The sequence below is a fragment of the Arachis hypogaea genome, chromosome 9 (assembly GCF_003086295.3).
Source record: "Arachis hypogaea cultivar Tifrunner chromosome 9, arahy.Tifrunner.gnm2.J5K5, whole genome shotgun sequence".
Lineage (NCBI taxonomy): Eukaryota > Viridiplantae > Streptophyta > Magnoliopsida > Fabales > Fabaceae > Arachis > Arachis hypogaea.
Genome location: NC_092044.1, coordinates 1,555,808 through 1,626,159, shown reverse-complemented (window position 1 = coordinate 1,626,159; position 70,352 = coordinate 1,555,808). Strand labels below are relative to the sequence as shown.

Genomic DNA, 70,352 nt, shown 5'->3' with positions numbered 1-70,352 from the left:
TGCACAGAACCCCCTCAATGAAGCAAATCACATGGCATGTTCCTAGTCATCTAATCGAACGGCCACGATCGAATCGCAATTAATCACAAATCATCAACAGCCGTTAGATGTGTCCTATGTATCCAATTTAATTAGTGCTGGCCTGTATTGGGTTTGGTTTTGTTTAGGGAACAATCTGTCCCCACAATTGTTTCTCATGTGACCGACAATTTCCCATTCCTTGACCTGTCTTTGCTCCCACTATGTCCTTTCCTTTCTCATTTTATATATACAATCACTAAGCTTATGTTAATTTATATCATATATATATATAACACTAAGTTCTTTCTTCATTCTTAGGCAAAAAGCATTGTTTCTTCACTATATATATTTTCTTATCAAAACAAGAGGGGAGGGAAAAAAAATCATTCTCAAAATACAAAAGAATTTAATTTTGATATACTGATAGAGTATGGCTAGAAAAGGTCTCGGATTTGAAATCACGGAGCTAAGGTTAGGTTTACCCGGCGAACCTAAAAGTTTGGTGAGTACTAATAAGAATGAGAAGAAGAGAATGTTTTCCGAGATTGATGACAACGGTGAGAAAGAGAAGAAGAGTAACACTGGGGGCAACCTGAAGACTACTGAGTCGAAAGCTCAGGTCGTAGGGTGGCCTCCAGTGTGCTCGTACCGGAAGAAGAACAGCATGAATGAGGCTACAAAGATGTATGTGAAGGTTAGCATGGATGGTGCTCCTTTCTTGAGAAAAATTGATTTGGGAATGCATAAGGGATACTCTGAGTTAGCCTTGGCCTTGGAGAAGCTCTTTGGTTGCTATGGAATGGGTGAGTTTTTATTTTAATTTGCATTATCATTACATTATTTTTCTTGAACTATTATATATATAGCTTTCTTATTGTTTGTTACATTACATGATGTTTTCAATTTTCATGATATAAAAATAGGGTTAACATGCTTAAGTAATAATCAAGACATGCAAAAATATATATAGAGGAGGATTAGGTAGTATATATATATATATATATATATATATATATATATATATATATATATATATATATATATATGATTTTATAAAAAACTGGGTTTTTTTTCAGTTTCTACCTTAATTTCTAGTTTTTTTTATTTAATTTTTTCAGAATTCATATATAAAAAATAAAAAGATTTTTTTTTTAAAAAAAAGAGAGAATAATATTCTGGGTTTTTTTTATTATTTCTTTCATAAAATTTTAAAAATAAAACAGATAAAAAAAAGGAACAGATAATAAAAATCACTGACTGTAATATTATATGGAGTGCACGCTTGAATTATATAATGGTGATTTTTTGTATATGCTTGCCTTGACTTAAATATATGATATTTAAATAAGTTAACAATTTAACATACCCCGTGATCTTGCCTTAACTAGAAAGAAACTAGTGTAAATTACTTATAATATTTTTCTAATATATATATATATATATATATATATATATATATATATATATATATATATATCTTAGTTTCTTTATGTTGATCATGATGATGAGGACCACATAGGCATAGATCGTGGACCTTATACTAATTACTGTATTAATAAGGGTAATTAGCAACACGAGAAGGACTATAAGTAACACTTTCCATTAATCCTTTAGTACTATGTAATATACATAATAGAATAAAAGGCTTTTTTAGTTATTCTTAAAGCGTTACGTGTATTCTATATATGTAAGTCAACATATATAACTTCAGGGTAGATTAATATGCTAATTATATAAGTCAAATCTATATTGACCGGCATATATTATGGAATATAAACATAAGGATCTTGAAGAAGAATATTTTGTGTAATGTTAATAATAAGCATAGAAAAAATATAATTGTTAAGCTATAGTTTAAATGTCAGTCTCTCTATACTCGAATCTGTAATTTCTATGTAAATATAAAAAGACTATATTATTTGAGTTATAATTCATTGACAATTTCACTTCTAACTTAAAAAAATAGAAAAAATATAATTAATTAATAATAGCAAAATAATTTAAAGAATTATATATAGATCAATAACCAATTAAATATATACTAAAATCAATTATCAGTATAAAATATTTATTAAAATATAAAATATATATTAAATATAAATTAAATTATATATATTTATATAAAATTACATAATAATTAATTTTAATAACTGATTTTAATATATAAATACCACTATAATTAAAGAAGGACAAAAGTGGGACAACAATTATAATTAGTATGTTTAATAATAATTAGACATTCTCCTTATAATTAGGTGATGGCGTGCATATATATATATATATATATATATATATATATATATATATATATATATATATATATATATATATATATATATATAAAGCTGAACTGGCAAGTAATCATCTCATATACAAAAGAATTTATGCACACTGGATTATGTTGTATATAATAATGATACTAATACTAATTAACTATTCATAAGCACTCAATTAGAATGTGATTAAAGGTAATAAGGGAACCAAACATATAAACACATCAAAAAGCATATATATAGAATAATGACACAATTAAACATTTTGGTTTATGAAAAAATAAATAAATTTAAATGATTATATATGTCGGCAGGGGAAGCATTGAAGGATCCAGAGAACTGTGAACACGTTCCCATTTATGAGGACAAAGAGGGTGATTGGATGCTTGTTGGAGATGTTCCTTGGGAGTAAGTCCCTAATTATTATGACCCTTAATTTAATTTGCTTCCTTCTAATTTTATTTTGTTATATCTATATTGTTAGATCTGTTATTTGTATTTATTATATTGCAATATCAAACAAATATAAATATATTTTTTATTACGATAATATTAAAAAAAGTTAAAATTTATTTTATTTAGTATTCTTTAATTGTTACTAGAATTAATAAATATTAAATAAGATAAATTTTGATTATTTTTAACTAATTTTTTTGTTATTAAATATTTTTATTTTTATTTAATAAAATAATATGTGATCTATATACTTTTGATATACTATATGAAATAAATTAAAGACTAAACATAAAAATAAAAAAAAAATTATTCTCTTAATCAATTTTTTTATAAGCATTCTACCGCTTGCTAAACAAAAGGAAAACTATTTCCAAGATTTCAAAACATGTATATATTACTTCATTTACATTTTTATTTATTTAATATTTATTTTTAAAAAAATAGTATTATATATTGTATTTTTTTTCTTATGGGATAATAATAGAGGGGTTTGACTAATTAGTATTTTAATTTTTAAGAACACTTGTTATAGGTTATAAATTAATATACTTAGATATTATATTCAATTTAAATACTTTGATTAAAAACATATTATAGAGAGGGTTCAAATTATCCTAAAAAGCACACAAAAAATGGAACAATTTCCCGAATTTTGGGTGGAGGAATCTAAGTATGTCTGAGACAAGTGATAATCTTGAAAGATACAAGCCAAGTAAACCACCAAAATCTTTTGTCTACTGTTATAGAGTCAGCTTCAATCATCCACTAATACCAACAACTATGTTCCATTTCTTGAATTCATTAATTATTCTATTTGCTATTTAGAAATTAGAATATAAATTTCGGTTACTTAATTCTGATGTCTAGCTTCTTCTTTTTTTAAATTTGGTCAATTGCCATTATTGTGTTATTGGTGGTGCTTAATTAGGTTTAATTACTCAACTACTAATTAAAGATGCATGCCTGATTTACAACCTAATCAATTATCAACTAAACTATTTGTCCCAAAATTATTAATTAAAAATAACAATTAATGGATGTTAAATAAAATAAATTTTAATTTTTTTTCTCTTTAATATTATTGTATTTAACTCAGAAGATGAGTTTGCCAAAATCATTTTATAGCAAAATTCATAGGATTTTGTAGTTCTTATGTTTTCTATTTCCATGTCATGAAAACAGTGAATAAAATTTTAGTTGGCATTTGTTATAAGAAATTTTAATTTATTTTTAAAAATTATCCATGAATATATTATTTCTATGTTTGTTTTAATTTTTAGAAATAATTTATCTCTAAAAAAAATTATTGTCAAAACTTAAAATTGTTATCGTCATCCAAAAAAATGAATATTTGAGAGTTTATGTTAGTATATAAAATTACTAATATATTTCTTAACTGTTATATTTCTGGAAAAAGAATTCTTCTATTTATTGATATGGGGGTATTTTGAGAATTGAAGATGTATTTCTAAAAATATGCATAATAAAACAAACAAAATTGTAATTTATTATTGAAAATACTAAAAATAATTTCCAATAATTTGTACTATTAAACAAATAAATCTTTTTTATAATAGTCAAAAATAATATTCTTGAAAATATAATTTCTCGGAATATATTTTTTAACCCTGAAAACAAATGCTCTCTTAAAATTTTAATAATTAATAATAGTTAGAAAAACTTCAAATAATTTCAAATGATTTTAAATTCAAAATTTTTATACATTTATATTGATATTTTTTCAGATTTAGCATGAAAAAATGAAATTAAAATTACAAAAAAATATTATTCCGAAAAAGAAAAAAAGAAAACGAACCAAAATAAAAACAACCTTTTTTGAACTGAAAATTTCAACAACTTTTTTAAAAACTGAAAATTAAACAACTTTTTAAACTTTCAAATTAAACTTCCCCCTTCCCCTTCCCCATTTTTTAAGCTTGAGAGTAGTAGAAAATTTTTATGAATATTCATTTATTTATTTATTTATTTTAACCGACAATATATCTTGGACCCCATATAACCGACATGCGTGAATAATCCCTCGTTATAATGTTGAATACATCAAATTGAGAATGGAGAAACAATCATTCATAATGGGGTACTCTGAAAAAGCCATAGCCATTATTTTTAGATTGGATGCACCAAAGTAATAAACAGAATATTTAAATAAAGCTTCTTAGTTGGCCACATTTCCAAGAATAATAATTGTCTCCATCAATAATTATATGGACTTTTCAAAAACCAACAAATTAAACATAAATAAGTATTCCTAAATAATCATTGTGATTATTATAAGGTGAAAACTCAGGTGCAGTTGACTTCACGTGAAGTTGATAGCTAAGAGTCGTTAAATGCAAATTTAGTTAAATAAGTCGAATCATCTAACGACTCTCAATTATTAACTTAATGTGAAGTCGACTGCACCTAAGTTTTCACTTTATTATAATTATTTACTATGTTCATTTTTGTTTGAAGTTGTAATAATAATATTATTCCTTTTTCATATGTTAATTAAAATTATTATATGAAAATATATAGTATTGAAAAAATAATGTGATTATATTAATCATGGAGGTAATTTAATTTTGCAGAATGTTTATGGAATCATGCAAGAGGCTTAGGATTATGAAGAGATCAGATGCGTGGCAAATTGAAAAGACATATATAGAGATAGATGAAATTAAAGAAAAAAATGTTTAGTCTTCTAATTAATTAATGTTGTTGTGCACGTTTTGATGATCATGATTATTATTATTTTATTATTATTTTATATTTGTGTTTTCGTTTCTTTTATATTATATTGAGGAAATTAAGCATGCCTTTATTTTTATATATATAGCTTGAAGCCTTGAATTGATGTACAACTATGAATCAAACTTCTGTTTATGTATTAAGACTTAATGATATGTACTTAAATAGGAAACTCGTCGTTTTAGCTAGATTATTAATTGATGTTATTGTTGTGCCATGTTTTTTTGTTCGATAATCTTCATTAAGGGTTATGATAATCTTTTTCACTTGATTATATATCCTTTGCTTATTATGATATTCATTATACTAAGATTCTGTTGTCTTTGTAATTGTAAACATACTTTTATTACCAAACGAACAATTTTTATTAGAGTTGTTAGAGATGTAATTATTTGTGTATTTTTTTTATTAGTTTAAAGTTTTAAAAAAATAATATAATAATATAGTATCAAAGATTTCATAATTAAAATGTTTAAAATTCAACCGTCATTGACTTTTTTAAAAAAATTAACATAAGATGAATAAAAAAATTATACAAATTCAAAAAAATATTAAATAAAAAAGACGTGATAGAACTATAATTAATTATAAGAAAATTCAAAAAGTCTAGACCATATGATGTAGAGGAGAATTAAGTGGTTTATTTTCTCCATATCTATATATGCATATGTGTAATTATTATTAAGAGGGTACATATCATCATTTAAAAAGTAAAAAAGAAAGTGCTAAAAAAATTTTTGTTAAATAAAAAATATATATATACAGTATGCTAGTGTTGCAAGTGTGAAGTTAGTCCCACATCAAAAAAAAGCAAGAAAGAGTGAGGAGTTTATAAGATGAGAGACCCATTAACTTGACACTTTAAAGTTTTGAGTTGGATGTTATGTCTTTTCATTTTATATTCTTTCACTTATGCTATGTTTGTTTGAGTGGAAAATGGAAGGAAAGAAAAAGGGAGAAAAGAAAATGGGAAGGAAAATTATTATTTTTCATTGTTTGGTTGAAGAGGAAAATTGAGGGGAAAGAAAATGGATGGAAAAAAAACTGGTGGGGTCCACCAATTTTTTTTCTCTCCAATATTGGAAAGAAAATGGAGAGAAAACTAATGTTTATCTCTCTACTTCCAATACTACCCCTTCACTTTTTTCAATATATATTATAATATAGGGGTAAAATTGTCTTTTTATAACATTTCTTTTCTTCTTATTTTCCTTCCAACCAAACACATCTAAAGAAAAAAAAATCAACTCAATTTCTTTCCTTTCCTTTCTTTCTTTTCTATTTCCTTCCTCTTTATTTCTTTTCTTTCAACCAAACATAGCCTTAAAGAGTGAAAAATTTATAAGATGAGAAACCTATTAACTTGACACCTTAAGGTTTATAGTACTACATGTATGCCTCAAAATTGATTATTATCAACAATTATAAATATTTTATTATAAATGTAAATTCGCGTTGATTATGATTATGAAACTGCTTTGATCATTATAAAAAGAAAAACATACAAGGGAAAAAAAAACAAACACAAAAATGAATAATACATTTTAATAAATTAGATTTACAATAATTATAATTAAAGACAAATTTACATTATAATTAATCAAACATCTGTAGTGATTTAATAGTGTATGACAAGCTACTAGAGCCACATTCCTTTAAAGTTAGTGAAATTTATCATAATTTTTACGAACAAAAATATTATATACATGCTAAAAATTAATTATAAATTAAATATTATCTATTTATTTATAAATATATATGTTTAATATGGTAATTAACTTTTGGTACACATAACATAAAATAAAATTGTTTTTCATCATTACAATGATTACATTGACTATGTAATAATTTTGATAATTTTTTATTATTTAATAAATTTTTTAAGCTAAAAAAATATTTTTAAATAATAAATAATTATTACCTTAATAACAACACTTTTTAGATGTGACTAAAGATGCATAACTTCCGTAACCACAGTAACAATAGACATCATAACATGTAATACATTATGAAAGAATAATTCTGATTCATGAACTCTGTATTTTTTGTTTCTGACAACTGAGGTGCACATGATAAGAGCACACAAACCAAGCTCCATCCTAAATTCTTAATTCTAGGTACAGAATCTTGTCTATGTTCCATTAATACTTAATTACCCATAGTTCTAATAATTATTAACTCCTACTTAATTAAATTAAAAATAAGTGTAAACTACTAATTGTTTGTGTGATACACTAATTCAAATTTATTTAACATGTATTATTGACACTACTCCTTTAATTATATATATTTAAAAATGATGATATTACATATTCAAAAACACATGTTCATTGAGCTAAATGTGGATCAAAATAAAACATTACAAAAGCAATTTTTTTTTCTAAGGTAGGATTCGAACTCTCAATACTTATTTAAACGGACGAGTGAGCTGATCACTCGACCAACCCAAATTAGTTCATTACGAAAGCAACTTAATGTATTCATATTAATCATATACATTCAATGGTTCAATTCATTGTATGAGGTAAAGTCCACTTAAATTATTGTTAGTATAGAAAAATATTGAACGGTATGTGTGGGCATGGTTATTATTATTGGGGTCACATTCTGAGAATGGTAGGTTCAAAACCAACAATCTTTAATTTCTCATGTAATAATAACCACCGTCCCCACAGGTAATGGTGGTTTTTTTTAATTTCCACATAATATATTAAACATAAAATAATTATAATTTAGTGGTTAAATAATAATAATAAGGAGTATAATTTAAAGGGATTGTATTCAACATTTTATAATAACTATTCTTGAATTATTTATAGAAATTTTTTGTGAGAGCAAAATGGTTACTGAATCCAAAGTCACCGATTCCTTTTTATATATCAATAATATTATATGAACAAGTTATTTTAAAAATTAAATTAAATTTAATTGATTCAATAGTTTATTAGTATAACAAAAGCCAATTAATAAAAATACACATAAAAAGAATAAAAAAATATTTGATTAGACTTAATTATTAGATTTAATTATAAAAATAATGTGTTTATCTAACCTTTTTCTTTATATACAAGTAATAAATTGACTTTATAAAATGAAGACTATGATGAATATTATTACGGTAGTTATATATGCAACTTTAGTAACATTTAAAATGTTAAAATTAAGGTTATACTTTTTATACTTTTGTAATAATTTATTCTTATTATTTTTAAATAAAAAATATTTTCAAATATTAAAATTATTATTTTAATTTTAGTAATATATATTTTTAAGCGTTGTCAAAGTTATATAATTATTATAACCACCATAATAATAATCACTCACCATAACCTGCATCTTTTTACAACAACAATAATAATAATAATAATAATAAAATAAATTTTATTCAACTCTTTCTCAAATAAAAGGCAAGTTGTTCTTTATGATAAATTTATTACTTATTAGATGAAATAAATTATATCATCAAGATGATTAATATTGATTCTTAATTTAATTTAAATTTTGATAACCAAACTAATTATTATGTAAAACCACTTGAAGTTCATACCTAAAAAATTATACGATTCTTATATCAACTCCATTAACAACTATAAAATTTACTCTTACTCAATTAACACTTTATTTATTTTTTTATTATTTTAAATTTGTGATTTGGCCTTTTGATTTTTTTTCATTTGTTATTTTTAGTCTTTTTTAGTTTTTTTTTTTTGTATTGTTAGATCTATGGTTTAAAAAAAATAAAAAATTATAAAATAAGATCTCTTTTGTAACTTTTATAATGTACAAATTTTTTTATTATATTTAATTAGTTTAATTTAGTTGTCGAAACTCAAGTTAAATTAAGAATTAATATTAACTATGATATGACATAATTTATTTTATCCAATAGTTATTAAATATGTCATAGAAGATAACTTATCTTTTATTTAAAAAAGAGTTTGGTAAAATACTAAAATTCACCTAATAATAATAATATGAAATTGAGTTGAATTGAGATATTTTACAGGAAAATTATTAGGTATATCAAGAATATCGGTGTTCTAATTATTTTAATCGTTGATCTTAATTAATATATATTATATATATTTTTTATAATTCAGATCAACAGTTAAAATAAGTGGAATACCGGTATTTTCAATATACCTGAAACTATTCTATTGAAACTATTCTATTCCTATATTCAGAGGAAACAAGTACTCTGTTTGCTTTTGCAATGTTCCCATTACAATGCACCAACAATCATATCATATCACAAGTTATGATATTTGATTCAATATATATAATGTCATTGTGGAAACTTCCCCAACCTTGTTGAAAGAAGGAAAATCAATCTCTTCTCTAAGGTGACAAAAAGAAGAAAAGATTTGAAATTGATGAAAAAGTTGTGTTCTCTCAAATGAAGAAAGGGAAGAAATGAAAAGAAAATACAATTATTCAATGCATAGGGCGGGGCCATAGCTATATATATGGCTATAGGCTTCAAATAAAAGATATATATGATGATGATAAATTGCCAAAAATGTTATTTATATATTTAAAGCTTAATATAGCCAAGTCATGATAAAATCGAACTTCTCTTCTCACCATAAATCATGTCAACATAGGACACAACCATAAAGCCTATCTCGTTTTTGTCAAGACCACCCATGTATATGTGATAATGAAATTTAGCATGCCCATCAATTGAACCACTATTTTAGTTTTAGAGTAAAACCTCTTTCTGGCTCTTATCATTTTTTAATTTACAAACATGTATTTTAAGATTGGAAAATGACAATTCGTTTCTTATTTTTTTTTTTTCATTAGATGCATGAGTTCTTATATCCTTCTTTTTTAGTAGACGCACGAATCTATTCGTAAGAATTTTTGGTAAAGAATAATAAAAAATATTACGTGTACTGTAATTTATATGATCTAATCTTCATCAGTCTTACGTGAATGATAATCATTCGATTAAGACGATTTAATTTTTACATAATCATCAAAATGATATTTTCTGTAGTATTATTTTGATGACTGTATAAAATAAACGGTCACAATCAAATGGTTATCATTAATATAGGAAAGACAAAGAATATATCATACAAATTAACATCATACATAAGTATTTTTTGCTATTTTTTATCGAAATTCTCATAGAAGGACTCATGCATCTAAAAAAGGCCAGGAACCAAAAATTAAAGAAATTTTACTCTTAAGTTTCTATAATATATTAAGTTTCTTCTTCTCCTATTCGAAGAAAAAGATTCTACGGTATTTTAGTAAATTTATATCATTTTAAAAATTAAAAATGTTTCAATTTGTTTTTTTAATTTTTAAAATTTTTTATAATCAAATATTACATAATAGTTTTAATTTATAGTTTAATATACAATATATTTATCAATTTTTTTAGATATAAATCTTATATTTCCTCCTGAATATACACATGTTACTTGACAATTTCTATAAATAAAAGTTTGGCCCTCGAAAAAAGTTAAAGGTGCTCTCGGTTATGTATGTGTGTCATTTAGTGAAATTATTATTATCTTTTTAAATTAATTAATATATATGAGAAATAGGGGTCCATGTTGCCATGGTTTGCCACTACTTTAGGAAATAAGAAGAGATGACGATAACCTTATGTTTTGTCCAAGAGTGAGTGTGATGGTGGTGGCAGCATTCATTTGTTATTTTGTTATTCTTCCTTTTTGCTTTTGAGTTTTTGTTAAGGATTTGGATTTCCTTGACAATGCACCTTCCATTTTGTTTTGGTTGTTAAACTTGTTTCTATCAATCAATTCATTGCTAAAAGTTCAAATTATATTATGTAATCCATAGAATTCATATATGAATTAATATAGTTGGCAATACTTTTTGGTATTTGGGAGCTAGTAAGAAAATGATTGTAAGAGTAAGAAAAATTGAATCTTGCCAAGCAAGAAATTTATAAGAGTATTCTAATGATTGAAGCAATTTTTTGTATTATATGATATGAGTATGTTTATTGGGAAAAGAAATTACAAGTTTTATAAAACATATATAATATAATAATAAGAAACTAACTAATAATCTAATTACTTCATTAGATTAGAAATTTATATCACAATTTTTGAAATAACTTTTTAGATGCACATACATAGAGATGGTAAATGGGTCTAAATTTGTCGGGTTGGTCCGCGTAATTTACAAAAAAACGGGCCGAATTAAAAATTTGGGACTGCCAAAGAGTAAAAGTCTATCTAACTCACATTGCTTAAACTGCGAGCTTTGACAAGGCGGGGCGGACTTCTCCGTCGGGCTTAATTTTTTTTGGTAAGGGAGTGTTTTTACAATTTTTTTGCTAAAATCTAACTTCCTCCAACCCAACTTACAAAAATATGAAGATGAAAATTGAGTGTTTTAGATTATGTTTATGTTATTTTAGAGACAATATTTATAATTATGTTTTAGATTATGTTTATTTTGCTTTGAAGATAATATTTATAATTACAAAAACTTTAATGTTTGTGAATATAATATAATTTTTTTATACTTTTAGAAATTATAAATTTATTAATATGATTGTGAAATTATATATATAATTTAGTAGTTAACCCTAAAATAAAAAAAAGAGGAGTTTTGACGGACTTAGTCCACCAACCCGCAGTTAAAGAGAGTAAGACGAGATTATAGAACTGTCTCATTAGATGAAACAGAGCGGATCAGTCTGCTAAATGACGGATTTCTGATGGAACGGGGACGGACTTCTGACGGGACGGGAACGAACTTTCCCGCTTACCACTCTTACACATATATATGACGTTACTGTTAATAAATATGTGATTTGCAGGAAATATACGTAGTTGGTAACTTGGTATACAATATGATATGTTAATATAATAATTTATTAAGAAAAAGGATAAACTATAAATGTTATATGAAATGTCCTCAAATTAAAAGAGGAAAAATATCATAACATAATATATGTCAGGTGAATTAATAATTCTCTTTACTCATCTTTGAATGGTAAAACTATTCATAATTCATGAAAAAGAAAATAGATAACTAAAATGCCGAACTAACTATTTCAAATTCTTTTCTTGTTTTGAACTATTTCATTTTTTTTTTGGGTCAAAACGAATGTCTTATAGTGCAGAATTGTTTTTGTCATAGCAGAGTTGTTTTTCCTCGTAATCACAATAGAAAACTATTTTTTGGGCTGGGTCATAATATAACACTTATCAGAGATGAAACTTTTAGGAGGAAAGGCCCAACAAAGAAGACCCGTTATGATTTTGTAATTCTACAAAGTAAAGCACAAATAGATGCAGAGGCTTTTAACCAAGTTGGAAGTTGGATCGGTTTAGTGATTAATTCAATAGTTTGATTAAACAAATATCAAAATTCGAATCTTCGAATCTTGTTTTATGCATGCAACAACCGATTGGCCAATGACATACTCTTAAATGGAGCTCCGATCCGCAATCAATTACTCCTTAGCCTGCTAGGCTGCTGAGAGATTAACTCAAGTAGTAAATCATGTGTCTTTTAATATGTTGTATCCAAATTCCAATTTTAACAAATGCCAAGTAGTGAATAGAAAGTAGGATTCCTTAAGAAAAAAGCACAAATAGGTGTGTATGGTTCCTAAGAACTAAAGGAGAACCAGGAATACATATTGATCCTTTAAAAAAAGGATATTATAGACAAGTAAAAAACTCAACTCTCTTGACAAAAAAAAATGTAAATATCAAACTAGTAAAATAAATGACTAATTATCTTGAAGGCTTATTGCCAAAAGCAAATGGCCACATTGTGGACACAATTCCTTCCTTTATTCATTCTTCACACAAGAACACTAGAATGTAATAGCTGTGATGTATTTATAGAAGGGAAGAAAAAACAATTAAAAAAGGAGGAAAAAAAACTGTACATTTCAAGGAAAAATGATGCATCTAGGTTGGCTTATTTCCACTCTGAGTTCTCTCCAAAATCTTAAAAGCCAGCAATATATTCTCATATAAGTGAACCTAAGTAGCCAAGATGGGGTTTCTTCCTTCATCTATCTCAATAGTTAGTAGATGCTTCGGATCCGACCCGTTTGGACCCTCCAAGTAAAGTGTCGGAAGGTAAGCGTTGTACGCCGGCAGGTAGCGAGAAACGAAATCTCTCACCTGCACAATGCAAACCATGAAGAAAACAATCTTGTGTTAAGGTCATGAAAAGACATCATTGGTCATTGGTCAAGCAAGTAAAAAAATTGAATTAATCATCCAAACATAAATAAGGATGTGGAGTTAGTATTCTAAAGGTTTCAAACATAGATTTGGTTCCTCAAATTTTAAATCAGATAGTTGTTTAGTCCTCTGATATTATATTTAAGCATCAATTTGTCATTAAATTGAATAATAAACGGACCTCATCATCAGACATTCCAGGTTTTCCAGCCTCTCTCATCGCAATCTCAGCCTGCGAATTTGGACAACATGCGACAGAGACGTATGTGTTACACTAGGTTCCGAATATAAACATTGTACAATTTAGTAAAGGGGTGTCAAAAAGCAGAGCTACCTGCAAACGCCATTGGTAGACACAACTTGGATCCTTAATCTTGATGACTATCCATGATTTTATGAATTTGTCCCATGCATCATAATAACCTTCAAGGTTTTTATTCACAGTTTCTAGCTGAAAAAACAAGCACGAATGATTTTAGTTAGAACATAACCTACATAAATCGCATCTTTGGATATTCAATATCAACAGCTCTATAAGCAAACTAAATATGAATTTCTAGTTCTGACCTGAGGATCAACAGCCTTCACAACTTCCGTAGGAAGAGGCTTGAAGCCGAGCATCCAACCCTCAAATAACACAACCTAGACAGTCATTCATGCACAATAATTGAAGTATTAAAAACTCGACATCTGTATTTGTTTCATGGCAAGGCTAACCCCAAAAATTTCATTATACTCTTAAGTTTAGTTCAGCCAGAAAACCATTTTTCTTTTTTTCCAAAGCTGGATATCACCAACCTTAGAGCCTTATAAAGAATTCATGTTAATTGACATCAGTAAGATTTGGTCTGTTTGCCTTTTTACTTCATCGGTTACAACGTGATACATGACAGAGCACAATGGCGTCGTTTGATTCATGTAGCCGACCCCACTTAGTGGGACAAGGCTTTGTTGTTGTTGTTGTTGGTTACAACGTGAAATTAATCTGTCAGGAAAAAAGGAAAAAAAAGAAAGGGATTAAGAATTACAATAGATAATATGTTACCGTAAGGGGTCCTTCGACCTCTGGCCAAGTTGAAGGATCAGCACGGTCGCCTCTTCCATTGAATGCAGACTGCAGAGGCAGAGAAATAAGCATCAGCAACAATGAAGCAAAAATGTATCAAAATAATGAAAATATGTCTAAGCTAAGCCCTTACTTTGTCATATCGAGGTGGCTTTATCTTCATACCTGAAAACTTCAAATGACAATGAATTATGAATAAAATACTTGAAGAAAAAATAAAAAAAATAAACAACTAAATTTTGTCCAAACCTTCTCTTGTCAATTTGGACAGAGCTGTTAAGGTTTCAACAGACAAAGGAAGATCGTGGCTTCCTGCATTTCCCCGGAACTGGGAAGCAACACGGCAAACAAAAATTCTAAGCAATCAAAACATATCTCCACACAATACTAATCACTCGCTACTCTTTGACAAATCATGTGGATAACTACCTCAAGAAGGGCATTTCCTGGATTAGCTTCTCTTAGTTTACCCTGCAACCAAAATACATAATTTGTCAGCATAACAACAAAAAAGATCAAGATGGTGGCACTAATGGAAAAGGCACGAGGTGATTACGGCTTTCTTATACCTGACCTTCAGCCGTCAAATAAAAGTCATCTATAGATATTGTTGCCGACTTCCTGAGAATTTCATCATATGATGTATCAGTCATATGTTAGCTCACTTCACTTTCAGACAGTAATTAGTACAACAAAGGATAATAAATATACACGGTTGATTCGAAGTTTAAAGCAAACCTGCCAGTCTTCTGAAAAAGATAATCAAGAGCAAACACAAGGGTCGTCTTTCCACAACCTTGGGGAGCACTAAATCCAATCTGAGCAATAGTGCAGAAATATTTATGATTAATTGATCATCACTAATATTCGGTATAGATGAAGGAAATTAATAGTAAGCTGCATAAAAGAAAATGAAACATTATAAGGAAAGAGAGAAGTGTGCAGTACACACCACTAAAGGAGGTATATCTTCTTCATTTTTGAATGTCGACCGATGTTGCTTAATCTGATCTTCGCACCAGAGGAAGACCGGTATATAATAGTGATAGATCCTAGCTTTTTGAGGCACCGTTAAGTACAACTCGTTCAACTGAAACAATTGAGATAGCAGCCGACCGTATAACAACCACTTATCTATGGACTCTGCAACCATCTCTGCAGTCACACCTATTTTTTCTAGCAAAGGCCCTGAGCATATAAACTCAAAAAGGTCCTGCACAGAGGAAACTTGAGCCGGTTTCGTAGGGAATACGGAACATAAAGGACCTTGCCTATATTCATTGATGCCAGTAGTATTTGTTGAATTAAAACCATGTTGCAGCCATGAATTTCCACTGCCTACAGGAAGCAATTTGAATCATAAATGGTAGCTAATTTTTCACAACAAAAGATTAAGTTATTTCAAAGAAGATATGAATTCGACACAGTTACAGTGTAATGTCAAGTTGTCAACCAATCATACATTGAGGTCTCTATTACAAAAATCAAATACTTCTAGCTGTCTTTAATGTTGCAAGTGATTGTATCAAAACAGTCACAATCATCATAAACACAACACAAATAGTCACTGTTCTTTTCATAATTTCTTATCCTGTTTCTGAATGAAAGAAGTTAGATTATGGTTGAAAGTTGAAACTCTAGCATAACACAAGACCTAATAATCCAACATGCAATCCCAATTTAAATTATAGAAACTCCGATATCTTATCATATAAACACTTATCCCAAAAGTTTAAGCTATTAGTTAGAGTCACAGTCCTCAATCTCCAAATTTATAATGAAAAAATCTCAAAGTAACAGAGTAAAGATAAACCAACACCACTGTTTTAATTAAACAAAATAAAGAGAACTTTTTTTTAATCAATATGATAAGATAGTTAAACAAGTAGAAATGAGTGAAAATTGAAGGAAGTGGATAGGGGAAAAAAGAAAAAAGTACCTGACTTTGAAGAGTGGGTTAGGAAGTGAGAGAGCTTAGAAGAAGAGAAATGCAATTTGAAATTGTTAGAAGAAGGAATGTTGATGTTGTTAGTGTTAGAAGAAGAAGAACAACAAGTGAAAGATGGCAAAATTGTTGGGTGGCATGGTTGAGATAACACATTCAGAGAAGAAGCCATGTTTCTCTGTGACTCTTCTTCTTCTTCTTCTCTCTAAGAGAGAGAAAGAGAAAGAGAGAGAGGAATGAAGGAGTGTTAGCCGCAGAGTTGAAAAATCAGGTTTTGTCGTTGACCCATTGAGGAACTCTTGTTCATTCATAAGCACATGATCATGATCACGATGATGATGATTGGGTCAGGAGAACCATAAAAATTCAAACCCCAAAAAAGAGAAAAAATAAATCTTTTAGGTTGATTTAGACAAAATTCATGAGAAAATTTATTATGGCAGTGAAAATGCTTACCTTGTTCTGTGACGGTGTGATTGAAGGTTCGATTTTCACTCATGAAAATGGAATCTTTTTCAATTGTTTACTTCTTCGGAAAGAATTCAGAGTTGAGAAGCAAATTAGTTATTGCTATGAAAGGTAAATTTCGTGATTTCGATTAAATAATAATAATAAATATTATGTGACAATTAGTTTTTTAATTTTAGTCGTGTAATTTGAGTTAATGATAGTAATACTTTTTTATTTTTAATACTAATAATATTGGTCTTTAGCAATTATCTTGTCTAAAAGTGGAAGGTGGATTTTTTGTGATAAAAAATAGTTTTTAAGAATTTTAGTATGATTAAGAAATTGTTTTTAGGAAATTTATATAAAAAAATTGAGATGTTACAATTTTCTATTTTTTCATAAGGAAAGTGTTTGGAGGTGAAATAAAATATTTTAGTATTATAATTATAATTAAATGTAAATAACTTTACTTTTTTAAAATGATGGTTTGAAAAATGATCAACTAAGAAAAGAAAAAATCTTTAGATAAATTTTCCAAATAATCTCATACCAAGAAACTAAACACAACATCATAGTCAAGCAGAATGAAAAAATGTTTTTTTTTTAATTATTATTATTTTAAAATAAACATACATTAAGAGAGTTATGCTACATATAAAATCTAAAATAATTGATAGCAAAGTAAAACTATAAAAGCAGAACATGCTATAAGAACCCAATTGTCCAAAGCATAAGATAGTGTCATTTGATACACAACACTAGAATTCAAAAATATCCAAGGCATAAAGATAATGTCATTTTGTTACACCCCACTAAATAATTAAAACCATGCAACTTTTGAGTTCAAAAGATGTTCCAAAGGCCTAAGATCTTGTCATTTTGTTACATCCCCACTGAACAATAATAATATTCATCACATTTGAGTTTGAGAAATGTCACATAAGATGTTGCATTTTGTTAAGAAATTATCCAAGGCAAGAAGGTGCCTAATCTTGGCTTTGTGGTTCTATCTCAAACAACTCAGCATGAACCCTAGCCAAAATGATGAAATAATGTATTTACAAAGATATTCAGAAAAGAATAGGATAAAAAAAATGAATGGAAAGATTAGATTAGAAACAAGATTTTCTGTGATGAGTAGTGTACATATAACTTAGGAGTCCCTTTTTGCATTTAATTGTCATTCTCAATCATTGATAAATCTTCATTCTTCAGAACATAGTTTCAGGTAGTTTTGGTGGAGACAAGGACCCTACACATTTAAACTGAAAACACAAAATCAAATGTCGTTTTTAGTTGCTTCTTCGCGAAGTTATGAAAATAGAAAACACTGAAACTAAAAATATAAACCAAATAATGCACAAAAGTTGTACCTTGTCTTGACTGTACTTCGAGCGAATCGCAGTTAGAGGGCATCCATTGATATTCAACTGCAGATCTTGTAATGCAAGAACTGTGGTTTTCAAATCTGATGCTTTGTAACAAGCATAGTGCTGAAGAGTTGGATTCTGTTTCATAAACAATGGTTTTTCGCTTTTTTACTTTGCTTCACATGCAAGTAAAGAAGACATGAATTAGAGACAGTACTAACCCATGGATGTTTTGACTGATCCAATGTCCATTTGGCAAGGAACACAGCTGATGCAGCAATGGTAGATGGAAGGAAATTCAAGAAACTATATTCCATCAATGTTAGTTCAGCTAGATAGTTGGCCAAGTACTCCAATTCAAGGCTCGGACTCTGCGAAAATTTTCGGAAGATGAGTTAAAGCCTACTTTTCACAGTATGGATTGAGAATCAAATATGATATTATATGATATGAAAACATAAACAAGTTTATAAAAGATCAAGATACTGATACAGTAATTAAGATTCTTTTCACCTTGGATGATGCTTGAGCAGCTTGAAGAAACCTCCTAAAAAAACCAAGAATGTAGCAAGAAAATTGCATTAAGGATCTTCAAAATCACATTTTGAAATTCCCTTTATCATAGGGATATGAAAATTATTACCTGAGGAAACTTATTGTAGTGGGAGCAAAAAGCTGATATCCAGAAGATTTCAACACTTGGCTCTCCATTTTCAGTACCTGCAGTTTACAATAACTATACATTGCAAATGGTTCCAAAAACTATGCATAATCATGTGTATACATATGTAAAAGAAACTGCACTCATTGATTTCTAATTAGTTTAATTATTATGCACTATCAGTGTAAAAGAGTTTTGCATTGTCATCTAATTAGGTGCGAAAGTAGGACATACCTCCACTTTCGTGTATGTGTTGTCTGTGATGTAGCAAAAATCTTCGATTCGTGGGGCATTAATTTCTTCATACTTCCTTCAATCACAGAAGACAAATTGACATCTTCAAATACATTAAAATGACTGATAAAAGTTCTTCAAGATTAGTAATCATACATAGCAAAAATCAAAGAGTACTAAGAATACTTGCTATAATTGATGTCAATTAGCATAAGAAGCATGTTTCACCAATGGCTAAATTTGGAATCACAGCAGCATCAACTTAAATGAAAATCTCAATTTCAATATCCTGATAAAAGGGCTCATTTGAAGAATATTAATGCAAATTCATGAAAAGTCTTCATTGAATTCGAGAACTCACGAGGCGATTAACATGCATGTGATCCCAAGTAGCTGAAGTCTCTGTCTTTCTATGTAATTTCTGGAGAGAAACCAATCTATGAGATACACAGTGAGATAAAGAGTGTCTAGTCCCAATCTGTATTCCTCAGAAACCTGAAAAAGTAACATTGGAAGGAGTAAGAACACAATTTGGCTTATGTAATACAAAGAAAAAGTTTCCATTTCTTTTTCTTTTTCTCATAAATTTGTTAAGTTACATGTCTCCAAAGTAAATTAAAATCTCCATTGTCCTCATGGAATCTCTATGATATTTTCACATTCTTTTTGGGGCATTATGATATCTGTAACACTAGTATTTTAGCTACACTTTACATTCCATCATTGTATTATTTGAGAAAAATAAAATTATGCAAACCTCTACAAGCCAATCGACCAGTATCCCGCGCATGCTTTGAGTAATGTCGTGCTGCTTTGTGTCCATAAAGTTAGGATTCGGCCTTCTTGCGAGCTGGAAAAGAAAAATACATTACACAAACAAATTCAAGACAACAAAATATATAAGAAAAGCATATGATATGACAGAATAGTTATGCTAATTATTCCAGTTGTATGAAACTATTAGAATTCAGGAACCTCACAATGTTACAAGACTCATCATGTCAATTATAAAGTTTATAACTATCTTCTGCTTATTAAGAGCAAGGTTTCTTAGGGTGATAGAGGCAATAAGATGCATAGTTCCTAGTAAGCTGGTACAAAGATGGGTACAAGGTTCGTTTCGATACACAATTCACTACCTTTTTGTGATTACATTACAAGTATTCCTTCAGAAAATTTGGTATGCAATGTACAGACAAATGAGATCACCAAGGTAATTAGTAATTATCACAAAGCAGAAGAGTGCTGCATATGGTGGCATGAAATTTATAACACAAACCTCATAAACTCGCAAGGTGTTGTAGATATCAGCAGCATAGAGGCTGCACAACTGAGGATCTTCATTATCATCATCTATGTTAGCAATCTCTGGATCCCTTAATGCAATTGGAAAAGGGCTACACTTCTTGGCTGCAAAAATTTCAAAGTACTGCATGTCAGTAAAAGTATACAGCAGAGAAAAAGACATGAAAAAATGTCAATAGTGAAAGTTATTCACTTTGTTAAGGCACACAAAAATCATTAACCAGGATAGAAATAAAAGTTCAATTGTTTCAAATATATGTCAGCTATGTTAACACCAATGAGAATTTGCACTACATAGAACTTAGTACTTGTGAAGAGATATATCATAACAACATCAACAAAGATGTTTTATGTATATGATTTTCAAATCACATTTGCCAACCCACTTTCTATCACTTTATTGTTAATAAAACAAATATCACTTTATATACATCATGATCTATTTTTGAAAAAGACAATATTCAATATGGTAACTAAAATCACAAAAGTTAGAGTATTTAAGTTTTAAGAATTGCAACACCCTACTTAATATGCAGGGTAACATATAAACATTGCAGACTTGGGCTGTGATAAAAAAGACAGCAAAAACCTTTCTTCTGCAAAATCAAAGGCAGAGGAGAGATTCCTGAGGCATGAGTTTTATCATCCTTGCCACTCTCTTTCACACTTAGCCTAATGAGTGCATTGTTTTCTGAATTAATTGAACAAGATGCATCTTCTGATTTAAGACCTGGCTCCGGAAAACTCTTTGTTTTGCAGTGAACTCGAACATGTTGCTGCGCAGCAGCAGAAGGCGCCACTTTGGAAACATTGATTCGACTAGCCATTGCCAGCTTGCTCTTCTTACCCTGGCAGTAGTCACAAACATCACTCTTCAGCAAGGACAATGATAGTGAGAAACCTTCCATGAATGCAGTATCAATCAACCAACAAGAAAATACTTTTGTTAAGAACCTGAATTTTAGTTGAATTGAAACAGCTCCTGTAAGTATTCTCACAGAAAACATTAGTAACATCCTGAAGAACAGCTCTCTTCTTGCGCTGAAGACAAGCATTATCAGAAACTGCTCTTTTTGGATTGGCTCGCAGCTGCGGCTGCTTCTGATTCTGCTGCTTTGCTGGTTCCTTCACTGGTGGAAGCTGTCCTGATGCACGAAATGCAGCAGCTCGAGCACGAGTCAATCGACAAGGGAGCTCTCCAGCTTTCAAAGTGACACTATTTTCTTTCATGTCTGCAAAGATTCTGTTCCACAACAGAAAACAGTGCAGACACTAAATCTTGATGTAAGAATAATCCTGCAACCAGAATGCATGAAATTCTAAGTAAGAAAACAATATAATTTTGAAGTGGTAGGAGGTTTGAAGTGGATCAACAAAACAAGTTCAAAGCAACACAAATTCACTAAGAACTATCAAGCACCTGCACCACTTAAGCTTTTCTTTCTCTATGTTTTGAAATTCAGAAAGTGAGTAAGTTAGATCAAAACCAAGCATATCATAGCTGTTTGAATCACAACATAATTCAATTTATCCCTAAACAACAAACATTAAGCATAATTATAGAAAGAGACAAAGACACAGAGAGACTCTTCTATTACAATAGAAAGCAGATCAAGATAAGGCCTAATTGCAGCAAAATATTCATATACTTAGAAAAGAATGATTAAGATTTTATGGACAATGAAAATTCTTTTAAACAAACAAAAAATAATAAAATGTTTTTGTAGGGTAAGTTCCATTGAGAATGTCTTATCAATCACATAAGTTTCTTTGAAAGAAAAATAAAAAAGATGCCTAATTAAAAAATTATACATGTAAAAGAAGTTAAAGAACAAAGAAATAAAACAATTCTCATCCAATGAAAAATTCAAGCTCTTGTGCAATGTAACAGCTACATGAAAAAAAATAAAAAATAAAAGACAAAAATAAAAAAGGTTAAACATTAAGAAGCAGTAAGAAATAAAATGCTAAAATGTTATCTTTAAATATTTCATCTCAACCACATTCAAATGCATACTCTTACACACTCTTACTTAAGCCACATTGTTCTTACATCTTCAGATAGTGAAAAAAAATATCTAAAAAAACCAACTTTCTATTCATTTCTTGACTTTTTTGTAGCATTTTGACCATTTTCTAACAAACCTATGTAGCAAAAATCAAAATTAGCCAACATTAACCACAAACTCACTTCAAGATTCTTCATTTTACTTCAAATCCAAAGGCTTTACCCTTACAAAATTAATAAACCAGAAAAAAAAAAACTTTTTTTAATTATTTTTTCAGCTTGAGTTGAGAGATAATGCAAATGATGAAGTATAAGGACCTGGGTCTATCTATATCTTGAAAGCTCCATTACCACCACCTCCATTGAAGAGAGATAGAGGTAGGAGCTCAGAGAGAGAAAGCTCCAAAGTTCTTTTCTTTCTTCTCTTTTTTCTTTGAAAGAAGCAGCTTTTGGAATGGGAAGAGACTGAGCGGGATGTGGATGTTTAAAAATCTTGTCCAAAACAATGGTGGAGAATGAAAGAGAACCTAATAGAAAAAGAAAAAGAAAAATAATTTTTTATTGGAATAATAATATAATAAAAAGGGGACACAGTGGCAGTTGTTGACCATTTGTTTGACTAAGACAGTTCATTCAGAATGTAACAGACAAGTAATTTAATTTATGGTAGGATTTGCAGTAAGATTAGGGTAAGATCTAGTACTACATACTAGTTGTTTTGAATATATATGCATGCAGCTTTTTATTTTATGTTTCAAGTAATTTTCAAAGTGATTCCTATGTATATTTTATAAAATAAAGGTTCAATTGAAAAACGCAAATTCTTTTTAGCGTGGGAGAGAGACGTGTATCACATGATAGTGTAAGAAAAGAAGTGTTTTACGTTGCTCTGGGTTAAACAAATCGGTGCCTCCAATTTTTTTGTATTGTTTTGTTTTTTTAAACAATCAATCATAAATTAATGTTGAAATCAGATTCTCCAATTTTTATTTTCAAAAATAAAAAAAAAAATTAAAAATACAAATCGGACCCTCTAATTTGATCATCATCTTTTTCATACAAAGAACTCGCATGGTCCAAGTTCCTCAGACTGAAACTGAGCGAAAACTGTCTCATATATTAGTATAGCACCCAAAAAACTCATACTCATGCACAACACAAACCAGGTTTCCATGACAAAAAAAATTAGCCATTGAAAAAACTGAATTTATTGATTCTCAAAATTATAAAGGAATTTTTATTTTATTAGTCTCTTATATTATTTATTATGGATCAATTTATTTTACAAAACTAAAATCACATTAGTCATTGGAGTGTAATTTATATCGATACTTATTTGTAAGTATGATTAGAAAAATAAGACATTTTTATTTTAAAAATTTGCTGATTTTATTGTAAACAGCGGCAAAAAATTTTAGAGAATAAAAAATCTAGATATCGAATTTTGTTATGATTTTTAGTATATACCTTCTAAATAGTTATACTAATATTTTCATAAAAATTTGGATCAAACACATAAATTGTTTGTCAAATATAAAAAACATCCGTCACTTATAAAAATATATTTTTTATTATTGTTATGATATTTAATTTTTTTTTAGATTTATTCATTGTTTGTTTTTTTGAATTAATTTTATTAGCAATACAAATTTTTTGTTATTATTTTAGTAATTTATCGACACTTCTTCTAAAACGGCAAAACCTTCCATACATGCAAATTGAGTTAGAATTAGTATACTATATATAGTTCTTGGTGATAGAATTTGCAATTTGGTGAATATGGTGAACTTCCAAATATATATATTTTTAGTTCAACTATTGATATTAGTTTTTTTTTTTTTTTTCTCAACATATTTCCCCTTCTTGTATTGTCAATTCACAATGTGAAATGTTAGGTGAAGGGGTGAGATAACTAATAACTTGAAAGTTGAAACATCCCAAATATTCAAATGTCTTAATAGTTAATACACACAGTATAGCACCAAAGGCACAAGAGAGAGTTAGTTATGGTAGCTAGATGCATGGAAGTGTGTTAAAATAGTAAAAGACAAAGCAATTGAATTGAAACATTTCAAAAAAATTTGAATTTTTTTGGAACATGTATAAGATAAGGAAGATTAAGGAACACGGGAACAATAATTTGATATCATTAGCACGTGACTTAGCAACTTTATGATAGAAGATATATAACCAAACCCCTTTGAATATTCTCATTAGTTCTAGCTACACTTATTGTTAATTTTTTAGTCCTAAGTTTTAGAATATCTAAATATGTATGAATTACTATTTAAATCCAATTTATTTAAATTTAAATGTAGACCAATAGAATCATTCACCAAGGTGGTCCATGATAAGCTAAGATGGTAAATGTGTTTAAGTCAACGTAGATCCAAAACTACTCACTACAATTCTCTCTGTAGTAGTTTCCCCTTTTAAGCTTTTAGGTGAAGAAAGTAAAAACATAGCTTTATTTACAACGAGACTCACATGGTTAAAGCAATATTTTGTTAATTAAAGCAGGATTGATACTTAATTATCTTATTCATAGTTTATTTACTAAAAGTAAATTGAGATTCTTCTAATCCATAGGGTAAGCGGCTGATAAATATTAATTATGTCAAATTGATAATATAATTTAACCTTTAGAAGGTTGTTTATCTCATGTGAGTTCAAATTTTATTTTGGATTAAACTTTTTTAAAATAAAAAATTGATAATATAATAAAATAATACTTTGATAATATTTGAATCAGGATAATAGAACTCACACATTATAAAAATTATAAATTTATTAATGATTAAAATATTATTTCATTAGTTTACTAATTTTTTTATTTTAACTTTTTTTTCATTCAGATTAAATGAAACATCACACGCCACTGGATATATTAGCACGTATAAATCTCATTTTTTCGAAAATAAATAATTGGTTTAGGACAAAAGAGGATAATAATTAATAATGATGGATTTGTCTATCTAGGTTTTACTATTCGTCTATTCCATATCAATTTAAAATTTAAGATCTAAAAATAACGAAATCGTTATTTTTCATCAATAAAATAATTTATTTTATATTTTTGTTCTGAAAAAATTATTTAGTCACCCCACCATGTATTTGTATATAAATATATGTTGTAAGTTTAGTTTATTTTTAATATGTATTTTGTATTTCAACATATATTTTATACTGGTGATTAATTTTAGTGTACACATACTATAATGGTAGCTAAAATTTATATTCTATAGCATTATCTCATTCACTTGTATATATTCATTCATCAATTACAAAGAACATCACTAATTCACCATCAAGTTTATTTACTCTTCTTCATTCTATGCCGTTGATGAAATCACAACATGAACAGTGTTTTTAAATAAAAATCTCTCTAATAATGGATTTAAATAGAAAAAAAAAAAAAACAAACCAATGCAAGACAATCACCAACAGGGATATGAAGAACGAATACAAGGCTTAGAATGAGAATGAGAAGGAGAAACCAAAGAGCTTGAACCAGAAAAGGAATCCATAAGCACAAGCAACTATGGAAATAGATGGGGGCAGAATTCAAAGTGAAGAAAACTTCATATGCAAAGGAATAATGTATAGTTGAATGCAAAAGAATGTAGAGGCTGCTAAGCAGTTCTGCTGATCACAATAAAATTTATCAGCTAAAACTGTGTGGATTTGAAAAAACCTGTGTATAATTAGAGCTCTAAACAGGTTTATAAAGGCTCTAACCTTGTTTTTTTATGGGACAATATAGTAAAGATCAACATAGCCAAAGTTTAAAACACAAGATAAGGGACCTATAATCTGTTTCATAAGTATTAAAATTATATAATTTCATTTTAGATTGTTTTCGTTCTTGAAAGAGCAAACTATAAAACACAACTAGAACATGACCTAGACTCTATTTCATCAGTATGAAAATTATATAATAGCATCTGAGTTTTTTCCTTCTTGAAGGAGCAAACCATAAAACACAACTAGAACAGGGACTTAGACTCTTCCATATATGTACCAGCTTCCTGTATAAATAAATTAAAATCGAATCTCAGCATGCTAACATTAACTCCAATGCAAATAATCAAATGCGGAAAAATAGACCAATCACATGAAAAGTAGGGGGAAATATTTAAATATTAAATCAAAACTATGAAACACTTGAAGCCATGACATGATTTAATTTTTATTTGTCAACAATTATCAATATATACAAGAAGATCATACTAAATTCAAATGAGATATCTTGACAAGATAAAAAAATAGAAGCAATATCACTTAAATATTGATGATTTTATAATAGGCAGTAACTATGATTACTCATGTAAGGGATTTAACAATCACAAATAATTATCTAAGTCACAATGTATGCAAATCGTATGATAAAGTAATTACAAAGCAAAACATTATACAAATACAAATGCATCCCCACACAAACAACAAAGTCATAACTAAAACAATGCCAAGATACACCATAAAAGATCAGATAAATCATGATGGTACCTTGCTTAATCAGTTGCCATCACACAAAACTTAACTTCTGTTCCCTTTTTCATTACTTTTTGCCATACTTTGCCGCAAAAGGTTTGAAGCGCATTATCCCCAGAGCGTGCAGTAAAAGTAATGTAATACATAAAGCCAGAAACAGCTTGGATATTAGCCTTGACAAGATGATCAAACTCAAAATTCGCATTCTACATGGTAACAACACAAATAATAATAACAATAATCATTAGTTAACGAGATTATAGACATAAACTAATATCAATAAAGCAAAAACCATCATAGACAATACATTTTGGTTATTGTAGACTTGCAAGGCTTGCTTAGCAAAATCGCACACGAGTTCGTCATATCTTCCACCCAGCTTCATGAGTCTAATTCCGCCAGCTAATGCATATCCAAACTCGGGAACATCAAATCCCTGTAAACAAGGTAGAAAATTCAAAACCTTAAAAGGTTAGAATATTCTATTATATAAAAGGAATAAAACAGAACAAAAAGAAAAAAAAAGAAGGTAAATTACTAAATTGTGTGCACATTGCTGCTGAAGGACCGGCTATAATACTCAGAAAGTTCAGCCTCAGTGAGTTGCTTACTAAAGAGACGCATAAAAGCTGGTTCTGAATCGCAATCGTCGTCGTCATCTTCATCAGAAGAAGTTACTTCCACCGTGTTATTCAGTTTATCATCCACATCATCCCTTCCTCTTTTTTCTCCAGCACTAGCCATCTCTCTCTCTCTAACAGCCAATCTGATTTCAGAATCAATCAATAAAGAACACAGAAACAGAAGAGAAACACGCGGAGTTTCAATTCAACGACGCATAAAATCACAAATTATGTGGATCGGAGAAGAGATGGCGGAGTACTTACTTGACTCGCCGGAACGTATGAACAAAGAGGTCGATGATGCTGGTTTTGATCGGATTCTGATTCTGTTGAATTGGTGTCACCTTGGAACTTTTTTTTTTGGTCAGGGACTCGGGCCACCAATGTGGCCCAGACCGAAAACAGAAGCCCATGCCCCAACCCCGACCCGGCATTCAAACTTGCGTATCCCACACTTTTTTTTCATTAGTTTAGCCCTCTTTATAGTCCAATTAGGATCAATTCTTGCTGTTGTTACACTTTCTGATTTCTAGTCTTTTATATCTTCCACACCAGAAATTTTATTTTACTAATTTTTCTATTTTATTCCTCTCTCTACTGATTTGATTTTTTGTATGATAGAAATAAATCAGTCTCCAAACTTAGTATCTATTTCTGTTATTGGAATACACTGACAATTAGTTTCTAATCATGCAGTCTTTGTCTACTCACATAGCAATAATGCATGTTCTGTTATCTCTACATCTTTAGTACAAATCTGGTATATAGGACTCTCAACAATTCTCTTTTTGTACAATTTTAAATTTCGATATCATGGACTGTCTTTCACAAAAATGATCTGATTTTGGAGGAACTTCCATTTTTCAAATTTTTTTCATAACTTCCTCCTAGCATCACTTGTGGATGGGTTCCATGATCTCAAGATTGAAATTCTCTTTTTGCTGCGAAATATAACCTGTCTTTATATTATATATACCATCTTCTCTTATAGACGAGTATAAACTATCCCCCTATTCATAAAACTAATTGGGGTTCTAATAATAACATCACAAATTTCTGGCGAAAATATATTTCTGATTTTGCTTTCATTCCAATCTTTTCCCATTTTAATGAGCTCTTCAACTTTCTGATAATCTTGTCTACTATTCTCCACCACCCTACCTATTTCAGCTAACCAATTATCTCTATATATTAATTTTCGAACCATTTTCAACATTCCAATTTTTTTTTCTCCTTAACAATTTTCGTCCATGTAAAATGCTTTTCCTTATCCACAAAAAATTTTTTTCAACCTGTGCCTTCAGAAATTGCCATCTGGGTAATAAATAGTTTGTAAAATTTTTATCCAAATTACATCTGAATTTTTCAAAGTTTTTCATACTTGTTTTGCAAGATGAACTATATTCTGCATTTCTAAGTCCTTGAAGTTCAATCTCCCTTCAATTTTACTCTTTGTTATTATGTTCTAATTCTTCCAATGAATATTTTTTTCTTTTTCGGATGTCACCTACCAAAATCACGCTACTCTTAAATTGATTCTCTTGCAAAATTGCTTGAAAAATTTTATCAAGTTCATAGCGTAGGTTGGTATGACTTGCACGAATGCTTTAATTAGTATTTCCTTCTAAGCTTAGTGTGTCCCCTTGGATTGATGGAGGTAAGTCTTGTCTATTGGGCTTAGCTCTTTTATTTTTCACATGAAACGACTAATCCTATCCTTTGATAATAGCTACAAAAACGGACATTGGAAACCGTTTGTTTGACATTTGGATTCGAGAATTACGACATTGTTTTTTGGGACGAAGCCAATTTTTCGTAATGTATAAATAAAAAATAAAAGGTATATTGAATCAAATGATGTGTAAAATGCAATGCTATTTACATAAATAAAATATTTAAAAAAATTATATAAATATAACTTTTTAAGATAAGTTATATTCGCATCCTAAATTAATTTTATGTAAATCACGAGAGTCTATTATAATTTACGATGAGTACATAATTCGTTATATCCTACAGCAGATTAAAAACAAACTCATTCAAGCATAATCTGCTGCACCCGGCTAAGGAGAGAAAGGAACAAGTAATAAATAAGAAAAAATATAACAGCTATTTTTGTTAAGTGATGTTATGATTTATGATGATTTAGGATGGATAGCAAACCATTTTTGGATAAATGTAAGAACAAGGCCAAGTGTGGCAGCCAGTAAGGCAATGATGATGGTCCATGGCGAGCAGAAAAAAAAGTGTTATAGGCTTCTCCCATCAAATTTAGAACCTTGATCTTACCTCTCTTGGATTCAAAATGCATATGGATTTGGTCTCTGATGTGAGCGAACAACGGCGTCTCAGACACCAGAATAGTATCCATCTTATTAAACAAATCAGCCACTTTCTTTGTCATTGGCTAAGCACCGATACGACACGCAATACGGACACGATATCACACGGATACGTCCACATGTTCTTTTTATAAAAAATTGGATACGACACGTTTAGGATAAGTTGTGAATTAAAATTTAAATAATATATTAAATTAATAAAATATCATACTGTAAATATAAGAGTAAATATAATTGCATAAAAAAATCTTAAAATTATGCAATTATTAAAAAAAAATTAATCTACTCTTGCCATCTCGCTAACAGAAAATGTATTAATTTCTTCTCCTCTAAGTTCATCATCTGCAAACACCACAGCTTCCATCATCTGCAAACACCACGCACCACACAATGTAGTTCTTCAGTTCATCTTCAACCTCTGTACCAAGAACGGCTAAGCTAGTGAGTAAGTAAGCTACCAAAGACAAACGATAAATAGATTTAGGTTTTGATTTATTAATTATTTTATTTTTAAATTTTGATTTGTTTTAATTTTAGAATATTTTAAAATTAAAAAGAAAAAATTGGTTAATCGGCCATAAAATCACAAAATCAATTGAAGATTTGCAGTCCAGCAAAAAAATCCGTCTTATGGACATCTGAATCGGGTTGGACTCGTTCGGATTCGTGACCGCTCCACTAAAATTCTGCACCGCAAGAAGACATGCTGCCAATATACTCGTTTAAAGTATCCACTGCGTGTCGGCGTCGGATTCGTGTTCGACACGGATACGCAGACACCATGAGAGAATCCGTGTTTCATAGGTCATTGGCTAGTTTGTTGATAAGTACATCAGCTAATCTGAGTTCCTTGACATCCTCAGGCTGGTCAATGAGAGAGTTCATGAACACTATAAATGAGCTAATCTCGAAGTTGTTGCGAAAATTAGGCCACATCTCATGGGCTACAAGATTGAGGAAGAAAGGAGCTGTTGAACCATCCACAGTTGACTCATAATCATGACTTATTTTCCTTGAAAATTGTCTCTGCAACCAACTTGATCCCTTTTTCTTCTCTGTGGAAATTTGTCACCAGAGTTTCTCAAATGTTAATAAACTAATTAGCCTTATTGAAGCATCAAACTCATTTTTGTTTCCTAATAAAGATAACAATTAACAAAGGATGCATGGGAGGGGAAAAGAAAAAGAGTTGCATCACCTTTAAAAGATTGAGTCTTTGGTGTTTTTTTTATCCCTGGTGCTACTCAAATCAGCTTTGTTCTCCTCCTCTGTACCGGTTAAACAATATTTCTACTTTTCTGGAATGAAAAACTACTTTTCTATATATGCACCTATTATGTATGTTATTTCAACTATATGGACCAAATTTTATTCAATTTAATGCAAACTAAAGTAGCCTTGATAAGTGGATTATGCTTTCTTATTGGCATATAGTAGCAACCGTGTAACTAAATTAAGGGTTCATGCATGTATTGTCCCTTAATTAAACCAAATATGTGAGTGCTATGAAAATTTTCCATGCATGATATGATATGATATATATACACGTTTCCATTCAAGAAGGATTAATTAAATACTAATTACATACCAACCTTATTTTATTCAGTACGATGTGCATTCTTGGTGGAGAATGTTGTTGCTCTAGCTCCCCTTTTTATGAGGAATTCTATCCTGCTATTCTTTTTTTTTTAATGCTTTGTTTTTTACATCTATTCAATTTTGATTTTTTTTTTAAACGGGGTACTTTACCAAGACTATTATTTTTTTTGGAAAAGTATTAGATATCAAAAGATTATTTGCCAACTTTTGACAACAATAATTAATTATTATTTTTTATTTTTTAAAAATAAAAAATAATCAGCATTAATAACCATTTTGAATTATAAAGATTAATAAAACAACCCTCCAAAGTCCAATCCATAATTTCGTATTCTCCTCTTTTCCATCACGATAACCCTCTCCTGATCACGCCCTACCCCCACTCAAACTACTCTCGCTGTCGTCGTCCCTTGAGAGTGCCTTCTTCCCTCGCGTTTTGCACTGCCTCCAACCACCGCAGTGCCTCGTCGCGATTCGTAGCCCTGCCATCACATCTTCGCTGTTCTTGTTAGGGTTGAACATGAATCAGATCAGATCGGGTATAATCAAACTTTCGAACCGATCCGCACTAAAATCATCGAATCGGATTGAATCCAATATCCGCAGTTTTTAAGCTTGAATCTGATCTGCACATTTGCGGATCGGATCGGATATCATATATCCGCAAAACACAAAAAATATTTTTAAAAGCTTATTTTTATTAAAAAATATCAATAAAATTTATTTTTTCTATTCTTTTAAATATGTTTACTCTTAAAATAATATTAAATATACTCTTCTTAAAAAATAAATTAAAATAATACAACATATATGATAATTATTAGTTAAAATAAAACATAAAAAGAATATTTACTTATTTATTTCTTTATTTTTGCAGATACGTGGATATGCGGATCCCTAAACAAAATCCACAATCCGATCCTATTAATTTGCGGATCAGATCCGATCCGATCCGATAGCCTTGCGAATCGGATCCATATCCACAATTTTCGAATTGAATTCGGATAAACACCGCGGATATGTGGATCGAATTCGATTCATAAATACTCATAGTTCTTATCGGCGGGATTCATGGCACCGTAGCCCTCCTCCCCTTGCGGTTTGCAGATCACCTCCACAACCCTCTTCTCCTCATGGTTCGTAGATCACCACCGCAGCCTTCCGCCCCCACCACTGCCACAACCCTCCTTTTCCACCCCTCAAACGAAACAAGGAGAAAGTGTTGGTTTACTGTTAAAGCATGATTTTAATCATCTAGTATTTATGGTATTTTTTTCTCCAGATTATCTTGTCTCAGTTGATTTCTATACGAATTTGTAGGTGCATATTCTGAATCATTCCCTATTTGTTTGCTATTGTATAGTTTACTCATGTTAGGGTTCTTAGTTCCTAGCTACTAATATTATTTTTTTTTTGTTGATGGATCTTTTTGTAGCTTGTTAACATTAAAAAATATATTGAGGGATAATTTACTAGAAATTTGGGAGAAATTTTAGTCAAGTATGTACTATCCAAATTTTCTATCTTTGATACATTTTCTTGTTTTGCTGTAGCACATATATATTAATTTTATCTGAGATTATGAGTTGTGACTTTGTATATTAATGCTTACATTAATATACAAATTGTGGGTCCTTGTGAAATTTGCAGTGTTTGTTAATTTTGGGGGTTTGTGTTTTTTTGTTGCTAACAAAGATTATTCTTGTTTTATTGATTTAGTGATTTTCTGCATTTAGTGTGATAATACTTGTAACATCATGTATTTTTTTATGATCTCAAGGTTTTAAAGTTGAAAATCAAAAATGATTTTGAGGATATGTAATCACAATAATGATTTTCTGCATTTATTATGATAATGTTTATAACATTCTTTGTTGCTAATCAAGATTATTCTTATTCTATTGATTTGTGGGATTTTGTGGTCTGATTGTTGTTGATGGTTTTGATGATGTTGTGTGTAAACTCCGCTAAAATCGGTAAATAATTAGTCAATAATTCAAATTTTAATTAGGAGAATTAAAAATGCAAAAATAATATCAAAATAGGATAAAGTTTGTCAAAACAAGAATTTTGACGCCAATTTCAAAAAATTTGGCCCAAAATTAAAGCGAACGGACCGAACTGATCGAACCAGACCCGAACCAACCAACTCACTATATATAATGAGCTGAAGCTCATTTCATTTCCATTCAGTATGCAGAACACGCTGGGCAGAGCCAAAATGGGGAGGAACATGTTGAAGATTCCAAAACCCTTAATTTCATTCAAATCCACATAACTTTTCGCTCCGAGCTCCGATTGACGATCCGTTTGTGGCTACGCGACCGCGACGTCGAGCTCTACAAAGCCCATAATATTGTAAGATAATAAGCCACATTTTTTCCTCAATTTTCTCATTTCTAATTCTGAATTTATTGGGCTTTGGTGTTAAGATTTTGTATAATTTGGTGTTTTAGGTTTAATTTAGCTTGCGGAGCTTATTGAGCTCGAGTTGTTACACGTGTGGGCACGGTAAGGACAACCTAAACCCTAGCCCAATCTTGTATTTATTATGACAAATATGAAATTGGAACATGTATATGAATTAGGTGTGAATTAAGTAGATACTTGTGCATTGAAATTAAATTGGGAGCATATGGAAGCTTGTTGGTGATTGGAGCCAAGACTTGGGTTGGTTTCTCAAGCTTGTGAGGGGCTGTGATTGTGTTTGTGTGGCTGCCTTGGTCTAAGTGCGGTGATCGGCCAAGATATGGTTTAGGTTTCGCGCATTTAACATTTAAGGTGTTGTGAAAACGTAGGCTAGAAAGACATAGGTTAAGTTGAAAAGGTTAAATGTATTAAATAGTTGGCTTGTGATGATGTTGGTATATATTAATGGATTATGGTTGGTGTTGTTAATCAGGATGTAGAGTTGTGTTGTGGTGGTATTGCATATACTATAACTAATTATGTGATGATCAGAATTACGTGGAGCTAAGTCCTGGTTAAATTTTGAAATATTTGGAACTGAACTGGAGAATTTGGGATTTTTTCATTAAATATATGATTTATGGTGAGTTTTCAAATTGTAGTCATGGAATCTGATTTTACTGCAAAATTTTTAGAACAATAGTAACTTATTGGATCTGCTGCGAATGTTTCAAAATGAATTTTGAAATGAAACCAATTTTAAATAAAGCTTTAGTTCTATTATTTTAACGTCGTAAAATTTCAGAATGTTTGGTCTTGTGGTTTTAAAGATATGAATTTTTGAAATACGATGCATTACGCAATAAAAGCCAGATTCTGTTTTCTTAGACCAACAACTTTGAAAGTTTATAACTTCTGATTATGGATGGATATTCAGATGCAACCAATTAGAAGTGAAAATTAGTTATGTTTAGTAGATGTGATTTAAATTTTAGGACTTTCCATGTTTTAATGAGTGAGTTATGGGACTTGGAAGAGGATATGTTCATTGGCTTTTAAAACAGAATTCTTCAGAAAGTTACTCAACTTCCAAGTTACATAACTCCTTCATTAAAAATGGTATTAACCTTAAACCAATTGGAAAAGAAACCTGGATATGTTAAGTTGAACCATATTAATTTTGAAGGTTATTGGATTTAATTTGAATTTTATATGTAATTTTAGATATCGTATGCTGCTGCTGTTTTCATGTGGAGAATACCTTGATGAAGGCTTCCTCTCTTTTGTGGACCTTCTGAGTGCATTTGCAGGAATTTTTAAAGCTGATTATTCATCTTAATCATCATCACCAACTTCATCAAGTATCGGATCAATTGGTCCATCCTCACCTGCACCTGTATCATGCTCATTATTTTGAGTTTCAACTCTACCGTCTTCCACCATAGGCATAAAGAGAGTAATATCCAAGTCAGAAAAATCATCACTAGGCTGAACTATTGGTTTCTCCGTATTATCAATATCCTTCAATATTTGGTCTTCAACAAAGACAACATCTCTATTCTGAATCACCTTCTTGCTAACAGGATCATAAAACCTGTAACTAAACTCATCCATACCATAGCCAATAAAAATATAATGGCTAGTCTTTACATCAAGTTTAGATCTCTCATCTTTAGGAATATGAACAAAGGATTTACATCCAAAGACCCTTAAATGATCATAAGAAATATATTTACCTAACCAGACCTTCTCTGACACTTCAAATTGCAAAAGAACATATGGTGTCCAGTTCAAGACATGAACAACAGTAGTGCTCAAAACTTCACCCCGAAAGGATTTTTTCAATCTAGACTGTGACAACAAGCACCTAACTCTTTCAACCAATGTTCTGTTCATCCTTTCAGCCAAGCCATTAAACTGAGGAGTCTTCGGAGGAGTCTTCTGATGTCTTATACCATGCTCTTTATAATAAGCATCAAATGGACCTGAGTACTCACCACCATTATCAGTACGAATGCATTTCAACTTCTTCTCAGTTTCTCTTTCAACATAAGCTTGAAATTACTTGAACACATTCAAAACTTAATCTTTGGTCTTCAAAGTGTAAACCCATAATTTTCTAGAATGATCATCAATAAAGGTTACAAAATAGATAGACCTTCCAATTTTTCTTGTCTTCATTGGCCCACATACATCAGAATGCACCAAGTCAAGTATCTTCGGCTTCCTTGAAGGTGGATAGCTCTTGAAAGAAACTTTATTTTGTTTTCCAGCAAAGCAATAGTTGCACTTTTGCAAAGCAATCTTGCAACCAGATAAAAGATTCCTCTTGGATAACATATTCATGACTTCCGCACTAATATGACATAATTTCTTATGCCATAAATCAATTCCATCAGCAAACTCAGCAGCATTAACAACATCTTTCACAATCTTTGCTGGAGTTAAATAAAGAGTAGAATGTTGTGTACCTCTAGCAACAACCATGGAACCCTTGGTGAGCTTTCAACTATTACGAGAGAATGAGCTATCCAAGTCTTCATCACAGAACTTACCAACAGAAAGTAAGTTCAACCGAATATATAGAATATGCTTCACAGTCTTCAAAGTCAACTTGGTACTGTTGGAGGTTTCTAAGCAAACTTGTCCAACACCGACACATTTTACAACACCTTGATGAGCCATTTTCACATCACCAAAATCACCAGGAGTATAAGACGTAAACAGATCCCTCCTAGATATAACATGAATAGAAGCACCACTATCAATCACCCAACTAGTGCTATTATCAATAAAGTTAACAAATTCAAACTCCTCAACAAGAAGAAAATCATCATGAGTTACATTAACCTTGTCTTCATTGCTACCATCATCTTTATTTGTACTCTTGTCTTTACGTGCCTAGGCTTCTCCTTCTTTAGTTACCAACAAAATTTCTTTACATGTCCCTTTTGACCACAATGATGACACTCAATATTTTTACACTTTCCTCAAGACTTGCTTCTACTTTGATATCTACTTTTAGGACCTTTACTTTTGCCTAGACTCAGAAACAAGAACATCTGAATGTGTAGTCGATGTACCTTATGACTTTCTTCTCATTTCTTTATTCAAAACACTACTCTTGGCAAGATCTATAGAGATTATACCATTCGGAGCAGAATTGGACAATGACATTCTGAGAATTTCCCACGAGTCTAGTAAGGAGCCAAGAAGTAACAATCCTTGAACCTCTTCATCAAACTTGATACCCATGGAAGATAACTGATTCATAATTCTTTGGAAGTTATTCAAGTGATCTGTCATTGATGTCCCATCTGTATACTTCAAAGCCAACAACTGCTTGATCAAAAATATCTTGTTATTCCTAGTTTTTCGAGCATATAACTGTTCAAGTTTAATCCAAAGGGTACAAGCATGTGTCTCTCCAATAATATAGTTCAAAACATTATCGGCAATCCACTGCCTAATATATCCACAAACTTGTCTATGCAACAAAGTTCAGTCGTCATCAGATTTATCATTAAACTTCTCTGTATCAAAAATTGGTTGATGAAAATTTTTGACATAAAGCAAATCTTCCATCTTTGACTTCCACAAATTATAATTAGGACTATTAAGAGTAATCATCCTACTAGTATTAGTATTAGCTTCCATTGTTCACAGAATCACAAGTCTAGAAAAATACCAACAAGCTCTGATGCCAGTATGAAAGAGCCTAGCAGCGAAAACAACATAAATATCCAATACAAGAACAATATGGAAGCACTCACAACATAATATGACAGCAATTATGAACAAATAAATATAGCAAGTAACGTAATAACAAGAACACACTGAGATTTTAACGTGGAAAACCCCCTCAATGTGAGAGGTAAAAACCATGATTCGTCCAAACCAATGAAATAGCTTTACTATAATCAAATGAGGTACAAGAGAGTCTCAAACAAAACACAAAAATATGCATATAACTAACCAAATCATCAAAGCACCAAAACTTACAAATGAGAAGCAAGAAGATGAAAAATACCCAAAAACAGAACTGATGTTCAAAGCCTATTTCTCTCTCTGCAGACTACCAATTGAAATCCTCCCCGTTCAAAATGAAGAAAAAAATGAGAATCTGAAGTCCAAATTCTACATCGATCCAATGGTGAAATAATGAGAAATTGCTGTTCAAATATTATTGTTCTGTGTAAAAATGGAAAACCTATTTTCTCTCTTGCGAAGCCAATTTCTCCCATTGAAAACCTCCAATTAACATCTCCACCGACCAAAATGAAGAACAAGATGAGGGGAACACGCAGTTTAAATTTTAAGCCGATCCAACGGTGAATGAATGAAAAACTGTCATTTGAAATTTACTGTTTTGCATAAAAATAAAAATTCTGTTTTTCCTTTTATCTCTCACTTTGGTGACTACTCTCTCACTCAAAATTGATCTTAAAATCTGATTAGGGTAAACGCACAAAGGTACAAGAATACACTCCCAAAAAATTAGATTTAAGTCTCACAAAAGAAACAAAAAAACCAACTAAAATTATCCTATATTTACAAATTTAAAAATTTTATTTTACTTTATGTTTTCAACACTTTTACTTTGTAACAGGACATTGGCTGGGAGACTTTTGGAACAGGACCAAAAATAGTATGAATATGGTAAAATCTTATACTTAATTATAATGTGAAAATTGATAGAGAATTACTATTTTCTTAATTTTAGTTTTACAATAGGAATAAAAATTATAATTAGAAGTTTTCAGCTTTTTGATAAAAACAGAATTAATACTTTTGTTATTGTTGTTAATCACCCTAAATTACCTATAACATATTAGTTCATTATACATATATTTTTATATTTTTAGAATTGAGGATAGATTCAAAATGAAGGGAGATCAATATAATAGTAATAAAAATTAATTAACTAGTCAATGTTATTAGAGTATATAAAAATTTGTTAATTAAAATTAATTAACTAATCAAAATAATTAAATTATTTTTCAACTTTTGTGATTTTTTACCTATTTTAATATAAATAAAAAGTGTATATTTATTAGATCACCTGTGAAGACAGTGAAATAATATTAATCTAAATATATTTAAAAAAAAAATTAGGTTGTTGGTGGGTGTTATTTAGATTTTTTTTATCAATAGTAGATGTAAGTTTATTTGTAATTTTTTTAGTGAGAGTACATAAATAGTACATAGTATATAAGGTGTAATAACTCAACCAATATTCTTTAAGAAATTTTTCATTCTTTTTAAAATGAGAAGAACTTATTTTTTTCCCTCTCTCAATCTCTTCTAACTTACTAAACTATCAATATGATAGCTTGAATAATTTAGAACAAATTATGAAAATTGGAGATATTTTAGAGATGTGTTATAATTATTTTAGAACATAATTATTTCACCATAAAATTTAATTAATAACTATTTGACTGATCAAGAAGTTAAACGGCTGAGAAATGATCCAAGATGTCTGGAGCATCCAGGAGTTACTAATTGGATCTTAAAGATTGTTATGGAACTTCAAGTTATATGATTTTAAAGTGGGTACGTGAGAACGAGTGCATGATTGAGGAGAAATGCTCATTTGTAGGAAAATGGCAACTTAACTCAATTAGCAAAGGTATTAATTTGATATTTTTTACATGTTTTATTATTTTTTTTCTTTTCACATGTTATATAATTTTATACATACTCTTTATATTTATATATATAGCTAATGTTTAAGTTTGAAACCCTTAGACCAGTAACTCTAAAGATATGTGGAAAGAACTAGAAATCAGCCCATAGTTGCTGATGTAATGATAAGTGACAACACTTGAATTCGAAAATTTAGTCTCTGATTATTATTTTTTATTGTACAAAATATTCTTATTATTTTAGATGGCTGATTTTTATTTTGTTATCCTACAGAATGATATATATGTTAGTCCAGATGATCCATCTAAGTTACATGAGATAGGGTGACTGGGTGAGACATGTGGTTTTGATTGTTGGGCATGTTACCAAGCCAGTTGGAAGCGGGTTGGAAGAATATTATGTCGTAAAGAATTTCTGGAGATAGATTGGGGGATGGTGGGTATGGGAAGCTAAGCCTCGCTTTTTTATCCTACTTTTATTCCATTCATTGCATTCGGTTTGTATCTTTTATTTTTGGATTTTATATATTTTTTAGTTTTTACAATTTGGTTGAAAATTAAAAATAAAAAGTAAAAATAAAAAATAAAATCATATTATTTTTATTTTTTATAAAAAAAATATTAAATTAAAAAATCAAAATTTTTATATTAATGATTACTTAGATAATTTTCAGTTTAATATTAATGATAATTAATTATAGCAGGAATACATCAGGAGTACATAATGTTAATGGATAATATAAATTTTACTATTAATATTTTGATTTTTTTATTAGAAATTTAATACTAATTATTAGTACAATATTCATATTTATTATATCTTATTTGTTAATATTTTTTTAATCGAAGATAGGGAGACTCGAATTCACCACCTCTTAAATGAGTATGAAAAAATTATGTCATTTGAGTGATAACTCGTTAGTTTATTTGCTAATATTCTAACTATATCATCTATTGAATATTAATAGATAATTTTGTATATAAATACTATTGTGTAATTAATAGGTATCCTAAAGTTAATTCTTTGTAAAGAAATATGATGTAATTTCCAAAATAATAGTTTAATATAAATCAAATTATATATAGTGATTCGATTTATTAGGATATGTTCTATACATGCATAAATTGACTCACTAAATTTTGATTTCCATGTTTTTTTTAGTAATTTAAGTTAGGTTGATTCAATTTAATACGAGAGTTTGCTAAATCGAATTAAACTCATTCAATTTACTTAAAGACATAAATTAGAGAAATCTATGTAACCTTTTTTAGGTTTGAACGTAATTTTTTTTTAGATTTGGTTTATTTCTATATTTTACCCGAGTTAAATGATCATTCTCTTTTTCGCTCCTTTAATAGTGTTTTATTTTGATTTTTTTTTTTTTTGGGTTGGAAAACTATATTATTTAATTACTATAGTGTACCAAATACAATAATATATGCAATTCTATTTTCTATATGTTCTATTTTTGTTTTAAATCTTTATTTCTTTTTTATTGTTCTTAAATTCGAATGTTAAAATTATACAAAATATTATAAGACACATTTACACTTTATATGTTGAACCAAATTAGTGAGAAAAATCTGTTTCTATGTTCGATTCCAGCATTAAGTTTAAATTTAATAGTTAAGAAAAAAGGTATAATATGCAATTCTGCATGCAGAATTATTAGTCCCAAGAAAAATAAAATTTATATTTCCAGTTATTTTTTAATTTTTTATATGTATATTAATGTCAACCTCTAATTTATAGCTTATAATAAATTTTTTTAAGGTTTAATTATTCGGTCAATCTCTATAATTTTATTAAATTTTTAATTAAATCTCTATATTTTTTTTAATTGAGTCTCTGTATCATATCAGATTTTATAATTAAATTTCTGTCATAATAAAAATGTTAGAATTAACAGAATTTTTTATTACTTGATTGAATATTGTGTATAAGAACAAAATTTGATATAATAAAAAGACTTAGTTAATATATATATATATATATATATATATATATATAATAATAATAATAATAATAATAATAACTTAATTAAAAATTTTATAAAATTATAAAAATTAACAAAATAATTTAACATTCTCTTAATAGAATGCTTCACGGACAGTCAAGACAACTATGTAATAAGATAAAATTAATAAATAATAGTAACACTTTATATTCAAAAATAAAATAAAATAAAATAAATACACGTAACTCTAAGAAAAAAAATTTATATGATTTTTTGAGAGGTGAAATTTCAAAAAATAAAAATGGTTGGTAATTTTTAAAATTATGAGAACAAATAAAGGCCAAAAATTTAGAAGTAAATTCGTGGAGTCATTTTTATTTTTATTTTTTTTAGTTTAAAGAAAATGAATTTGCCGATAGCAAATTATCTTTTTTTATATTTTAAAAATACAGTTCCTTTTTATTATTTTTAAAAATACAATACACCAATACGAATTCTGATCAAGATTCTGAAAATCGGATCAATCATCAAATCACTTTAATCACTAGTTTATTGATCCAACCGATTTAGCTGGTGATTTAACCGAAAAAATCGTTTAAGAATAGAATAATAAATAAATTATAAATAAACATTCTAAAATATAATTATAATCTGATATAAATCTTAAAATATCTTCAAAATTTTAAAAATTACATAAAATATCATCAGCCAAATCCATATGATCTTATTAAAATACAAAAAGAATATCTAAATATTAAAATGCCAACAAAAAGATTTATCAATCATCAAAATACATAAGAACTTGTTGCAAATTTGCTTCGGTCGGATCATCTTCACCTTCATTTCCACCCTCGTGTCTTGAGCAGAAAAATCAAGAGATACAGCATAAATCATTCACGAAATTAAGGCTTAGTTTGGTAAAACTTTTACTTTTCAAAAGTAGCTTATAAAAGTTAACTTTTAAAAGATGGCTTTTTAAAAATTGTAGCATTTATGTTTGGTAAATCAAATCAAAAATAGCTGTTAATAAACATAAGCAACATCAATTGTGTTTGGTAAAATAGCTTTTAAAATTTAAAAATACTATAATAGACATAGATGCAAGCATTAAATTTGAAAATTAGTTAATATATGAGGTTATATTAGACTTTTAAATTTTGAAAAGCACAAGGCAACTTTGAAAAGCTCTATACTAGGTGCTTTCAAAAGTACCCGATCTTTTAAAAGCTGCAAGTACAAGCACATGATCTTTTTTATTTACCAAACACAAAATAAGGAGGTTGAACTTTTAAAAAGCACAAACACCTCTTCAAAAAGCTTTACCAAACCAAGCCTAAAAACAGCAGCAACACAGCGAAAAATCAAATAATTATCAACAAGACCATAACTGAACTCAACAATAAGCATTCGCCATTGTACTAATCACACTAAACCTTTCACCAAAGATTAACCATTAATCAACAACCAGCAATTACAAAACAGTAATTACACTAACATTGGCACATTATGAAACAGAGTCGGTAACCAAAGCAAAATTACAAAACAGAGCCAGCAACCATCAATTACAAAACAGCAATTATGCTAACATTGGTACATTTTGAAATAGAGCCAGTAACCAGAATAAAATTACAAAACAGAGCCAGCAACCAACAACCATCAATTACAAAACAGCAATTGCATTAACATTGATACATTATGAAATAGAGCCAATAACCAGAGCAAAATTACAAAACCGAGCCAGCAACCAGCAATTACAAAAAATCACAAAACGTTAAAATGAAATTTTGAACAAAATTTTTAGAAATTAAAAGAAAAAGAACCGGAGCCAGTAACCAGAGCAAAATTAAAAGGAAGAGACAGTAACCAGAAGCAGAAGCCAGGGAGGATGAGGACGACGTGCCGAGCTACCTGGGTTCTGGACAGGGAGAAGAGGAAGAAGCGGAGGCGCCGAAAACTTGGGGACGGCGGCGGCAAAGATCCTAAGGCTAGGGTTTTGCTTCAGAGGGAGATGTTGAGTTCAGTTCACGAATGATGGAGGGGGGTGTTGGGGGAAGGGGGGTTCACAGATGGTTTGGTTTTTTTATATAAAAAAAAGGACATCGTTTTCTTAGAATCGGCCAGTTACCAGTCCGGTCCAACCGGCTAATTCTCATCCGGTTCGATAGTTTCTACACAGTTCTCTTTCAATAGTTGTGTTCATTGTCGGTTCCTAGTTAGACTGGTTCGATCGACCGGTCCGATTTTTAAAATCATAATTCTGACCTCATATTTTAATAAATAATAATATTATATTAATTTTTTTTGAAAATCACAAACCTGAGAACCATATACAAAAAGTGGCAATTTTATTCTAAAATTAATTTAAAATTTAAGATTTAGTAATAACAAAATCGTTATTTTCCGTCAATAAAATAATTTATTTTATATTTTAGTCCTAAGAAAATAATTTAGTCACCTGGTTAGTTAGTTAAAATTTATATTCTATAGCATTATCTCACTCACTTGTATATATTCATTCATCAATTACAAAGAACATCACTAATTCACCATCAAGTTTATTTACTCTTCTTCATTCTATGCCGTTGATGAAATCACAACATGAATAGTGTTTTCAAATAAAAATCTCTCAAATAATGGATTTAAATAGAAAAGAAAAAAAGCTAAACCAATGCAAGACAATCACCAACAGGGATATGAAGAACGAATACAATGCTTAGAATGAGAATGAGAAGAAGAAATCAGAGCTTGAACCAGAAAAGGAATACATAAGCACAAGCAACAATGGAAATAGATGGGGGCAGAATTCAAAGTGAAGAAAACTTCATATGCAAAGGAATAATGTATAGTTGAATGCAAAAGAATGTAGAGGCTGCTAAGCAGTTCTGCCGATCACAATAAAATTTATCAGCTAAAACTGTCGTGGATTTGAAAACCTATGTATAATTAGAGCTCTAAACAGGTTTATAAAGGGTCCAACCTAGACTCTATTTCATCAGTATTAACATTATATAATAGCATCCGCGTTTTTTCCTTCTTGAAGGAGCAAACCATAAAACACAACTAGAACAGGGACTTAGACTCTTTCATAAGTATTAGAGAGTTTTCCTTCCTGAAGGAAGGACCCATCAAACACAACTAGAACAGGGTCCTAGACTCGTCCCCGCGACTTATACCTGATATGTACCAGCTTCCTGTATAAATAAATTAGAATAGAATCTCAGCATGCTAACATTAACTTCAATGCAAATAATCAATGCAAAAAAATAGACTAATCACATGAAAAGTAAGGGGAAATGTTTAAATATTTAATCAAAACTATGAAATACTTGAAGTCATGACATGATTTAATTTTTATTTGTCAACAATTATCAATATATACAAGAAGATCATGCTAAAATCAAATGAGATATCTTGACAAGGTAAAAAATAGAAGCAATATCACTTAAGTATTGATAATTTTAAAATAGGCAGTAACTATGATTACTCATGCAAGGAATTTAACAATCACAAATAATTATCTAAGTCACAGTGTATGCAAATCTTATGATAAAGTAATCACAAAGTAAAACATTATAGAAGTACAAATGCATCCCCATTCCCCACACAAACAACAAAGTCATAACTAAAACAATGCCAAGATACACCATAAAAGATCAGATAAATCATGATGGTACCTTGCTTAATCAGTTGCCATCACACAAAACTTAACTTCTGTTCCCTTTTTCATTACTTTTTGCCATACTTTGCCGCAAAAGGTTTGAAGCGCATTATCCCCAGAGCGTGCAGTAAAAGTAATGTAATACATAAAGCCAGAAACAGCTTGGCAATTAGCCTTGACAAGATGATCAAACTCAAACTTCGCATTCTACATGGTAACAACAAAAATAATAATAAAAACAATCATTAGTGAATGAGATTATAGACATAAACTAATATCGAGAAAGCAAAAACCATCATAGACAATACATTTTGGTTATTGTAGACTTGTAAGGCTTGCTTGGCAAAATCGCTCACGAGTTCATCATATCTTTTACCCAACTTAATGGGTCTAATTCCGCCAGGTAATGCACATCCAAACTCGGGAACATCAAATCCCTGTAAACAAGATAGAAAATTCAAAACCCTAAAAGGTTAGATTATTATATAAAAGGAATATAACAGAACAAAACGAAAAAAAAAGGTAAATTGTGTGCACATTGCTGCTGAAGGACCGTCTATAATACTCAGGAAGTTCTTCATCAGTGAGTTCCTTCATATAGGGACGGATTACAGCTGGTTCTGAATCGCAATCGTCGTCGTCATCTTCTTCAGAAGAAGTTACTCCCACCGTGTTATTCAGTTTATCATCCACATCATCCCTTCCTCTTTTTTCTCCAGCACTAGCCATCTCTCTCTCTCTCTAACGGTCAATCTGATTTCAGAATCAATCAATAAATAACACAGAAACAGAAGAGAAACACGCGGAGTTTCAATTCAACGACGCACAAAGTCACAAATTATGTGGATCGGAGAAGAGACGGCAGAGTACTTACTTGACTCACCGGAACGTATGAACAAAGAGGTCGATGATGCTGGTTTTGATCGGATTCTGATTCTATTGAATTGGGGTTAGGGTTTGGGTTATTATTTTTTTTGAATAAAATTCAAAATAGCCTTGACAATTATTTTAAATTCGAAAGGATAACGACACTAAACTTAAAATATAGGATTAATGTTATTCAAAAATATTATATATATCTTATACTAATAGCTAAATATAATATAGCTTATTAATTAATATTTAATAATATTTATGTCACAAGTAAATATTGTTAGATGATGATAATCAAAATCAAGTTGAAAAACTAATAAAACATAATTAATCCTTGATATCTTGGCACATAGATAACTTAGATAATCGTGAAACGTTTTTAGATAATCAAACAAATGATTAAGATGCATAACACGATAATACGAGGAACTTTTTTCGGTGGAGAAAGTATCTTCTGGTCCTTTACCAAGTAATAAATGAAATTAATAAAAAATATAGGAATTGGTTCACAAATAATAAAAAGTTCACAAATAAACTTTCATCAACATATGTAGCAAATTTAAATGTGAAGTTAAATTGGATTGGGGTGACGGCGAATTCTGGGTTGGACATCTAAGTAGCAGACGGCACTGCACGACAGAGCTGAGGGAGTGGTAGAACGCCGCCGAAGTAGAGGCATAAATCGGGCCCTGGCCGAGTTCAGGTACACCAGACGGGAGGCAATGGACGAAATGGGGCAACCGTCGACGCAGGCACTGCAGTGGAGAAGTCAGAGGAGCAGCTCCGCAATGAGATCGATGAGCTTCTCCGCCAACAGCGCGAGGTCACTAATTACTCTCTCGCCAATTACCACACCACTCTACTTCCACTCTCTCCAATTCATTCATCGATTCTGTTTCTTTTTTGTTCAATTTTCTCAGATTACGGAGCAGCTTCATGATCCTCGAGGCCTTCGAAGGGGCCCCTTCTCAGCTCCTCGCCGACAACCCTTTTCCTCCCCAATGCCAAAACTAATCTGATGGTGGCAAGCTTGACAACAGAGGTCCCTTCTTTGTCAATGGACTTCCTTTTGGAGCCATGGACGCAATAAAAGCTGCATACGGAGCTACTGTACAAATTAAAGATCTTCCAAAGGATGGGCTTAACCTAACATTGAAAATAAATCTGTCAAAGCTTCCTGCAAATCAAGGTACAAACTGGTTCTGTATATCCTGCCATTATAAGCTTTCTAACTGCTGTTATTTTAGCATGGTATTATAGTTATCATGGTTTCAAATTTTCAATATTTTTAATTGACGTGCCCCTTTCCATGAGAAGTTCTTCCTAAATTGTTAGTTGCTGTATTTTCTATGCATTAAAATGGTTGAGATGAATTGCATTTCCATTATTATGGGGAGTTGTTGCCTTTCTATTTTAATTTCAGGAATCAATATCTACATTTGTTATTTATATTAGATATTAGATAGGATTTGTAAAATATCTTATACTAAGTGATATAATAAGAGGCATTCATGTGCGTTCACCTAATAGCTTAAGTTTTTGGGATGGTCACTACTTGATATTAAAGCATTGATTTGTCAGGAAATTAGTTTCTGGTCTGTCAACTCATGTACTTCATAAAAGGTCATCTCTTGAAAGTAAATTATGACCAGCAAAGAAAAAAAATAAGAGGGAACAAAAAGAGCAAAGCTGCTGAAGCAATCAACGCATATTTGTTATATATGAGTCCTTATATATATTAGTCCAGTAAGCCACCTTGGACAGGAATTTGTTATATTTAGCCTCTTGTTATCAAGTAAGCCACCACTTGTTGATAGGAATAATTATATATATATATATATGTGTGTGTGTGTGTGTGTGTGTGAATTTGCTATGACTAATAGAAAGTTTTATCTTGCTAAAATTGCTATGACTTCTCTCTATTTATTCCGTTAAACATTCTAATTTTTTTTGTTAACTGATAACGGTACAATCCTAATTGTAATGTTAACTGCTCAATTTGTTTTGTTTTGTTTTGGGTGAGTTCAGGGGTGTCTGGAGTGAAGGGTCGTTTGGTGAAGATGGAGATCAGGGCATCGACGTGCGTAGAAGAAAAAGAAGAAGTGGGTGCTTGAGAAACCGAACGAGTGGTGGAAGTTGAAAGTCGTAACCTTTTGGAGAATAAGAGATGACAAGGAGCACAGGAATTCTGTTTGAGGATTCGCACTGCCATTAGAGAGAGAAAGAGAGAGATAGAGAGAAAGAGAGGGGGAGGGGGGTGTTACACCCTGTAAGAAAATGTTCGTAATATTAGTCCAATAGTTTAGAAGTTCCTTTTCCCTATGAATTTGTCTATTTTTAAGCTTCCTTGAGATTAAGATACTATAGCATGGCCTTTGTTCATGTCCTATAAGATCTTTATTCTAAATATTTGGGTTTTTCTCTTTCGGAACAATGATCACTGTAATATTTCAATTACCTTTATGCCATACCATTTTTGCTTTTCAATCTATTACTCTGCTCTATTAACATTGAAGTGAGTTATATATACTTACATTTCTAATATATTGAATTATTTGCTACTTCCACAATTGTCTATAACTTTGTATAAACATCATTTTCATTCATGCAGAGTAGTAGTACTGGGGGTACTGCAAATAGAGTTATGAATCACTCAATTTAAGGATTTCAATTTTGTAGAATAAAATTTTGTAATAACATCAAATTTCACAACTCTAATTACATTAAGCCTCTTGATTGTTTAACAAAATTACCAATTACACTTCTGTCAAAGGAGAAGAAATTTATACACCTGAATCAAACAACAAAGAAAAATCCAAAAAGGGATAGAAAGTCACAAATTTACTTAAACAAAACATCTTGTATTTGCAGCTTATGTTATACAGTTGACTCAAAAATGTAAAAATCCGGCAAACCGAGAAGGAAACAGAATTTTGACTCGTCTCTACGAAATTGAGATTGATTCCAATAAAGCATCCACATAGTCTTTGAGTTTAACTTTGGTGATTGCACTTTCTCTTCTGCTTTCTGGAACTTCCTGTCCATTCTTAAAGTGGATCAATGTTGGTAGCTCATAAACTTTGTACTCTTCGATTAGCCTAGGGTTCGCATCATGATCAACCTTCGTCACTGTTAATCTGTCTTCATATTCCTGCAATTTATGATACAAAACATTTCAGTTTGAGAGAAAATCCTTAAGAACATTCAGCAAGAAGTTTTGTTCATATGACAAGATGTGTTGCATTTCTTAAAATCATGTCCTTACTTTCATGGTTCATCAAGGTTATAAATCATCCCAAGCTTAAGTATGTGTTGCTAGCATGGCAAATATATCTCTATTAAAAAATTCACACTGGTTTTTTTTACTTTTGTTTCATTCAATGGAGACATGAAATAAGACAACACTCTAACCAACACTCTAAATTTTGTTATCAAAAGAAGAATTATTTATTGTTAATTAACGAATAAATTAATTAATATTATCAGATAGTAGAAAACGTCACGATAAATTCTTCCTGTCCATTGGAATTTGGAGGGCGAGAGAGACCTGAGTTAGGGATTCCATAGTGGGAGAGATCAAACGGCAAGGACCGCACCAGTTAGCGACGAACTCAACGAGAACGGAACGGTTAGCCTTCAAAACAGTGTCGTTAAACTGTGTCTCGTTGATTTCTGTGATGGCGGTGCCGCACATAACGGTGAATTGACGGAAATAGCGGAGCTTGGGACATGTAGTTCTTCTTTGGGAGGAATAAAAGGAAAGCCTTGTCGGAACGGAGCAGTGAAGCAAAGGAACAGCAGAGTAAGAGGAGGCGGAGGAGGTAGATGCAAGTGTACGGAGTAGAAGCGTCGAAAGTAATAAACCGGGTCTTAACACTCAAATCGAACCAAACCAGCTGAATCCGTTTGCAATTTTATCAAGTTTTGGGTCAAATACATAATTTCCAATAAATACTGTACGGACGCCATCCTGGCCATTAAAATGGCATCTTTTCATCTGTTCCACCAAGGTCCGGAGAATACTTTCCCTACCAAAGACAAAGCCCACGATAATATTCAAATACAAAGTATATTATTCACATACTCATCATGCAATGTCAATGTGAGTGATGGGTTAAATGGGGATAGTCTTATATAGAAGCAAAAATTTCACTTTACGTTAAATGGGGATAGTCTTATATCAAGGGAGACACAAAGGAAGTAAGGAATTTAGTTCTCAAACAAGTTTATGAAGCCTTTCTATTTTCCTACTCTGTTCTAAACTTCTAATGATCCAAATTTATTTATTTTTTTAGATTTTGGTAAATAAAAAAATTAAGTGTTTGCGCTTTTGAGCTCTGCAAACCAGCATTGTTTTTTAAAGCATTTATAACGACATTCTTAAATGGTAATATATGTTTTTTTACTTTTTATTATATTATTTTCATTAAATTCGTTTTAAATTTCAAAAATAATTTCACCAAATAGTTCCATTGTAATTTTTGGTTGTAAAAAGCAAAATATTCAATTAACATAAAATTTAGTTGCTATGTAATTCACATATTTTTTAATAAAATTTTTAGTCAAGTTTGAGGTAGCAGAAGAATTAAAACTTTTAGAACAACGTAATCAAACTTTTAATTCAACTGGTGCCAAAGTGGCAATGCAAGGCACTCTCAACAGTTATGTGCTCAATTTGTTCTAACTTGTAGGTTAGGGATGTCAGGAGTGGAGGCGAGGACGGGGATGCCTGCTCTCTATTTTCGTCCTCAGAATTAATTGCCGTCTTTGTTCCATTTTCCGTTATAGAAAAATAATTGTTTCTATTTCTATTCTCCACGTTTTTTGTATTTTTGACAGGTCCTATTTTTTATCTTTCTGTGTTTAACTTTCATATAGAAATTATAATAAAAAAATATTAAAAAAATAAAAAAACAAATAAACTACAAAATATTATTACAAACACACAAACATATCTTATTCAAGATTATAAGTCCAGAAATATAACATAACAAAATTATAGTCTATAAAATAAAATTTTGAACAATAGGGTTAAGATTTTTCAATGAGTGAAATTATTAAAAAAAATCCTATATTAGAAATAAAGTAAGTGTTATTAAGTAAGTTCAAAAATTCGGAAAATTATCGGAGATGAGGCGGGAAACTCCACTCGAGTCCCCACGCCTGTCTCAGAGAATTTCGCTCCCTATTCCCAATCCCACAAAAAAAATTCTCCACCGTTGTGGCTCTATTTGGGGCAGTTCCCGGGATCCCCACTTCCTGAAAATTTTTGACACCCTTATAACTTGTAACAGCGAATAATTGAGACATACTATTTTATAGTATTAATGTGATTTTATATGCAGCAATATATTTATCAAGAAAACTAAGTTTATCCTAAAATAAGCAGGAAAATTATATTCCAGCAGATGCATAAGTAAGATTATTTTATTTATTGATATATTTTTCCTTAAGTAATGTTATGAAGCATTGCTTGCTTTTTCAGTTATTTGCTTCCACGATTCTTCTAGTTTCTCACATTGTTCCTCTAACCACCCTCCAGGATGTGCAGGCACCTTCTCTTGACAATCCACATGAAAGTATGTATTTGTTCTTTTAATGTTTCTTTTGAAAAAGTATTGGGGTGATTACACCTGATTTTACTTTCTAGAATTAATTACACATTGCACTTTAGATGACTTCTTGGCTTCTCTTAGCAGGCTCCATCCACATACATAACGTGCATTTGTGTATTTCGAATTTGATTAGGATATTTGTATTTTTTTTTATTTAATGCGTATATTTTTATTTTTGAAAATTTTTTTTGATAATAAAACAGAACCTACAAATTTTCGTTGGATACTTGGATTCTATCATACTTTACATTAATTGACATCACTGTAATAAAAATCTTGTAAACTAATTTTTTTATCTACTTGATTCTATACACCTCAAACTTTATCATATACTAACTTTTAGATCTAACAAGTATACGATTACCGGATAAAAACACTGTTATCAGTAAACTTCACACTTTTTCTTTTTGCTTTTATGAATTTTTCTAAAATAATACACTAGAACTAAAAAATTATCTTCACTTAACATTGTAAATTTGACACTCTATTTTACAATTACCTTTAATTAGTATATATAATGCCTTCACTTATTTATAATCCTATAAATTACAATTGATTATCATCTCAATCTTTATAATCTACTACACAGTGTAATAGTTTAGTATCCCATTTTTCACATAAATCACAGAGTCTTTCACATAAATCGCGATATATTATCGTTGAATGTGTCTTTTCTTCTTTTTCATAAACCACGACTGGATGCAATAGATTAGGTTTAAGTGAATTTGCTCCTAATCCACTGTAAAGTGCAGCAAATTACATACTAATCGTAAATGGTGGAATATTCTAATTAGTTCTAACTACATTTATTGTTAATTTTAGTCCTAAGTTTTAGAATAGTTAAATATGTATGAATTACTATTTAAATCCAATTTATTTAAATTTAAATGTTGACCAATAGAATCATTCACCATGGTGGTCCATGATAAGCTAAGATGGTAAATGTGCTTAAGTCAACCTAAATCTAAAACTAGTACACTATAATTCTCTCCATAGTAGTTTCCCCTTTTTAGCTTTTAGGTGAAGAAAGTAAAATCATAGCTTTATTTCCAAGGAGACTCACATGGTTAAAGCAATGTTTTGTTACATTAAAGCAGGATTGATACTTAATTATTCTTATTCAAATTTATTTACTAAAAGTAATAAATTGAGATACATCTAATCGATAGGATAAGTAGAGGCCTAGTGATAAATATTAATTATGTCAAATTGATAATATAATTTAACCTTTAGAAGGTTGTTTAGCTCTTATGACTATATATGTGAGTTCAAAGTTGATTATGGATTAAACTTTTTTATAATAATAATAATACTTTGATCATGTTTGAATCAGGATAATATAACTCAATCATGATAAAAATTAAATTATAAATTTATTAGTAATTAAAATATTATTTTATTAGTTTACTAATTTTCTCATTTTATTTTTTTCCATTCAAATTAAATGAAACATCACATGCCACTGGATATATATATTACCATGTATAAATCTATTTTTTCTAAAATAAATAATTAGTTTAGGACAAAAGAGGAAAATAATAATGATGGATTTGTCTATATACGTTTTACTATTCCGTATTAATTTAAAATTTAAGATTTAGTAATAACAAAATCGTTATTTTTCATCAATAAAACAATTTATTTTATATTTTGGTCCTAGGAAAATAATTTAGTCACCTAGTTAGTTAGTTAAAATTTATATTTTATAGCAGTGACGGATTCAAAAAATTTATGTTGGAGGATAAAAATAATACACATTATTATCAAAAGATATATTAATTTAAATTTAAAAAATAAAAATGCACATTAATTATTCAAATACAAAAAAAAACTAAAAATTACATTAGTTGCTAATTTCTTCTCTTCAAATCTTGAAGGAACTTCTCTTCTTATTTTTATATTTTGAAAATGTTAAATAATTGTTTCATTATCAACTTGATTGAATGTCTCTCTTTCTATATATGTAACTAAACAATTATTCAACCACTCATCTTCCATTCAATCACTAAAAATATTTTTTCTAATGGAGTGACTTCATATTCTAGTGGTAATTTTCTTTTAAAATATTTTTTTATTACTATTTCTAAAAATAAAAAATATATATTTTAAATTAATAAATTGATCAATTTACTTTAGAAATTTATATACAATACAATTACATATAATAGAATAAAACCAAAGATAAACAAATAAATAATAAAGATCAATAAATTGAGAATAAAATAAAATATATAAATTCATGAAAAGAATAAAAAAATAGATTACTACCTAAATTATAATTTGAATTAAAATTTGCAATTGAAAATATTAAAAAGAGAAACAATAAAATTAAAAGATACATAGAGTCATAGAGAGCTATACAAAACAAAATAGAGATTTTAAAATTTATCTTTTGATAAAGAGAAAATGACCACTAAATAATGAATAAAAAAAGAATATATGTTGAAAATATAAAACTAAAAAGAGTGTTTAAAAGAATAAATAAGTGACGGATGGAATTTGAAAATAAAAAAAGACTAAATTTAATTAAATTAATTAATAGTCAAAATGATAAAAGATAAAATAAATTTAAAATTTTAAATCATTAGACTTAATTTATTTATAGTGGAGTAATTTAAAATGAAGATATATATATATATATATATATTTAAAAAAATAAAACCACAGTAGCAGCAGCAAGTGTCCCCTATGCCACTTTGTAGGTTGTGTCTATTCTATAGCATTATCTCATTCACTTATATATATTCATTCACCAATTACAAAGAACATCACCAATTCACCAAGTTTATTTACTCTTCTTTATTCTATATGCCGCTGATGAAATCACAACATGAATAATGTTTTTGAATAAAAATCTCTCTAATAATGGAATAATATAGTAAAGATCAACATAATATTTACGTTCTAAAACTGTATAGATATGCATGTTGAAATAAGTGAGAGTAGACAAATTTAGAGAATAGGAGTGTCAAAATTTTTCGAAACACACAAATTCCTGCGGAGACTACTCTAAATAGAAATTTAAAGGCGAGAAATTTTTTTATAGAGACAGGGATGGGACTAAAATTCTTCCGAGACAAAAATTTTTTCCGTAGAAATAGGGATGGGGACTAAAATCCCTCCGAGACAGGCGTGGAAACTCGAGTGGGAATTTCCCTTCCGTCTCCGATAATTTCCCGAATTCTTCAGTTTATTTAAATATCCTTAATTTATTTCTAATATAAGAATTTTTTCATAATTTTGCCTATTGAAAACCCTAACCCTACCTTATTGAATGTCTTCTACTCTCTCCTACTATTCTACTTAGTGCCGTTTTCAAGCCCTAACTTTTAAAAAAAGTTCAAAACTCCCAATCCCCATAGTTGTATCCACAGTCACAGCCATAGCAGCATACTCCCTCGTCAGTCGCTACCGGCCACTCTTCCTACTCGATGCTTATCCCTTTATGGACTATGATTTGTTATGTTGTATTTATGGACTTATAATCTTGGATAAGATATATTTGTAATAATGTTTTGTAACTTGTTTTTTGTTTTTTGTTTTTTGTTTTTACTATATTTTTCATATAAATGTTCAACATAAAGATATGGGAGAATGAGAACCCGCTAAAAATACGAAAAACACGGAAAATAAAAATATAAACGATTATTTCTCTTGACGGAGATTGGAATAGGAATGGGAATCAATTCTGATAGCGGGGACGGAAAGCATCTCCCGCCCTGCCCGCCCCACTCCATTGACATTCTTACTAGAGAGCATAAAATTTTAATGGGTAATTAAAAGTTACTATATTTGGAGATTTTAATAAGATTATGAAAACATAGAAATAAAAATTAAGTTAGAAATCCGACCACAGGATTTTCAAGAAAGCGATGAATGCGAAGGTAAAAATAAAATTTTAAAAATTTGTTGAAATTAATTAAAAAAAATTTCTAGTTATACTCTTAATAATTGCTATTTTTTTTTGTTTTTGAAGCCATAAATATAAAAACTTAAAGGTAAAAATTTATGTATATATATTTTTTAGAGCTGTCAGATTAGTATATAAAAAATATTATTAGTATATTAAAATTAATTACTAAAATGAGTTATTAATGTATTTATATATAAATAAGTAATGCTAGGAGTCAGTAATTTTTGTGATTGTTAGCCATCAATTAGTCATTAATAATGATTTGATGGTGTGAGATTTCATCCAATGGTTCACCTTTCTCTGCTGCTTACATACTGGCCAAAATTCAATAAAACTGCTCGCCCTTAGACTTTTTCTATATAAATATATGTGTAATTTAATTTATTTTTAATATATATATTTTAACATATATTTTATATTGGTAACTAATTTTAATAACTAATTTTAGTATGTACATAATATAATTATTAATATATTTAACTAAATTATCCTGTAATATTTTTTTTCATGCACGTGAGTCTTTTTTTCTGAAGAGTGCCAATTTGGATCCAAGAATTTTGGGTGTGTTTGGATTAATGTTTGAAGTATCAAAAGCTCGTTTAATTTTTTTGAAAGCTTCACTTTTTTGTTTGACTATTTTTTTTCTTTGAACGTAAACTTAATTCTACTCTTCAACCCATGTTTACTAAAAGCTACCATTTCTAATTTTTGTATTCAATCTTTCACGTTCAACTGAAATTTATTTCTATGTATCAATTGTGTCTTTTATTATTTATATGATGAATTTTATTATTTTTTTATAATATTATTTCTCTAATACTCTTTCATCCATATTTTTATTTTTTTATGAAACTTTTATTATTTTTTATTTATATAAATGTTTTTTACTGTTATTTTTATTTTTTTGTATAGAATATTTTTTTGTTTTGAATATGATTCTATTAATTCTATTAGAGTATTAAAGAGTACTGAGAATACTAAAAAAATATTAAAATTTATTTAAATGTCTAAAATAAAATTATAAAATAATATAAAATAATTAATTAAATTTATACCTTTTTCTGTAATTTTTTATCTAAAACTAATTTTAAATAATGTAATTTAAACAATATTTAATTTATTATAATCCATTTTAAATAAAAATTACCAAACATAAATTACGTTACTACCAACTCACTCTTAATCAAAATTAATTTTGTAAAATCAATTTTATACAAATTTTAATTTACAAATAGTAATTCAAATATACACGTAATTATTAAGACTTTAAGAGCGATACTAATAACCTTCCAGTTATTTGAAAACCGGCCATGCACGTGACTAATCTTAAAAGGCAGTGGGCTGAAAAAACACAGGGATTGCGCGTAATGCAATCCTGAAAGGCCATGTTATTGGCGCAGTACAAACCTAAAGGCCTACATCACTTTTTTTCTCCAATTTAATTCACTGAATTATTCACCAAACAATTAATTGAATTAATTCTTTTTCTTTATTATGAATACTGTTATAATAACAATAATAATAAAGTTTTATTCCGTTAGATAAAATTAGTTACATAGATAAAATTTTATTATATACTATCTTTATAAAAACTGTTTATATGTAGATATTATTTAATCATTTCATGGATGATCTTTTTAAATTTTTTTCTTTTTCACTCACTTGTATATATTCATTCACCAATTGTAAAAAACATCGCCAATTCACTATCAAATTTATTTATTCTTCTTCGTTTCATACGCTGTTGATGAAATCACAACATGAATAATGTTTTTGAATAAAAATCTCTATAACATTAGAACAATATAGTAAAGATCAATATAAAATATCTATGTTTTAAAATCGTATAAATATGCATGTTGAAATAGGTGAGAGTAGAGAAATTTAAAGAGCATAAAATTTTAATGGGTAATTATAAATTACTATATTTGGAGATTTCAATAAGATATGAAAAAATAAAAAAAAAATTAAGTTGAAAATCCGACTGCATATACAGGGTTTCGAGAAGCAATAAATGCAAAGGTAAAAATAAAATTCTAAAAATTAGTTGAAATTGATTAAAAAAATAATTTTTTAGTTATATCTTTAATGATTGCTATTTCTTTTTGTTTTTTTAGCTATAAATATAAAAACTTAAAGGTGAAAATTTATGTGTATATATTTTTTAGAGCTGTTAGATTAGTATATAAAAAAATTATTAGTATACCAAAATTAGTTATTAATATATTTATATATAAATGTATCTGTAGTGTAATTTATTTTTAATGTATATTTATATTTTAACATATATTATATTTGTGACTAATTTTAATAACTAATTTTAGTATGTACATAATATACTTATTAATATATTTAACTAAATTATCTTGTAACAATTTTTTTAAAATTTTTTTTCTTCTGAAGAGTGTCAGTTTCGATCTAAGGATCTTGAGTGTGTTTAAATTATCTTGTAACAATTCTTTTTTGAATATTTTTTTCTTCTGAAGAGTGTCAGTTTCGATCCAAGGATCTTGAGTGTGTTTGGATTAGTGTTTGGAGTATCAAAAGCTCGTTTAGTTTTCTAAAAAACTTCACTTTTTCGTTTAACTGTTTTTTATTTCTGTGAACGTAAACTTAATTTTACCCTTTATCCCACGTTTACCAAAAATTATAATTTCTAGCTTTTTTATTCAATTTTTTATGTTAAATTGAAATTTATTTATATGTATCAGTTGTGTCCTTTATTATTTTTACGATAAATTTTGTTGTCTTTTTATAATATTATTTCTCTAATACTCTTTCATACATATTTTTATTTTTTATAAAATTTTTATTATTTTTTATTTATATAAATTTTTTTACCATTATTTTTGTTTTTTTGTATGAAATATTTTTTTTACTTTGAATACGATTCTATTAATCTTATTAGAGTACTAAAGAGTACTAAGAATACTAAAAAAATATTAAAATTTATTTAAATATCTAAAATAAAATTATAAAATAATATAAAATAATTATTTAAATTCATGTTTTTTCTTAATTTTTTATCTAAAAGTGATTTTAAATAACGTAATATAAATAATATTTAATTTATTATAATTCATTTTAAATAAAAATTACCAAACCACATTAGTACTAACTCATTTTTAATTAAAATTAATTTTACAAAATTAATTTATATAAATTTTAATTTACAAATGATAATCTAAACACATACATTTAATGGTTAAAATAACCCTCCAGTTATTTGGGAAATGAGGCATGCACATGAGTCTTGAGTCTTGACCAATCCTAAAAGACAGTTGGCTGACAAAACACAGGGATTGAGCGTAATGCAATTCTGAAAGGCCACACATACCTGATACCTGATGGTTAAACCTCCAGTTATTTGGGAAATCAGCCATGCACGTGAGTGTTGGCCAATCCTAAAATGTAGTGGGCTGACAAAATATAGGGATTGGTCGTAATGCAATCTTGAAAGGCTATGTCATTGGGCGCAGTACCAACCTAAAGGCCTCCATCCATTTTTGTTCTCCAATATAGGGATTGGTCGTAATGCAATCTTGAAAGGCTATGTCATTGGGCGCAGTACCAACCTAAAGGCCTCCATCGATTTTTATTCTCCAATTTAATTTATTGAATTATTTACCGAACAATTAATTGAATTTTTTTTTTACACATTCACATACATTATACTTTTATAGTGCTTATTTTGCATTTAACTAAAATTTATATTTTTTCGTAATTATTATGAATACTGCTACAACAACAATAATAATAAAATTTTATCTCATTGGATGAAATTGACTACATGGATCAAACAATGCTATTAAACTCTATTATATACTATTTTTATAGAGAAACTATTTATATGTAGATATTGCTTGACAATCTCATGGATGATTTTTTTAGCTTTTTCTCTTTCTTTCACTATCTCATCCACCTTTTATTTTATCGATCTTCTTTTTACATGTCCAAATATTCTACCATATTTTTCACAATAGGTGTTATTCCAACTCTCTTATATCTTTGTTCCTTATGCTATATCCAAATATGTATGACCACTCATCCATATCGACATCTTCGTCTCTGTCACACTTAACTTATATTCGTGCTCTTTTTTGGCCGCCCAACACTAGATACCATAAAGTATAGCTGGTTTAATAATAGTGAGATAGAATTTATCTTTAAGTTTTAAAGGTACTTTTTTGTCGTATATAAAATCAGACCCACTCCGTCATTTTGACCGACCTAATTAAATCCAATGATTTATATCTTATTCAATCTTTTTATTATGCTGTATAATATATCCAAAATACTTAAAATTTTTAACTTTTCATAAGATGTATTTTTCAATACTTAAAACTTTTACCATTTCACTATTATGAATCCTGCTAATACACAAAAATTCTATGGTTTTATTAGTAAATTTAAAATTATTTAAATATAATGTTAATACACAAAATTTTTTTATTAATTTTTTATGTAATTTATTTATACAATTATATGGAACACTTTTTTTCAAAAAAATATAATTTTAATTTTAATATAATATTAGTGAAATAGGTATAATTAATTAAGAACTATCTGAATTAGTGAATTTCTTTTGAGGCGTATTACTTGTATTTATTAATATATTTATGTAATTTCTTACCAAAGCTAACACAGTAACAAATCCACATAGCCGCATTGTTTGAAACTTTGAACTTTGAAGGAGGATGAACAAAACAAAATCCCCCCCTCTCTCAATAGTTAATACAAAGTTGTAGTTGTTTATTGTTTCAGTAGCCAATAATTGTGTAGCCGGGAAAAAAGGTGCAAAATTTTCCGGGAAAATATCGAAATTCAGAGAATCATTAATGTGTGCTAACTTGCGTTGAATACAAGAGTCGGTAGAGTGATTCCCTGATATCCCACTTGCAAAGTTCATTTTTTTAAGACAAAGTTTCAATCTTTAAACCAAACACGAAAAAAAATCACCATAGATTTTTGTGGGGTTGTTGATCAATGATCAGTGATGCAATTAGTTGGATGAAAGGTCGGTGAAGAGGAACGAGAGAAAGAGATGCACGACTTTCAGCATGTTTGGTGAATATAATATATATATAATTAATTCGTTAATTAATTTTTACAAATTAAGAGAAAAGTACCTTGGCTTTTTGAAAATAAGGGGTTGGTGTGTGAACGGTGAACTTGCGTGGCACATGAAAAGTTAACTTTCTTTTTGTTTTTTAGGTGGGTCCAAGTTTTGACGTTTCATTTTCTTATTGGTTGTGACTTTGTGCTTTGTTTTTGTGTATTGAATTCACTGTTTCACTGCGAAGCCCGATTGGAATTTAGAAGCTCTCTTTCTAGGCAAAGGATTTGGTAAGAGAGAGAGAAAGAAACAGTTGCGGTCTGTGTCTCTGAGAGAGAGGAGAGAGAGATGGGTTCGAACAGAAATCTAGCAACGAGGGCTTTGGAAACAGATATGCCGGTAATGGTTCGGGTAAATAATCTCAACTCACTCTACAAAATCTTCTCTACTTTGCTCTTTATGTTTGTGTGTCATTGGAATTCGGCATGTTGATGAGTTTTCAATGAGTGTTTTTTCTTTTTGTTGGTTTGTTTGTTTGACTTTTGATTTCAGAAATCAAGGTTTTGTTTTGTGTGTTCTTGTTTGTGTTTGCAGATGCAGAAATTGCTCCGAGGAGCTAAGAATTGTGTGTCTTTGGCTCAGGTGTGTGTTATTTTAGTATTTGGATTATGTGATCTGTGTTTTTTATTGATTTATTTATTTTTCAATGTCTGAATTATAAATTGGTCTAAACTCTATTAAAGCTTAGTTGGATAATGTGTGAGTGTTTGTTGGAAATGTAAACCATAGAGAACATTCATGTTCCTGTTCTTGTTCTTTAAAAAAGAGCTTAGAACTCCAAGGAGAATTGGTTTATGCTAGTGTTCTTTTGGGAAGTGTTTTTCAAATTTAGCTATGCATATATGACCCCTTTTGTATCTAGAAATGGAATATCAGACATGTGTTCTTAGCTCTTATTAAAACTGAAAGGCCTGTTTGGTGTGGGTTTGCGAAAATGGCAGTCATTGCAAAGGGTTTGGGATCACAGCATTGTAAAATCCGTTGAGAAGGCTGAAACTTTGATTATCTGGAAACGTTGTTTGTTTTGCATTTCCATATGGTTTTTCTCATTGGAGACTAGAATTTTGCGTTTCCAAAGGCTATAAATTTCAATTTGGAGTTAACTAATCATGTTTTGGATTTTACTGATCTGACTAATTGGTATTTAATGAACTCTTGACATCTTATTTGATCCTTACTTCTATTTAACGTGTGATTCGTGATGGGGTTGTTGAACTTTATAAGGGTGTGGTTTATTGGAAACCACCGGAGGAAGCCTTGGAAAAGGTGCAAAAACTTGTATTTGAACCTTCTATTAGTCGTTACGGTGGCGATGACGGTCTTCCTGAACTTCGAGCGGCATTAATAAAAAAGGTAGACAGAAACAATCTAGACTCTATCTTCTTACCACATGTAAATGTGTCTTAACTGATTGCAACTTCTTCTTTTTGGAGTAAAACTTGGATTTCAATAAGGGTCAACTGCATATTAAGTTAGAACTGTTTTTAGTAGCTGAAATTCTTGAGAATTGGTGATCCTTCTATTAACTCCTATGCTTTCGATGGCAGTTGCGCGATGAAAACAATTTGCACAAGTCCTCGGTTATGGTTACTGCAGGTGCCAATCAGGTGATCACTTCTCAGAAATATAAATGTGTTTTATAATTTTTCCGTGACAAAAGAAAAAATCACACATAGTTAGTGAAGACAGTGCACTTTATAAGCATTTCAGCTTCCATTTGATTCCTTATGTTCATGTGTATAAGCATTTGAAATGCTTCTTGCTTCATGTAAAAATACTATCTACAATTACCATAGTATAAGGTGCTTCTCTTCCCTTCAACTACCATTGGTTGTTTGATTTTCTAATCTATATATGCCTCTTAAAACTTCACCATTCCTATATTTAGCAGCTTTCTTGGCATAGACTAAAATTGTATGAGTTTTGTAAATCTTAGGCTTATCTCCAATGTGGTGTCTTATTTTGTTTACATAATCAGTATTGTTTGCATACAGTATTGTGGTACTCATTTCCAAACATATGCAGTGCAGGCATTTGTTAATCTAGTTCTTACTCTCTGCGATGCGGGGGACTCGGTGGTTATGTTTGCCCCTTACTACTTCAATTCATACATGTCCTTCCAGATGACGGGCGTTACCAATATACTAGTTGGTCCTGGTAAACCAGAAACACTTTATCCTGATGCAGGTAAGATGCTGCATGATCCAGTTACTGCAATTTGTTTTTTTGTTAACTATATTATTGATCCTATCAGTAATTTGATGGACTAGCTCTGGATTTATTGAATTCTAGAAAAGATTGACAAACTAGGAGCCAATATGCTAAAATGTCACACATGCTTAATTATCCCACTTTGGTTTTAAGTTTTTGTGGAATACATTTATTGCTAAATCCTTGAAGCATATCATACAACATTGTCCTGTTTAATAGTTCAATGGTTTCTTTGTTTTGGCCATTTATTTTAATTTTGTTTATTTTCAGATTGGTTGGAAAGAATTTTATCAGAAACTAAACCTGTCCCAAAGCTTGTCACCGTCGTAAATCCTGGCAATCCATCCGGTACCTATATTCCAGAGTCTCTTCTTAAGGTCTCTCTCTGTCTCTCAATGTTGTTTTTAAGAATTTTTTGTTCAAGTTTTATTTCTACTGCCTCTTTTTCATTCCTCTTATGAAGGCAATCAACCTCTCTTTGAATATTTTGTATGATCTTAAAACTAAAAGTTGTTTCGTTTTCGATCATTATTATTTGTTTTACTTTTTCTGAAAATTTCTGAGCAAGCAGTATTTCTTTTTTAATTGGCCAGAGGATTTCAGATCTCTGCAAGAATGCTGGCTCTTGGCTTATTGTTGACAACACATATGAGTAAGTTTTTTGAGTTATCTTCACCTTCATATATATGAAAGGAAAATTAAATAAGAAAGAAGTCTCACATATATGTTTATGAAATTATGATATATTCTGCTTATTAATAATATGTAAGATCCTGGTACCATTGCAGTAGAATATAGGGTAAAGAATAGAAGAAGACAGAACAGAACATGAGGGGCTGCACTTGGCATGCACAAATTTTATTGTATTTATGGATCTTAGTCTTCCTTATGGTACTTCATTTTGTTTAAAATAAAATATACATACAGGTACTTCATGTATGATGGTCTGAAACACTCTTGTGTTGAGGGAAATCACATTGTTAATGTTTTCTCTTTCTCAAAAGCTTATGGGATGATGGGATGGCGCGTCGGATATGTAAGTAAACTCTTTCAATCTCTTCATTCTTGTACCATTGGATGCTGTAGAAATGTAGATAACCAGTGCTCTCTAGTTGGATTTATGATATTGATATTCCTTGATGCTTGTTTGGCACCGGAGATAGTCGTTTTTTCAAGGCAAAGAAGACATTTAGGTGTCTTTCTATGTCTCCTTATCCTAAGACAGTTACCAAACAAGGCCTAACGGCCGAGTGCATTGACAAGCGAGCCGTACTCCTAATCGAGCAATGCGACAAATGTTTAGAGGATTCCCCAAGTTCTTAAAATTCTTTTTGGTCTAGATTGTGTTCCTTTCCCTATAGTTGATACAACTTTTTGATTGCATATTACATTAACTTTGCTCATTGATCTTTTTGAAGAAAAAGTTATAATCTCTACTAATTTTTATCTTTTATCTATTGTAGATAGCATATCCATCTGAAGTAGAAGGACTTGCTGATCAACTTTTCAAAGTACAAGACAACATTCCCATCTGCGCTTCGATAATTTCGCAACATCTTGCCCTCCACTCCTTAGAAATGGGACCTGAGTGGGTCACAGAACGCGTCAAGACTCTTGTTAAGAACAGAGAAATAGTCCTAGAAGCTCTCTCCCCTCTTGGAGAGGGTTCTGTGAAGGGAGGAGAAGGTGCTATTTACTTGTGGGCGAAGCTTCCTGAAGGACATGGTTACGATGACTTTGAAGTCGTTCACTGGCTAGCTAATAGACATGGGGTCGCCGTGATCCCTGGAAGCGCTTCCGGTTCGCCTGGTAATCTTAGAATCTCGTTTGGCGGCTTGATAGAGAGCGAATGCAGAGAAGCGGCCGGAAGGTTGAAGAGAGGATTGGAAGAATTGGTTAAGCATGGCTTGGTGAAGGAGCAAGAGTGAAACTTGTAGCAAATCTCTATAGAAAAAGAAAAGAAAGAAAGAAAATGTATACTAAAGGAGAAAACAGAAGAAAGAAAGAAGAAAGTTCCATTTTGCAAGTGAAACAAAAAGCTTGCAATTGCTGCAATTTGAATAAGAAGGTTGTATCCTTGTAGGTTTGCAAGGTTTTTAAATTTAATCTTTGTATTTTGATTTTGATATTAAAAACAGTGATTCAGTTCAAGATAGATCCATATGCAGATGCAATGCACTTGTTTTTGTACTCATTGAATTCAGTTCAAGGTTCATAAAAGTATTATTTTCCCTTCTATTTATTATTATTTTTTCTAAGTTTTTGTGTTGAAAAAAATATTGGAGATAAAACAATGAAAATTTCAAATTACATAAAACATATAAATATTAAAATATATAATTTATGTGTATAGTTAGAGTAACCAAAGTGAACTTTAACCTTACTTAAACAAAAATATTTTCTTGATATTGTAAACACTGATTAAGCTCTCTTCATAGTCTCCAAATTATATTTAATTATGATCTAGTTTGGCATATTAAGATTACTTTCCTTGATATTGTAAACACTGATTAAGCTCTCTCTCTCTATATATATAATGGAAACAATTCTTCATAGATGAAACCGAATACTAATTATAAGTTTCTCTCATGAAATTAAACTACAATAATATTTCTCTTCTTCCTTAATTTCTTCCTAATAATAATGGGAACATTCAAATGCAGAGTTTTCTCTGTTGTTCCATTTTATCTCTTCTTATTAACTTTCTTCACTTGCAACCATTCTTCTGCTTCGGAAGGTATACATACACTTAACGACTCTCAACTATCAACTTCACATGAAGTTAACTGCATTGAGTTTCTATCATATTTTACACAAAAAATTAATATAATATGTTTTATATTCTAATTATTTTATAGATGTGAGTAATTAATAAATAATTTTAGTATAAATAAAACATAATTGTTGTAATTTCTTTTGGTGGTTGCGTGCAGATGAATGCAAAACAGCATTTTGTGGGATGGGAACATGCCATGAAACATGGGCAGGTTTCGAATGCGATTGTAAGCATGGTTGGTCGAAGATTCAACTTGGTCCCTTCTCATCTCCTTGTGTTATTCCTAATTGTGAGTCATCTTCTTAATTAATTAATTAAATTTCTTTTAATAAAACAAAGGCGAAAACTCACGTGCAGTGTGAAGTTGATAGCTGAAAGTTATTAGATAATAATTTAGTCAAATCTCTCAAATCATTTAGCAATTTTCAACTATCAACTTCACATGAAATTAACTGTACCTAAGTTTCCACTTAAAACAATTATATAGTTGAAAAAAGAAAAGAAATTTTACTAACATGTCTATTTTGATCATTTTTGTTATGAATAATAGTGACGAGGATTGTTTAGCATTTATAAAATCTATGAAATAAATATCACTTTTAAATCGTTTTATATAAGATTCACTGCATTAAAATTATTAATGCAAAGATATAATCCACGTAAGCAGATAAAACCAAGGAATAAATAAATAAATAAAATTGAGTTTCTCGTCTTCATCGACTCATCTACCTTTGTATTTATCACCATATCTCTCTATTTCTTGTCTGCTAGCATTGTCTCAATGTCTCTCTGTGTTGGATTTATAGTTTATACAATATATAGCTAAATTTCATTTATTTTAATACAATAATAGTCCACATTATACATTTATACATTACCATCAAATTAATGTTTAAAAGGATTAGAGTATTGCAACTATAATACTATATGTACATGTCACGAATCATATTTAAATAACTATCCAAAATAAATAGTTTTATATGATTATGATTATATATACCTATGGTTAAAAAAAAAAGTTTAAAAGTTTGCATTAATTATTAGGTGTAATTAAACAAATAAACAAATTAGTGAATATGTTAATGTGGATAAGAGGTGCAGGTACCTTTGACAGCCAATGTCATGTACCTCTTCCATTTCTTCCTCCAGCTCCTGCTCCTCCTTCTCATAAATGTAAGTTCATAATCAATTTATTTATATTTATTCTACACATTATTATTATTATTATTATTATTATTATTATTATTATTATTATTATTATTATTATTATTATTACCTCAAGTAGTTAAATAATTTGCTGTATATGTGTACTATTATATATGTTCACTGTTAAACCAATTTAGATTAGCTGAATTTTAGTTTACCCGTTTGTTTAAACAGTTTTAAAAAATTTAAATGTTTCTTTGTATATATAATAAAGTAATATATCACATAACTAATTTGAGTTAGTCGAATAATCAATTTATTTATCCACTTATATAAATATCAGAGATTTAAATCCTACCTTATGCATGGAGCATTCAAAACGGATTTGGTAACAATTGTTTTATGTGGCAGCTAGTTGTTTTTATTGTGGAGAGGGAACGTGTGAGGAAAAAGGGTTATTGAACGTTGTATGTCATTGCAATGAAGGCGCCGCCAATCTCTTCAACGATCCACACTTCCCTTGCTTTCCCAAATGTAATCAATTTTATTAACTGCTTTTCAATTTCTTACTATACGTATTATCACTTTCTTTTATTATTTTCCCCCTTTTTAAAATATTGGATAAAATATACCATTAAACCAATTTCAATTTAATATTACACAATTTATCTTAATAAAAAAAACATTACATAAATCTACTCAATTATTTTTCTGTGTAAACTGAATGAATCACACTAAATTTAATTCTCTATGTAAATTTAATCAACCTATTTTAATTTATGCATGTTATCTTAGTAAATCTAATTACCCTATTCGATTTATACATGCATACATACTGTCCTAGTAAATTTAATCACTCTATTTCGATTTACTAAAACAGCATGCATGCATAAATCGAAATAGAGTGATTAGATTTACTAGAACAACATTCATGTATACATAAATCGAAACAAGTTGATTAGATTTACATAGAGAACTAAAATACACAAAAATATATTTTTGGCATTTGAAAAAATTTAATAAATTTCACTAATAATTTAAGTTCAACTAGAATTTAATTTTGAAAAAAAAAAATCAAATTTCGAACCCATAATAAATTTCTACATGTTTCACGCACTATTGCTCATAGCTGGTATTCACACAATAGTAGCATCATCTTCAACCTTTGGATGGGTGATTATATCCGATTTCTGATTCAACCAGTGAAAAACGGGTCGACAATCATATCTCTTTTATTTTTCATGTTCTGGTGTTCAAATATATTTTTCGGCCAAAAAATTTTGAATTTTTTTTAATAAGAATAACAAGATACAGGTTCCACCATTGAAACTTAAGTTTTCATTGTAATAAAGGTTAAACAAATATTTTAGAATAAAATAACTTCTTCAACAAATTCATTCTGATCTACATTCAAATAAACAAAATCTCTGCTTAAAAGAAACAAAAAAAATGCAATCAAACAAAGACAAAAGGTACGGTGAGCTACAGCAAAAAAATCGACCTCCAAAAACATTAAAGTTGTTATATTTATTTCTTTCATTAGAATAAAATTCTTTTCAGTTTTAACTAAAAAATAATTAAAATAATAAAACACATAAATCAAAATAATTAAAATAATAAAACACATAACTAAATCTAATTAATCAGCCTGTTTTGATTTATGCATGCATGCTGTCCTAATAAATCTAATTACCTTGTTTTGATTTACTATGACAGTATGCATGCTTGCATAAATTAAAATAGTGATTAGATTTATTAATACAACATGCATGTATATATAAATCGAAACAGGCTGATTAGATTTACTTAGAAAGCTAAATCTAGTCTGACTCATTCAATTTACGTAGAAAGATAATTGAAGAGAAATTCATGTAATATTTTTTTATTTGAGTAAATTGTGTAATATTAAATTAGGTTTGATTTAATTGTATATTTTACCCTAATATTTTTGTCCACAAATAAAGAATAATATTAATTTGAACTTAATTGTTTGAAATAAATAAAATTAGTTGTATATATATAGATATATTCTAAAATGTCTATAATTCTGTGCTACGATGACTATAGTAATTTAAAAAATATTATTAAAATTAAAATAAAATATTTTTTATTATTTAATTTCACTATATTTTTTAATATATATATTACTAAAATATAAAAAGAATATCACTTTAATTTTAACAATATATTTATATTGCAAATTTTATATATATATATATATATGGATAATTTTATTTATTTATATAATTTTAATCAACCGCTACATATATATACTAATAATGTTATATATACATTTATTAATTTTCTTAGTACGTATGTTTTTTATTTTTGAACAAGATGACGATGACGATATGATAAATTTTACACTGGAAATCAATCAATAATTCATGTACTAAATCCAAAGTTCTTTTTTTTTTTTTGTAATATCAAGCTAAGGTAATGCAAATTATTAATTATTTTTGACGTAAACACGTCACTAAAATTATTATTATTATGATGAATTCCCACACAGATATTACTAATATATATCATTATATGGCTACACAGTTTTGCAATGTATTTTTATGATGAATATCATTAATTAGTTAACATGAAATATGTTGAAGGTGCTATAAGAGCAAATTGTAGTGATGGAATTGATCTTGGCTTCGGAAGTGATCCACCGCCATCACCACCACCACAACAATCTGGCTCCCCTGGATTTTCCGGCGGTAAGCACTTCACTTTGATACCAAATTTACTTTTAATATTTTTAATGCAATGTGCCCGGTTAAAAATATAAAGGATGGTATGTATAATTTATTAATCTCTATCGTAAAATTATTTCTTTTAAAAAATTAAGTTGATAAGAGGAGATATATGAATTCTTATAATTTTTAATACATTTTTGAGAAAATGACACTTCCCTCCTCTGCCAGATACTAAAATGACACTCCCCTTCCCTCTATTTTATAAATGTACATTCTCCTCCCTTCTAACTCTTAAAAAACCTATTTTTTAATCCATTTTAAACTTTTTGTGTTAACTAATATTAACTTTATTCATTTTTTAAGAAAAAATAAATTATTTTTTAAAAAAATACCCATTAGTAAAAATTTTATTTTTTATCATTAAATTTTGCTTACTAAAATATCCTTTAATAAATTATTCTTTTATTGATTAAATTGTATTTTTTAAAAAAATTTAATAATTATATAATTTTACCAATATTTTCGTTAACAATTTTTTATATTTTA

The 70,352-nt window shown here is 29.3% G+C and overlaps 7 protein-coding genes and 1 long non-coding RNA gene across 14 annotated transcripts; 3 read left to right on the top strand and 5 right to left on the bottom strand.

Moving 5' to 3' along the window:
• Positions 1–283: 283 nt before the first annotated feature.
• On the top strand, positions 284–5,673 carry LOC112709824 (auxin-induced protein AUX22). Its single transcript, XM_025761808.2, has 3 exons — positions 284–824; positions 2,609–2,702; positions 5,342–5,673. The coding sequence occupies exons 1-3, from the start codon at positions 452–454 to the stop codon at positions 5,448–5,450; spliced, it is 576 nt and encodes a 191-aa protein (XP_025617593.1). The 5' UTR covers positions 284–451; the 3' UTR covers positions 5,451–5,673.
• Positions 5,674–13,253: 7,580 nt separating this feature from the next.
• Positions 13,254–17,160, bottom strand: LOC112709823 (D-glycerate 3-kinase, chloroplastic). The gene is made up of 12 exons (XM_025761806.3): positions 16,705–17,160; positions 15,718–16,103; positions 15,504–15,583; positions 15,335–15,386; positions 15,195–15,236; positions 15,015–15,093; positions 14,899–14,930; positions 14,745–14,813; positions 14,267–14,341; positions 14,034–14,150; positions 13,881–13,931; positions 13,254–13,636 (listed from the first exon to the last, which is right to left on the bottom strand). The coding sequence occupies exons 1-12, from the start codon at positions 16,880–16,882 to the stop codon at positions 13,493–13,495; spliced, it is 1,305 nt and encodes a 434-aa protein (XP_025617591.1). The 5' UTR covers positions 16,883–17,160; the 3' UTR covers positions 13,254–13,492.
• A 719-nt stretch (positions 17,161–17,879) lies between these two features.
• Positions 17,880–23,289, bottom strand: LOC112709821 (cyclin-A2-4). 4 transcript variants are annotated; one of them, XR_003156536.3, is made up of 13 exons: positions 23,057–23,237; positions 21,685–22,026; positions 21,320–21,578; positions 20,705–20,835; positions 20,183–20,275; positions 19,787–19,920; positions 19,426–19,501; positions 19,174–19,250; positions 19,044–19,077; positions 18,752–18,901; positions 18,534–18,668; positions 18,307–18,425; positions 17,880–18,192 (listed from the first exon to the last, which is right to left on the bottom strand). XR_003156536.3 is itself a non-coding variant. In XM_025761804.3 (12 exons), exons 2-12 carry the CDS (start codon positions 21,958–21,960, stop codon positions 18,372–18,374), a joined length of 1,419 nt encoding a protein of 472 aa, XP_025617589.1. In that variant the 5' UTR covers positions 21,961–22,026; positions 23,057–23,289; the 3' UTR covers positions 17,880–18,371. The 4 variants fall into 4 exon arrangements, 2 of the variants coding, with proteins under 2 accessions (XP_025617589.1, XP_025617590.1); XR_011865218.1 differs by having other exon boundaries at positions 21,461–21,578; XM_025761804.3 differs by having other exon boundaries at positions 17,880–18,425; positions 23,057–23,289.
• A 3,251-nt stretch (positions 23,290–26,540) lies between these two features.
• Positions 26,541–28,303, bottom strand: LOC112709820 (uncharacterized). 2 transcript variants are annotated; one of them, XR_003156535.3, is made up of 5 exons: positions 28,117–28,303; positions 27,768–27,995; positions 27,537–27,665; positions 27,245–27,435; positions 26,541–26,766 (listed from the first exon to the last, which is right to left on the bottom strand). XR_003156535.3 is itself a non-coding variant. In XM_025761802.3 (5 exons), exons 1-4 carry the CDS (start codon positions 28,263–28,265, stop codon positions 27,250–27,252), a joined length of 678 nt encoding a protein of 225 aa, XP_025617587.2. In that variant the 5' UTR covers positions 28,266–28,280; the 3' UTR covers positions 26,541–26,766; positions 27,245–27,249. The 2 variants fall into 2 exon arrangements, 1 of the variants encoding a protein (XP_025617587.2); XM_025761802.3 differs by having other exon boundaries at positions 27,782–27,995; positions 28,117–28,280.
• Positions 28,304–44,611: 16,308 nt separating this feature from the next.
• LOC112709818 (multicystatin) lies at positions 44,612–47,190 on the bottom strand. Of its 2 annotated transcripts, none has more exons than XM_025761800.3 (5): positions 46,341–47,190; positions 46,004–46,219; positions 45,775–45,903; positions 45,483–45,673; positions 44,612–44,999 (listed from the first exon to the last, which is right to left on the bottom strand). In XM_025761800.3, the coding sequence occupies exons 2-4, from the start codon at positions 46,193–46,195 to the stop codon at positions 45,488–45,490; spliced, it is 507 nt and encodes a 168-aa protein (XP_025617585.1). In that variant the 5' UTR covers positions 46,196–46,219; positions 46,341–47,190; the 3' UTR covers positions 44,612–44,999; positions 45,483–45,487. The 2 variants fall into 2 exon arrangements, with proteins under 2 accessions (XP_025617585.1, XP_025617586.1); XM_025761801.3 differs by having other exon boundaries at positions 46,350–46,484.
• LOC112709819 (uncharacterized) lies at positions 47,013–48,826 on the top strand. Its single transcript, XR_003156534.3, has 3 exons — positions 47,013–47,162; positions 47,260–47,528; positions 48,368–48,826. It is a non-coding gene; the product is annotated as an uncharacterized lncRNA (long non-coding RNA).
• Positions 48,827–49,043: 217 nt separating this feature from the next.
• LOC112712756 (thioredoxin X, chloroplastic) lies at positions 49,044–50,193 on the bottom strand. The gene is made up of 2 exons (XM_025765680.3): positions 49,887–50,193; positions 49,044–49,490 (listed from the first exon to the last, which is right to left on the bottom strand). The coding sequence occupies exons 1-2, from the start codon at positions 50,031–50,033 to the stop codon at positions 49,284–49,286; spliced, it is 354 nt and encodes a 117-aa protein (XP_025621465.2). The 5' UTR covers positions 50,034–50,193; the 3' UTR covers positions 49,044–49,283.
• A 10,440-nt stretch (positions 50,194–60,633) lies between these two features.
• LOC112709814 (aromatic aminotransferase ISS1) lies at positions 60,634–65,432 on the top strand. 2 transcript variants are annotated; one of them, XM_072203794.1, is made up of 10 exons: positions 60,634–60,934; positions 61,171–61,334; positions 61,518–61,565; positions 62,208–62,336; positions 62,531–62,590; positions 63,014–63,170; positions 63,465–63,571; positions 63,788–63,846; positions 64,122–64,230; positions 64,658–65,432. In XM_072203794.1, exons 2-10 carry the CDS (start codon positions 61,272–61,274, stop codon positions 65,120–65,122), a joined length of 1,197 nt encoding a protein of 398 aa, XP_072059895.1. In that variant the 5' UTR covers positions 60,634–60,934; positions 61,171–61,271; the 3' UTR covers positions 65,123–65,432. The 2 variants fall into 2 exon arrangements, with proteins under 2 accessions (XP_072059895.1, XP_025617579.1); XM_025761794.3 differs by lacking the exon at positions 60,634–60,934 and having other exon boundaries at positions 61,084–61,334.
• Positions 65,433–70,352: the final 4,920 nt, after the last annotated feature.

What these genes read in the sequence shown, in the direction of transcription:
- LOC112712756 (XM_025765680.3), bottom strand. Translation starts at nt 50,033, where the DNA reads ATGTGCGGCACCGCCATCACAGAAATCAACGAGACACAGTTTAACGAC. An exon ending in CTATGGAATCCCTAACTCAG is followed by an intron (nt 49,491 to 49,886) that starts GTCTCTCTCGCC and finishes CATAAATTGCAG; the next exon opens with GAATATGAAGACAGATTAAC.
- LOC112709823 (XM_025761806.3), bottom strand. Translation starts at nt 16,882, where the DNA reads ATGGCTTCTTCTCTGAATGTGTTATCTCAACCATGCCACCCAACAATT. An exon ending in ATTTGACGGCTGAAGGTCAG is followed by an intron (nt 15,237 to 15,334) that starts GTATAAGAAAGC and finishes TTTTGGTTGCAG; the next exon opens with GGTAAACTAAGAGAAGCTAA. An exon ending in AGCCACCTCGATATGACAAA is followed by an intron (nt 14,814 to 14,898) that starts GTAAGGGCTTAG and finishes CTGCCTCTGCAG; the next exon opens with TCTGCATTCAATGGAAGAGG.
- LOC112709818 (XM_025761800.3), bottom strand. Translation starts at nt 46,195, where the DNA reads ATGGCTAGTGCTGGAGAAAAAAGAGGAAGGGATGATGTGGATGATAAA. An exon ending in GACGGTCCTTCAGCAGCAAT is followed by an intron (nt 45,904 to 46,003) that starts GTGCACACAATT and finishes TCTTGTTTACAG; the next exon opens with GGATTTGATGTTCCCGAGTT. An exon ending in AAGTCTACAATAACCAAAAT is followed by an intron (nt 45,674 to 45,774) that starts GTATTGTCTATG and finishes GTTACCATGTAG; the next exon opens with AATGCGAAGTTTGAGTTTGA.
- LOC112709814 (XM_072203794.1), top strand. Translation starts at nt 61,272, where the DNA reads ATGGGTTCGAACAGAAATCTAGCAACGAGGGCTTTGGAAACAGATATG. An exon ending in AACACTTTATCCTGATGCAG is followed by an intron (nt 63,171 to 63,464) that starts GTAAGATGCTGC and finishes GTTTATTTTCAG; the next exon opens with ATTGGTTGGAAAGAATTTTA. An exon ending in TTCCAGAGTCTCTTCTTAAG is followed by an intron (nt 63,572 to 63,787) that starts GTCTCTCTCTGT and finishes TTAATTGGCCAG; the next exon opens with AGGATTTCAGATCTCTGCAA.
- LOC112709821 (XM_025761804.3), bottom strand. Translation starts at nt 21,960, where the DNA reads ATGAAAGAAAATAGTGTCACTTTGAAAGCTGGAGAGCTCCCTTGTCGA. An exon ending in TTTGATTTTGCAGAAGAAAG is followed by an intron (nt 20,836 to 21,319) that starts GTTTTTGCTGTC and finishes AAATTTTTGCAG; the next exon opens with CCAAGAAGTGTAGCCCTTTT. An exon ending in CTGCTCAAGCATCATCCAAG is followed by an intron (nt 18,902 to 19,043) that starts GTGAAAAGAATC and finishes AAATTTTCGCAG; the next exon opens with AGTCCGAGCCTTGAATTGGA.
- LOC112709824 (XM_025761808.2), top strand. Translation starts at nt 452, where the DNA reads ATGGCTAGAAAAGGTCTCGGATTTGAAATCACGGAGCTAAGGTTAGGT. An exon ending in CTTTGGTTGCTATGGAATGG is followed by an intron (nt 825 to 2,608) that starts GTGAGTTTTTAT and finishes ATATGTCGGCAG; the next exon opens with GGGAAGCATTGAAGGATCCA. An exon ending in GTTGGAGATGTTCCTTGGGA is followed by an intron (nt 2,703 to 5,341) that starts GTAAGTCCCTAA and finishes TTAATTTTGCAG; the next exon opens with AATGTTTATGGAATCATGCA.
- LOC112709820 (XM_025761802.3), bottom strand. Translation starts at nt 28,265, where the DNA reads ATGGGCTTCTGTTTTCGGTCTGGGCCACATTGGTGGCCCGAGTCCCTG. An exon ending in CATACGTTCCGGCGAGTCAA is followed by an intron (nt 27,996 to 28,116) that starts GTAAGTACTCCG and finishes TTCTGAAATCAG; the next exon opens with ATTGGCTGTTAGAGAGAGAG. An exon ending in AAGTCTACAATAACCAAAAT is followed by an intron (nt 27,436 to 27,536) that starts GTATTGTCTATG and finishes GTTACCATGTAG; the next exon opens with AATGCGAATTTTGAGTTTGA.